Here is a 65,575-nt window from a genome sequence, read left to right as displayed (position 1 = left end):
TGTGCTGTGTCTCAGTCTTCTTGATGTTTGTGGTCAAGGTCATTTATTAGAAGAACCAGGTGAAGTCAAGAAAAGATGGATAAAATACTTTGTCATTCTATACATTGAACTAAATGCCTTCAAGTGGACTACAATAAAAAACACTTTGGCAGCCACACAAACACCAGATATGATGAGAAAATATTAAGTATTGATAGAAGCAAGATGAGGAAGCTATAAATAGAGCAAAATACAGAAAGGCCCCACAGAGTGGATGACATTGTAGTGGAGGAGCTGGAGGTAGCTACAATAGGCTCAGGGTTTGAGGCACTTCCCAGACTCTTCAGAAAGTTATAGGAACATGAAGTTATTCCCATGGAATGGAAGCACTTAATCATAATTTTTATACACAAGAAGAAGGAGAAACTGGACTGGTCAAATTATAGGGGCTTGAGTTTGTTGTACCATAACAGCAAGATATTCTCCTTTATTACCTAGAAAAGAATCAAGGGCAGAAAATAAGAAATCCTAGTAGAGACCCAGTGTGTATTCAGAGCTAACAAGAGCACAATAGATCAGATCCTAACACCGAGGCCACTGGCAGAAAAATATGAAGAATTTGAAAAAGACTTATATGTCTGTCACATCAACTTCAGAAAGACATTCAATAGGAATTTGGGAAACAATGAGGTTCTACAAGTACCCAGATAAAAATTATAAAAATACTAGAAAATGCCTATAAAGATACCTCTACATCTATCAAAATCTAAGGAGAACTAAGTAATGAGTTTAAGACAATGGAAGGAGTTTTATAGGGATGTGTCCTCTCTCCACTACTCTTTAATATTTTCATGGAATTAATAATAGCAACAACCCTGGAGGATGAGGAGAGAGGTGTGCAGGGAGGTAGTGTGTGAATCAATAACTTGCATTTCACATGTGAAACAACAGAACTTGCTGGAAGTCCAGATGAACTACAGGTCATGGTAAGTAGAGCTGTGGAAGTAAGTTCATACCTTGGTATGAGAGTAAACATCAAGGAAACTGAGATAAGTAGCACCAGGAAATACTAGCAAAATGAAATCTTTTGATATGGTGCTGTTAAGTAGAAGAAAACTAATGAAGATTGAGGGCAGTAAAGCAGATGTTTCACAAGTGGAACAATTCTGTCCACCATTCTATACCTTCAGCATACCACTACATGAAGAAGACAAATGTGTATACATTATTCTAAGCAAAAAAGCAAAATCTAGGATAGTTCAGATATCTTTAGCCTGAACACAAAGAAAGATTCCTCAGTTCCTTCCAGGAAAGGAAAGAGAAGCCCCATGGAAGCTACAAAACAAAAATTTGCTGAAAATCCAGACTCCTGATACCAGAATAGCAGCCCACTGACTTGGATACAGCACTTGGGTATGATTACAGAATAAATGTAGTTCCTGGGACCTTTGGGGCATTAGTATTCAGTTTAATATAATTATACTTTAGTCATTCCTTTGGGAGTATGAGTTGCTGAAATCCTTGAAGAACAATATTACTGAATGAAGAATTATTACTTGGATTATTCAGTCATTAAAGTAGAACATATAAGCCTTTAGTATTGACTCACATCTATTTTGAGTACCTCAAACAACTAGTTTTGTTTCCTTCTTATTTAAACTCTTTATTTAATTTTGTATGCACAAAGGCGCATAAATATAATATCAGGATGCTAGTATCTTTTTGTAATTGTGCTGCATTTATATAGCATAGTAAATATACTACATTATAATACCTGTTATAATATGATGAATATGAAAATGTTATAGGCTAATAATATGTTAACAGTTGAGAACATTGATTTTACCTAGATATGTTGCAAACAGTATTAACTATATTTTTCATTATCATCTACAAAAACATTTTTAATGTCTTGAGGTGGCATAAATATATTTATTGAAGTAAAACTATTCATATTTAGTTGATTTAAAAATTACAAGTTACTTCATAAATTAGCTCATTGTGAAAGTAGTCTATTAAGAAAAATGCATACTTTATATTTTCACATTAATAAATTTATTTCAAAAAGTAGATGTATGAGTCACTTTATTTTCTTCATTCTTATATGAATTTTTAACTTTCTCCTTAGCACGTGATTACTATGCTACAAAACAATAAATTACATATTAATATAGATAGTATACAAAAAAGTTTTGAACTAAAGTTCTGCTGTAGTTATTGGCTATAATTTGTTAGTAACTGTAAATACTAATGTTTCATAATTTACTGAGGGAATTTAAGAGTTTTGGCTACTGTAAGTTTGCCCATGCTCCATTGGGTTCCCTCAAACCTATGAGGAAATGGGTATTACTAATTAGATACATTAGGTTGTGGAATCCTATAATGGAAGTAAAGGTGTAAGGGCCTTATTTTGGAGGTATCTGAGGGATGTGAGGGATTTAGAGTAATTATAATGATACTACATTGTATAGAAGCTAGTAAAGATAAATAAAACTAAAATTTCAAATTGTTCAAATGTTCACACTGTAATTTCAAAAGAACAATATTAACTTGACTAATTGTTCTGTTATTAAAGATTTACTAATCAAAAAAAATTATGTAATTTTCACATAAGTTATTTTTAAGTTATTTTTAAAATTTATTTATTTTTCCATTCAAAAATTTACACTCCCACTGTCCTCCCCTCCTCCTCCCTTCTTAAGAGAGGGCAGGGAACCGTGCCCTGTGGGAAGTCCAAAGCCCTCCCCCTTACATCCAGGCCTAGGAAGCTTTGCATCCAAATAGACTAGGGTTCCCAAAAGCCAGCCAGTACATGCAGTAGAAACAAGTCCCAGTGCCTTTATCAATGGTTTCTCAGTCAGCCCCCATTTTCAGACACATTCAGAGAGTCTGGTTTGTTCACATGCTCATTCAGTCCTGGTCCAGCTGGATTTGGTGAGCTCCCATTAGAACAGGTAGACTGTCTCAGTGGGTGGACCAACCCCTCGCAGTCCAGACTTCCTTGCTCATCTTCTCCTTCCTTCAGCTCTTCAACTGGACCTTGGGGGCTCAGTCCGTTGCTCTGATGAGGGTCTCTGTCTCTATCCATCACCGAACGAAGATTCTATGGTGATATTCAAGATAATCATCACTGTGATGGTGGGGCAAGGCCAGTTCAGGCACCCTCTACTCTGCTGCTCAAGGATCTAGCTGGGGACATCCCAATGGATACCTGGGATCCCCTCTAGAGCCAAGTCTCTTGCCAATCCTAAAATGGCTCCCTTAATGTAGGTATCTTCTTCCCTGATCCTATATCTGCCCTTCCTCCATCTCCACACTCCCACTCCCCCAAATACTTGCCAGTCTTTCCCTTCTCCATTCTTTCTCCCCCTCTCCCCTCCCCCTACCCCATCCCTACCCGTACCCTCACCCCGATGTTCCCAACTTTTGCCCTGATATTTTGTTTGCTTCCAATGTCCAGGAGGATCTATATATGTTTTTCTTTGGGTTTACCTTGTTATTTGGCGTCTCTTGGCTTGAGAACTATAGGCTTAATGTCCTTTCTTTATGGCTAGAGTCCACTAATGAGTGAGTACATACCATATTCATCTTTTTGGGTCTGGGTTATCTCACTCAGGATAATATTTTCTATTTCCATCTATTTGCATGCAAAATTCAAAATGTCATTATTTTTTTACCAATGAGAAGAACCCTAAAGTGTATATATTCTACACTTTCTTTATCCATTCATCCATTGAGGAGCATCTAGGTTGTTTCAAGGATCTAACAATTACAAATAATGCTACCATGAACATAGTTGAACAAATGCTTTTGTAGCATGATTGGGCATCTCTTCAGTATATTCCCAAGAGTGGTATTGCTGAATCCTGAGGTAGACTGATCCCCAATTTCCTGAGAAACCACCACACTGATTTCCAAAGTGGTTGCACAAGTTTTCATTCCCACTAGCAATGGATGAGTGTTCTCGTTACTCCACATCTTCTCCAGCATAGGGTATTATTGGTGTTTTTGATTTTATCCATTCTGAGGTGTGTAAGATGGTATCTCAAAGTTGTTTTGATTTGCATTTCCCTCATCGTTAAGGAGGTTGAGCATATCCTTAAGTGTCTTTTGGGCATTTGAACTTCGTCTGATGAGAATTCTCTTTTCAATTCAGTAACCCATTTTTTAATTGGGGTAATTAGAATTTTCATGTCCAGTTTCTTTTTTTTGGTTTATTTTTTTATATTTAAAAATTTCAGTCTCCGCCTCTTCCTCCCCCTTCCCTCCCCTCCCCTCCACCCATAACCCCACTCCCTCCCTCTTCAGGCCAAGGAGCCATCAGGGTTCCCTACTCTATGTTAGGACCAAGGTCCTCCCAACTCCCCACAGGTCCAGGAAGGTGATCAACCAAGCTGAGAAGGCTCCCACAGAGCCCGTCCATGCAAAAGAGTCAAAGCTCAGCACCTTTGTCCTTGGCTTCTCAGTAAGCCTCCACCATCAGCCACATACAGAGAGTCTGGTTTGGTCTCATGTTCCATCAGTCCCAATCCAACTGGAGTTGGTGATCTCCCGTTAGTTCTGTCCCACCGTCTCCATGGGTGAACGCACCCCTCACGGTCCTGACTTCCTTGCTCATGATCTCCCTCCTTTTGCTCCTCATCAGGACCTTGGGAGCTCAGTCCGGTGCTCCAATGTGGGTCTCAGTCATTTTCTTCATCTATCGCCAGGTGGAGGTTCTATGGTGATATGCAAGAAATTCATCAGTATGGCTATAGGAACTGGCATTTTCAGGCTCCCTCTACTCAGCTGCCCAAGGAACTAGCTGGGGGCGTCTCCCTGGAAACCTGGGAACCCCTCTAGGGTCAAGTCTCTTGACAACCCTCAGATGGCTCCCTGAATTAAGATATATGCTTCCCTGCTCCCATATCCACCCTTCCTGTATCCCAAGCATCCCATTCCTCCGAGCTCCCCCCATTCACGCATTTCTCTCCCCATCTTCCCTTGGCCCTGTCTGGCCCCACCCTCAAGTTCCCAATTTTAGCCTTGCGATTGTGTCTACTTCCAATATCCAGGAGGATTACTATATCTTTTTTTGGAGGTTCACCTTCTTATCTTCTCAAGGATCCCGAATTATAGGCTCGATGCCCTTTAATTATGGCTAGAAACAAATTATGAGTAAGTACATCCCATGTTTATCTTTTTGGGCCTGGGTTACCTCACTCAGAATAGTGTTTTCTATTTCCATCCATTTGCATACAAAATTTAAGATGTCATTGTTTTTTACCACTGAGTAGTATTCTAACATGTATATATTCCACAGTTTCTTCATCCATTCTTCCACTGAAAGGCATCTAGGTTGTTTCCAGGATCTCACTATTACAAATAATGCTGCTATGAACATGGTTGAGCAAATGCTTCTGTAGTATGATTGGGCATCTCTTGGGTAGATTGCCAATAGTGGAATTGCTGGGTCCTGGGGTAGGTTGATCCCTAATTTCCTGAGAAACCACCACACTGCTTTCCAAAGCGGTTGTACAAGTTTGCATTCCCACCAGCAATGGATGAGTGTACCTCTTAATCCACATCCTCTCCAGCAAAGGCTATCATTGGTGTTTTTGATTTTAGCCATTCTGACAGGTGTTAGATGGTATCTCAAAGTTGTTTTGATTTGCATTTCCCTGATTGCTAAGGAGGTTGAGCATGACCTTAAGTGTCTTTTGGCCATTCGAACTTCTTCTGTTGAGAATTCTCTGTTCAGTTCAGCGCCCCATTTTTAATTGGGTTAATTACCATTTTAAAGTCTAGTCTCTTTAGTTCTATATATATTTTAGGGATCAGACCTTTGTCAGTTGCAGAGTTGGTGAATAAGATCAGAAATGAAAAGGGGGACATAACCACAGACACAGAGGAAATTCCAAGAATCATTAGATCTTACTACAAAATTCTGTATGCCACAAAATTGGAAAATGTAAAAGAAATGGAAACTTTTTTAGATAAATACCATATACCAAAGTTAAACCAGGACCAGGTAAATGCTCTAAATAGTCCTGTTAGTCGCGAAGAATTAGAAACTGTTATCAGAAACCTCCCTACCAAAAAGAGCCCAAGACCAGATGGTTTCAATGCAGAATTCTACCAGAACTTCCAAGAAGACCTAATACCTATGCTCCTTAAGGTATTTCATAATATAGAAACAGAGGAATCATTATCGAATTCCTTTTATGAAGCTACAATTACCCTGATACCTAAACCACACAAAGACTCAACCAAGAAATTCTCACTCATGAACAGTGACACAAAAATTCTCAATAAAATACTGGCAAACCGAATCCAAGAACACATTAGAAAAATTATCCACTACGATCAAGTAGGCTTCATCCCAGAGATGCAGGGCTGGTTCAACATATGAAAATCTATCAATGTAATCCATCATATAAATAAACTGAAGGAAAAAAACCATATGGTCATCTCATTAGATGCTGAAAAAGCATTTGACAAAATTCAGCACCCTTTTATGATAAAGGTCTTGAAGAGATTAGGTATACAAGGGTCATTCCTAAATATATTAAAAGCTATTTACAGCAAGCCGACAGCTAACATCAAATTAAACAGAGAAAAACTCAAGGCTATCCCACTAAATTCAGGAACATGACAAGGCTGTCCACTCTCTCATTATCGCTTCAATATAGTGCTTGAAGTTCTAGCAATAGCAATAAGACAACATAAGGGAATCAAGGGGATTTGATTTGCAAAGGAAGAAGTTAAACTTTCGTTATTTGCAGATGATATGATAGTGTACATAAGCGACCCCAAAAACTCCACCAAAGAACTTATGTCCAGTTTCTTGAGTTCTTTATATATTTTGGATATCATACCTTTGTGGATGCAAGGTTGGTGTATTCTTCTCCCATTCAGTAGGTTGCCTTTTAGTCTTAATGACAGTATCCTTTTCTTTACAGAAGCTTCTCAGTTTCAGGAGGTCCCATTTATTCATTTTTGCTCTTATTGTCTGTGCTACTGAGGTTATACATAGGAGGTAATCTCCTGTGCTCATGTGTTGCAGTCTACTTCCCACTTGCTCTTCTATCAGGTTCAGTGTTCAGATTTATATTGAAGTCTTTAATCCACTTAGAATTGATTTTGTGCATGGTGATAGATATGGATCTATTTTCATTCTTCTACAGGTTGATATCCAGTTATGCCAGAATCATTTGTTGAAGATACTTTCTTTCTTCCATTGTGTACTTTTAGCTCCATTGTCAACAATCAGGTGTTCATAGGTTTGTGGATTAATATCTGGGTCTTCGATTCAATTCTATTGGTCAACTTCTTTGCTTACATGCCAATACCAAGCTGTTTTTATTACTGTAGCTCTGAAATAGAGTTTGAAGTCAGAGATGGTAATGCTTCCGGAAGTTCCTTTATTGTATAGGAAATTTTTGTCTATCTGGGCTTTTCTGTTTTTCCATATAAAGCTGATTATTGTTCTCTTAAGGTCTGTGAAGAATTTTTTTTCTTTTTTTTCTCGTTTTTTTATTCAAGATTTCCATCTCCTCCCCCTTCCCTCCCCTCCCTTCCACCCATACCCCCACTCCACCCCTCTCCAAAGACAAAGAGCCATCAGGGTTCCCTTCACTATGTTAAGTCCAAGGTCCTCCAAGCTCCCCCTAAGTCCAGGAAGGTGAGCAACCAAACTGACAAGGCTCACAGTGAGCCTGTCCATGCTGTAGAGTTCATGTTCATTGCCATTGTCCTTGGTTTCTCAGTCCTCCTCCACTGTCAGCCACATTCAGAGAGTCCGGTTTGGTCCCCTGTTCCATCAGTCCCATTCCGACTGGACTTGGTGGTCTCCCATTAGATCTGTTCCACCGTCTCAATGGGTAAAAGCACTCCTCGTGGTCCTGGCTTCCTTACTAATGATCTCCCTCCTTTTGCTCCTCATCAGGACCTTGAGAGCTCAGTCTGGTGCTCCTATGTGGGGCTCTGTCATTTTCTCCATCCAATGCCAGGTGAAGGTTCTATGGTGATATGCAAGATATTCATGAGAATGAAGAATTTTGTTGGGATTTTTCTTCTTTTTTTATTAAAAATTTCCATCTCCTCCCCTCCTCCTCCCTCTTCCCTCCCCTCCCTTCCACCCATACCCCCACTCCGCCCCTCTCCAAGCCAAAGAGCCATCGGGGTTCCCTTCACTATGTTAAGTCCAAGGTCTTCCCAGCTACCCCTAAGTCCAGGAAGGTGAGCAACCAAACTGACAAGGCTCACAGTGAGCCCATCCATGCTGTAGAATTCATGCTCATCGCCATTGTCCTTGGTATATCAGTCTTCCTCCACCGTCAGCCACATTCAGAGAGTCCGGTTTGGTCCCCTGTTCCATCAGTCCCATTCCAACTGGACTTGGTGGTCTCCTGTTAGATCTGTCCCACCGTCTCAATGGATAAATGCACTCCTCACGGTCCTGACTTCCTTGCTCATGATCTCCCTTTTTTTGCTCCTCATCAGGACCTTGGGAGCTCAATCCAGTGCTTCTATGTGGGGCTCTGTCATTTTCTCCATCCAATGCCAGGTGAAGGTTCTATGGTGATATGCAAGATATTCATGAGTATGGCAATAGGATCTGGACATTTCTGGCACCCTTTCCTCAGATGCCCAAGGAACTAGCTGGGGGCGTCTTCCTGGACACTTGGAAAGCCCTCTAGAGTCAAGTCTCTGCCAACCCTAGAACGGCTCCCTTAATTAAGATATATAATTCCTTGTTCCCATATCAACCCTTCCTATATCCCAACCATACTATGCCCCCAAGCTCTTCCCATTCTCCACTTCACACTTTTTTCTTCCCATCCCCCTATCCCCCATCCCACCCCAACCCCAAGTTCCCATTTTTTGTCCGGCAATCTTGTCTACTTCCAATATCCAGAAGGATAACTATGTTTTTCTTTGAATTCACCTTCTTATATATCTTCTCTAGGGTTTTTTTTTTTTTTTTTTTTTTTTTTTTTTTTTTTTTTTTTTTTTTACGAATTATAGGCTCAATGTCCTTTATTTATGGCTAGAAACCAATTATGAGTGAGTACATCCCATGTTCATCTTTTTGGGTCTGGGTTACCTCACTTAGGATGGTGTTTTATATTTCCATCCATTTGCATGTAAAATTCAAGATGTCATTGTTTTTTACCGCCGAGTAGTACTCTAATATGTATATATTCCATAGTTTCTTCATACATTCTTCCACTGAAGGGCATCTAGGTTGTTTCCAGGTTCTGGCTATTACAAATAATGCTGCTATAAACATAGTTGAACAAATGCTTTTGTAATATGATTGGGCATCTCTTGGGTAAATTCCCAACAGTGGGATTGCTGGGTCCTGGGGTAGGTTGATTCCAAATTTCCTGAGAAACCGCCACACTGCTTTCCAAAGTGGTTGCACAAGTTTGCATTCCAACCAGCAATGGATGAGTGTACCCCTTACTCCACATCCTCTCCAGCAAAGGCTATCATTGCTGTTTTTGATTTTAGCCAATCTGACAGGTGTTAGATGGTATCTTAACATTGTTTTGATTTGCATTTCCCTGATTGCTAAGGAGGTTGAGCATGCCCTTAAGTGTCTTTTGGCCATTCGAACTTCTTCTGTTGAGAATTCTTTGTTCAGTTCAGTGCCCCATTTTTTAATTGGGTTCATTAGCATTTTAAAGTCTAGTCTCTTGAGTTCCTTATATATTTTGGAGGTCAGACCTTTGTCTGTTGCGGGGTTGGTGAAGATCTTTTGCCAGTCAGTAGGCTGCCTTTTTGTCTTAGTGACAGTGTCCTTTGCTTTACAGAAGCTGCTCAGCTTCAAGAGGTCCCATTTATTCAATGTTGTCCTTAATGTCTGTGCTGCTGGGGCTATACATAGGAAGCGCTCTCCTGTGCCCAAATGTTCTAGAGTACTTCCCACTTTCTCCTCTGATAGGTTCAGTGTGTTCAGAATGATATTGAGGTCTTTAATCCATTTGGACTTGAGTTTTGTGCATGGTGATAGACACGGATCTACTTTCATTCTTCTACGGGTTGACATCCAAAAAACCAGTTGCCCTCCTATATACAAAGGATAAGGAAGCAGAGAAAGAAATCAGAGAAGCTTCACCTTTCACGATAGCCACAAATAGCATAAAATATCTTGGGGTAACTCTAACCAAGGAAGTGAAAGACCTATTTGACAAGAACTTTAAGTCTTTGAAGAAAGAAATTGAAGAGGATACCAGAAAATGGAAGGATCTCCCTTGCTCTTGGATTGGGAGGATCAACATAGTAAAAATGGCAATACTACCAAAGGCAATCTATAGATTTAATGCAATCCCCTTAAAGATCCCATCAAAATTCTTCACAGATCTTGAGAGGACAATAATCAACTTTATATGGAAGAACAAGAAACCCAGGATAGCCAAAACAATCTTATACAATAGAGGAACTTCTGGAGGCATTACTATCCCTGACTTCAAACTCTATTACAGAGCTTCAGTATTGAAAACAGCTTGGTATTGGCATAAAAATAGAGAAGTCGACCAATGGAATCTAATAGAAGACCCAGATCTTAACCCACAAACCTATGAACACCTGATTTTTGATAAAGGAGCTAAAAGTACACAATGGAAGAAAGAAAACATCTTCAACAAGTGGTGCTGGCATAACTGGATGTCAATTTGTTGGGATTTTGGTGGGGATTGCATTGAATCTATAGATTGCCTTTGGCAGAATTGCCATTACTACTATGTTGTTCCTACCCATCCAAGAGCATGGGAGATGCTTCCATTTTCTGGTATCCTTTTCAATTTCTTTCTTCACAGCCTGAAAGTCTTGTCAAATAGATCTTTCATTTTCTTGTTTAGTGTTACCCCAAGATACTTAATGCTATTTGTGGCTATCATGAAATGTGATGTTTCTCTGATTTCCCTCTCTTCTTCTCTATCCTTGTGTATAGAAGGGCTACTGATTTTTTTGAGTTGATAATGTATCCTGCCCCATCACTGAAGTTATTTATAAGCTGTAGGAGTTCTTTGGAAGAGTGTTTGGGGCCACTTGTATACAATCACATATCTGCAAATAATGAAAGTTTGACTTCTTCCTTTCTGATTCTAATCCCCTTGATCTCCTTATGTTGTCTTATTGCAATTGCTAGAACTTCAAGTTCTATGTTAAAGTGATATGATGAGAATGGACAACCTTTTCTTGTTCCTGAATTTAATGGAATGGCTTTGAGTTTCTCTCCATTGAATTTGATATTAGCTGTTTGTTTGCTGTATATTGCTTTTATTATATTTAGATATGATCCTTGTATCCCTAACCTCTCCAAGACCTTTATCAAAAAGGGGTGTTGAATTTTGTCAAATGCTTTTTCAGCATCTAATGAAGAGATCATATGGTTTTTTTCTTTCAGTTTATTTATATGATGAATTACATTGATAGATTTTCAAATGTTGAACCAGCCCTGCATCTCTGGGAAGAAGCCTACTTGATTGTAATGGATTATTTTTTGATGTGTTCTTGGATTCATATTTTATTGAGAATATTTGCATTGATGTTCATGAATGAGATTGATCTGTAATTCTCTGTCTTGTTTAAGTCTTCGTGTGGTTTTGGTATCAGGGTAACTGTAGCTTCATAAAAAGAGTTTGTAATGATTCTTCTGTTTCTATTATGTGAAGCACCTTAAGGAGTATAGGTATCAGCTCTTCTTGGAATTTCTGGTAAAATTAAGCATTAAAACCATCTGATCCTGGACTTTTTTTTTTTTTGGTTGGGAGGTTTTTTTATGAAAGCTTCTATTTCTCATGACTTATAGGTATATTTAAATTGTCCACCTGGTCTTGATTTAATTTTGGTATATTGTATTTATTTAAAAACAAGTCCATTTCTTTTACATTTTCCAACTTTGTGGCATATAGGCCTTTGTAGTAAGACCTAATGATTTCTGAATTTCCTGAGTTTCTGTTGTTTTGTCCTCCTTTTCATTTCTGATCTTGTTAATTTGTTCATTCTCTCTCTGCCTTTTGATTAGTTTGGATAAAATTTTGTCAATTTTGTTGACTTTCTCAAAAAACCAGCTCTTTGTTTCATTGATTCTTTGGATTGTTTTATGTGTTTCCATTTTGTTGATTTCAGCCCTCAGTTTGATTATTTCCAGTCTTCTACTCTTCCTGGGTGAATCTGCTTCTTTTTTTTCTAGAGCTTTCAGCTGTGCTGTTAAGTCTCTAATGTCAGCTCTCTCCGTTTTTTTAATGTGGGCACTTAGTGCTATGAACTTTCCTCTTAGCACTGCTTTTATGGTGTCCCATAAGTTTGTGTGTGTTGTGTCTTTATTTTCATTGAATTCAAGAAGACTTTAATTTCTTTCTTTATTTCTTCCCTGACCCAGTGGTGGTTCAGTGGTTGACTGTTTAGTTTTCATGAGTTTGTATGCTTTCTGGGGGTAGAACTGTTGATGAATTCTAACTTAATTCTATGGTGATCTGATAAGACACAAGTGGTTACTAATATTTTTTTGTATCTGTGGAAGTTTGCTTTGTTACCGAGTATGTGATCAATTTTCGAGAAAGTTCCATGAAATGCTGAAAAGAAGGTATATTCTTTCCTATTTGGGTGGAATGTTTTATAGATGCCTGTTAAGTCTTCTGTTTTTGTCATGCCACTTATACTTCCTGCCTGGCTACTGACCAATTAGCATTTTATTATACTAATAAAAGTGACAAATATTTACAGTATCCAAGAATATTATTTCACAGCATTTACCCCTATCTTTTTTCTTTGCAATACAAAGACACTAAAGCTAAGCTTCTTTTTAAAGCTTTTTTTGACCACTTTCTATAACAACTTGTAACCAACACAGTAAACAAAGACAAAATCTATTTGGTGTTAATGTGGGCAGTTTTCTACACTACTTCCTGCAGATTGGGGACCCAAAGGAAATTTAGGATTATGGTCAGTTCTTGACTAGAGTATTCTATGAAGCTGGATTACCACAGGTAGCAGTCTTAAAGCTGTTCTGGATGTAGAACTCATAGTAAACTGCAAAAGAGGCACTCTAAAACTGGATCATCTCAACCATTCACTACTATTGGATATTTTTCAGGGAATCTTCCTCAATCAAACCTTATTTTTCTTAACCTAGAATTAATCCACAGTCCCTGTAGAAATAAAGTCAAAACCTCTTCTCCAAAGTAACTTATCTTTTGAATTAAACTTTGAAGTCAAGACATTTTCAAAATATGTAGGTTAGATTAATCCAGCAGTACTTATAATCAAATGTCTTTTAGCACCTGCTTCTCCTTCAGCAATCAAATAATTTAAACTCAATACAATAACCAACAGTATCCAGATTCTCTATGTATTTTCCATCTTTACATGACTTTAATATTTTACTCTATTATTTATTTTTATTTTTTAATTATGGTTTTGTGAAACAGGGTTTCACTGTGTATCTTTGGTTGTCCTGGAACTCATACTATAGACCAATCTGTCCTCAAACTCAAGAGACTGCCTCTACCTCTCAAGTGCAGGGATTAAAGGCATGTGTAGCCATGACTGACTATTTCTTTTGTAAATGATTTTCTCTATCCCTTTCCTTTTCTCTCCAAAGTCTCTTTATATCTTTAAAAACAATGTAAACCATTTAGAGAGTTTTTTGGGGGAATTTCAAACTGAAGGTCAAAAAAAAAAAAATAGCTGGTCACTGGCTCTTACCTTTACCTCAGTCTGAAACTGCAATCCTGCCTTTAGGAATCTCAGATGAGATTGTATCTGAGAGCTCTCTCCTCCCATTTTATATTAGCTCTAGACCTGAGATTATAGATGTGCTATACAACCACTCACTTTTTATGTCAAGCTAGTGTGGCTAATGGGATTAAAGGTGTGTGTCACCACTGCCTGGTCTGTAAGGTGAACAATTAGGCTAATCTTCAGGCAAGCTTTACTTATTAAAATACAAAGGAAATACAACTCTGATATTTTAATTATCACTATGATATTAAAAATATTGAGTTGTAATTTTTCCACATATTATATTATTTTTCTTGGAAATATTATCCAATTTGTAATATGTATAAAAATATAACCATAAATATATTGGCTTATTTATATCTGATGGTACACTAAAATATATCTTCTGTTGAATTGTAAGATAAATTTCATTTTTTTATTCTACATAGAATTTTTAAATGTCATTTTCTTGATTATGCCAGTAGTTCATTGTTCTTTTCAGTTAGGTGGTGTTAAAGTTGTTGAATTTTTATAACATTTATAGAAATTTTTATTAAAATTTATCCTTCTATGAAACATTTATATTTTAAAAATGGTCACATATGCTTTCATCCCTCCTTCATAAATTCTATGAGTAACACATATACATCAAGAAATAAGTTATGATTAACTGATAAGAGATTTGTTTCAGGCATTTAAGATCATGGTTATGCTTTTAAATGTATTGTGTCATCTAGAATTTTACAATAATTGCTTTTCTTTCTTTTTTAAAATAGGGAAGCAACTTTATTGAAATAGCATTTGTATACCATGCAATTTACTCATTTGACATAAAGAATTCAATGATCTTTAACACCATGAGAGAATTATACAATCATTATTACAATGCTAGAATATTTAATCACCCCTAAAGAAACTTCATACACCTTGGCATTTGCTTTCATTTAACAGATAAGATACCAATGCAGTGCTATGACTGGTTCATTCTTTTTTAAAAATTAATATTTATTTTTTATTTGTTTATTATTAAAAATTCCCATCTCCTCCCACTTCCCTCCCCTCCCCTCCACCCACACTCCTACTTTCTCCCTCTCCAGGCCAAAGAGCAGTCAGGGTTCCCTACACTATGGGAAGTCCAAGGTCCTCCCAATTGTCCCAGGTCCAGGATGCTGAGCATCCAAACTGACAAGGCTCCCACAGAGCCCGTCCATGCAGTAGAATCAAAGCCCAGCACCATTGTCCTTGGCTTCTCAGTCAGCCTCCACTGTCAGCCACATTCAAAGAGTCCGGTTTGATCGCATGTTCCATCAGTCCCATTCCAGCTGGCCTTGGTGAGCTCCCATTAGATCAGTCCCACTGTCTCAGTGGGTGGATACACCCCTCGCGGTCCTGACTTCCTTGCTCATGTTCTCCCTCCTTCTTCTCCTCATTAGGACCTTGGGAGCTCAGTTCAGTGCTCCAATGTTGGTTTCTGTCTCTATCTCCATCCATCACCAGATGAAGGTTCTTGGGCAGCAGAGGAAGTGTGCCTGAACTGGTCTTGTCCTATAGCCACACTGATGATTATCTTGTATATTACAATAATTGCTTTTCTTGCCTGGAGAATTGGTTCAGAGGATCGAGACACATAGTATCTTTTTTCACAGGACTTTTGTTCAGTTTCCAGGATATATATGGTGTATTTCTTTGTCATTGTTAAAGTTTTTGTTATATTTCTGTTTTAACATTTGTGTAAAATATGGAGAGAATTCTAAAAAAAATAGAATTTCCTGTTATATATTCACTTTTGTTTATGTGATAGAATCTCCTAATAGAAATAAACTAATAAGTGTAAAGTCTTGAATGCCTTACAGTTCCAGTACAAAGTCCATAGTATCAAATAAGTTGAGGCAGTAACTCAAGCAGCAAGCCACTCTACACCCAAACATGAAAGCAGAGAGAGACTGTGATTTCATGCTACCTAATTTCGAGGATTCTTATGTTCATTTAGATTATGTCATTTATTTAACACAGAAGCCTCTGCCTGGGAAATGTTGCCACAAACAGTGTTTGGGTATTGCCACATCAGTCAACAGTCAAGACAATGTTCTCAGTACAAGACATTCTAGACAATTCTTCAATAGATGCTTTTTTGCCAGAGGATCTAGTTTATTTAATGACAAATTAAATACTTGTTTATTTTATGATATTAATATAATAAGAGAATTTATGTAAGAACTTAAATCAGAAAATATATCTAGGTTAAAAATAATAATACATCAAATAAAATAGATATATTGCTTGTAAACATGAGCGAGAAAATACACTCAACTGTGTTTAACCAGCAAAAAAGACTATCAAAATTTTAATCAAAACAAGGGTGGCTATGTATTTTTTAAATTACATATAAATATACACATATATGTACCTATATATACATATATACATAAAATATGCAAAACAACATATGTGTATATACATCTATGTATATGTATATACATGCACACAAATATATTCCTATGAAAGCTAATGCTACAATTATATCTTAATTGAGAAATGAGACTATCCTTGATCATGAAAATCCATTATCTTTGAAATTTAATTTTTAATGAGGAAGAGAGTTCTTCACAGAAGTTGTACAGGTTTATAAAATAGGACATGGTCTATTAATATGAGAGATACATAGAGCAAAATCATAGACTCATACTGATGAACTACTAATTCCAATATTGAAATTTCAGTATCTATAATTAAATTAAGTCCTTTTTGTTCTCTATCTTCATTACTCTGTGTTTAATATTGTAAAACAATAGAATATGAGACCACCAAGATAATATAGATTATGCCATTCCTGTGAAAGTATACTTGCTTATATAATTAATATACAGCAGATTTTCCAAGGTCAGATGAATAAGGATATAGACATATTGACATGGGCACAAAAATAAATTTTTGTTCTTTAATAGACTCAAAGAAATTTTATTCTTTGAGTGAAGAAAATATTCTCAGTTTCTGTCTGAGAATCATGTACTAATCTGTCACTTGATTATTGCCATGCCATTGAATGATTCTAAGAGTGACCATATCACATGAAGTTTGCCATCCTAAAGATGAGCATTCTCAAGGCCTCCTTTATGTCCCTGTTCCTCAGACTGTAGATAAATGGGTTCAGCATCTGAGTGACGGTGGAATACATTACTGAAGCCACTGCTGTCTTCCTGGGAGATTCTGTAACTGCAGAGCTAATATACACTCCTAAACCTGACCCATAAAACAAGGAAACAACTGACAGGTGAGACCCACAAGTGGAAAAAGCTTTATACCGTCCTTTCACTGATGGGATTTTGAAAACAGATGAGACAATTTCAATATAAGACAGAAAAATTCCTAAGAAAGGAACACCGCCAAATAGGATAGCTGCAATATAAATCAAAATCTTATTGATAAGCGTGTCAGAGCATGCAAGCTTTATGATCTGAGCAAGTTCACAGAAGAAGTGGGGGATTTCCAAGTCTGTGCAGAAAGTCAGCCGAAGCACCATGAGACTAAGCAGTAGTGCATACACAACACTAATGATTAGTGAGACTAGAATGAGCAGCGTGCAGAAGAGCGGATTCATGATAACTGTGTACCTTAGAGGGTGGCAAATCGCCACATAGCGATCATAGGCCATTGCTGCAAGCAAACAGTTTTCTAATCCAGCAAAAATCAAGACGGAGCAAGCCTGAGTGAGGCAGCCTGTGTATGATATTCTCTGATCCCGTGCCTGGATATTCCAAAGCATCTTCGGTACTGTGGCTGAGCTTATACAGATGTCAGCCAAGGATAGGTGGGAGAGTAAAGAGTACATGGGTGTATGGAGACGGAAATCTGAACTGATGGTCAGGGTGATGAGCAGGTTCCCAAGAAATGTGACCAGGTACATAAACAGGAATAGTCCAAAGAGAATGGGTTGTAATTCTGGATCATCTGAAAGGCCCAAGAGCAGAAATTCTATTGTCGCTGTTTGATTCGTAAATTGCATGTTGTTAGAAGACTAATGGGGAAAAGAGAGAATAAGACATAAGTAATTTTTCCAAAGATCCTTCATTACAGAAAAATTTCACCTTCTAAAGTAATTCTCAATTATTTTCTCTTTTCTTACATTCCAGTAATAATGTCCATTTTGGTTTTTCTGCTCTGTTCTTTTGGCTACATTAAACTTATTGAATTATTTCTTTTTCTTTATTTAAACACTAAGTATTAGTAATGTAGAACATTGTGTCTGACTAAAATTCCTCCAAATTCTGAATTCAACTAAAAATCAAACAAAATGATTTGCAGCATACATAAATACCATATCAAGTGATATTTTTAAAATTGGCACACTTCATTTTAATTTTTGCCTCATTATTTTCTTAATGCAAGCAAAATATAAAATCACTATATAAGATATTTTGCGTCTTAGTATATAGCACTGTGACAAATCATCAGTCCTTAAGTATTGCAAGGATATTCCAAAACAGAGTTTTATATATGAGGCACCTATATTATAATTTGTAATTTATTAATGACATAAAACTGTTCATAATGGGATGGAAATAATTTTGAAAATGAAAAAAGTTTGAAAATGAAATACCGATAGAGAAGCCTTGACTTAATAATCTCAAATTCAAGTGTAGAATCACAGACCTTAGAACTTTGTGTGTATAGAAGACCAAAAACTTAACAATATAGATGGACAATATTATCACTTATCACATACATTTAATGAAATACATAGCAATTAAATTTATATAACCTACAGTTAGCTACAAAATTTACCAATCTGAGGCTGATGAGTGGGCTCAGCAGATAAAGGCGCTTGCTGTAAAGATTGAATCCATAGTTTGAACCCTGGAACTTAACATGGGCTAAAGAGTGAATCAACACCCAAAAGATATCCTTTAACCTCCACATGCAGACCATGGCAAGGATATACCTATATTCATACACAGACATTCATACATACACACACTCACAAACATGAGTAACTAATATATATTTTTTCAAAAGAATAACCAAACTGACTAGAGAAAAATAATTTAAATAAAATTTATAAAATATTTTAATAACCAATAAAACATACAAAATAATTATAAATTTTTGGTAAGCTATGTATCATGATTAAAATAGTTTTATTATCATCTATCACTAACCAATAAATTAAAGCATATTACTATATAATATTTGACATTGCTAAAACAATACATATGTACATCTTTAATAATATGAAGAATGTATATGTTCCATTCCCAAACAGAAAAATGAAACAGAATTTGGTACTCATTATTCTCCTGAGTCTTTAATATATTTATACAGAACTACATATAAAATAATATTACATAATTATAAATTGATGTAATTAATTTGTTTTATGTGGCATTCTATGCTGTGCATTTTCAAAATCATAGAATAATATTTAAAAACACAATTAAGAGTTTTACTTCAGTATCAGCCTGAATATGCTCATTATTATAAATACACATACACAAAAAGTCCAAAAAATAGAACTGTTCTGCAAATAGATGCTTTATAATAGTGAGCAAAATATTATCTAAGCTACAGATACACTATTGGAATTTTTGCTTTGTCCAATTCACCATAAAAATGAATTATAGAACACTCTTTAAAACAACCAACAGTATTCTGTTCATTAGAATGATTTTAAGACCAGGGTAAGATATTAGCAAAATGAAAATTTCTCAAATAAATATACATTACAGATCATAAATGGAGTTTTTCAAGTTACCTGGGCACTAGCATAAAGGAATGGCACACAGATATTCTTGGACTTACAAACACAATAAGAGAAATTGTTCTTTCTGTGAACACAGAACTTCAAGAGGGCACTTTTCCTTCTTTGCAGAAATAAATGATTCTCAAAGCAAATGGTGTAGTGCATGCTTAAATGGGAAAGACAGTCAAATGATGATTACAGGTTGATTAAGTGTGGTGTTGGTGGCCCATGGGACATTGCTTTGCAAAAATCCCAATTAAGTGGAGCCCATTTGACTCTCAGTTGACTACAGGACAGAACAGATTCTTACAGACATAACATCTGTAAGGAAGAAAGTTTTTTTGCTGATTAACATACAAAAAGAGGACCTTACTTTTCCATCATATGATTTTTTTACCATAGTTATCTTGCATATCTTACCCTATTTTTATCCTATCATTCAAGGAAAGCTTTGCCACTCTATCCTAAACATCAATGTGAAAAGTTATGGTGGTATTATTAAGACTGTAATTTGGAAGGAGGAATAGGAAGATGAATAATTATAATCCCAAAATGTGAATGAAATAGTTAAAATATATCTTTTCATGTATGTCTTACTAAAATAAATTAAAAAGAAAGCATTAAATACTCAAATTAGAGGGTATAATACAATCTAACAATACACATAAACTGTGACAAATTAATTTGCGCCATCTATGCTACATTAAAAGAAACTCTAAAGTATAATGAATAATCAAATGAAAATGGACACTTTCTTCTATGTATCTGATTTATCAGTAATTACTCAACTTAAAAATCAATGTATAATTATACTGTAACATTCAATATTCTTCAACTGTAAAATAATAAACTAGCAAATATAATGGATCATATAATGTGTGTGTATAAGTCCATAAATACCATAAGTAAAGGTTAAAAAAATTAAAAGTAGCACCTTTGCCAAGGAAGCAAGCAGTGCTAATTACATATCTTATCCTTTCCCTCCATTCCTCAAATTCTAATTCCCTAGTCTCATCAGTAGCTCTGCGCAGAACACTTGCGGCAGCTCCCCACATTCTGTTCCTGGTAGATGACACAGACCTACCCCTCTCCAAATCTTTTCCCCACTCAAAGCTTTCTCCCACCCCTAATTCCATCAGGCATTCCCTGGGAAGCAGCAAGCCACATTGGGCAGGAAAGCAGGAAGGTTACTTGCAGATCTTGAACTCTACTATTACATTAATACCCCAGTCTTATCTCCAGTTGTTACCGCACATCTGCTGCATCCTCTCTTAATTCCTAACACATACACACCATATCCGACAGATATTCCCTTTAAACTTTTTACCCCCAACTCATTCTTTTATTCCGTTCCCCCAAGCCCAGTAGGTACTCCCCGAGGACCCAATTCCACACTGGGAAAGGAAGCGGGTAGGCTAACTGCAGATTTTCACATACCTTGTGATTTTCTCCAAATCCAGACCCTCAGTATTATCTCCAGCTTGGTAGCATAAATTCTGTTGTGACTTATCCCTATAACTCCTCCCATGTCATTCTTTCTCTCTCAAATTCAGAAACTAGTCTTTTAGTATTTTATCATATGTATACACATTTGTACACATGAATAACTACATATATATACATATACACATACATATGTTAATATATACATAGAATCCAAAGCCACTGGCGATATATATATATATATATATATATATATATATATATATATATGTGTGTGTGTGTGTGTGTGTGTGTGTGTGTGTGTGTACAAATTGATACATATATACGTATATATGAAACATACACACAAATACACACATATATATCAATTTGAAACCTGGATAAGAAGGAATGGGAGGATATATTATATATACATATATAATATATATTCATATGTATATGTATGTATGAATATGTGTGTATAGTAACACATGTAATATAATATATAAACATATGCATGTGTGTTTGTGTGTATGAATTATTGATGTTGGCTATGGGCCTTTTCTAAACTGCCTTTATTATGCTGAGGTATATCCCTTGTTTTCCTATTCTCTTCAGGAAATTAATCATGATGTATATGCTTTTGTGTCAAAGGTTTTTTTCTACATTTCATAAGATGATCATGAATTTTCTTTTAGTTTGTTTATGTGGTAGATTACCTTTATTGATTTATGTATGTTGAACCATCCACACATCATTGGGATAAAACCTATTTGACATTAGTGAAAGATTTTTTAATGTAATCTTGGATTCAGGTCACAAGTATTTTATTGAGTATTTTTGTATCAAGATTCACAATGAAAGCTTGCCTATAATTATCTTTATTTTGTCTTTATGCACTTTGAGTGTCAATGTAACTGTGGTTTCATAAAATGAATTGGGCAATGTTCCTTCTGCTTCTACTTTGTTGAATAATCTGAAAAGTATTGACTTGTTTATATTGGCACTTCTTTGAAAATCTGATGGAATCCTGTGCTAAAACCATCTGGCCTTGGATTTTTTGGGTTGAGAAAAAATTCTGAGTGCTTCCATTTCATCAGGGATAGGGACAGAGACAGTCTGTTAAAACTGAATATTGATCTTGATTTAAATTGCAACTATCAAGAAAATCAGGAATTTGTCTTAGATTCTACAAGTTTGTGGAGTCCAGGCTTTTAAAGTATCACCTTATGATTGTATTTCCTTGGTGTCTGTAGCTAAGTACCCATTTTAATTTCATATTTTGTAGATTTTAATATTCTCTCTCTGCTTATTGGTTAATTGGAATAGCAGTTTGCTGATCTTATTGTTTTTCATAAAGAACCAACTCTTTGTTTCATTGACTACATATATTCTTTTCATTTCATTTATCTTTCTGATTGCACCTGTGAATTTGATTCTTTATTGCTGTTTATTCCTCTTAGATGTGATTTTCATTTATATTGTAGAGTTTTAAGTTAAACCATTAAATTGCTGGTATGAGATTGCTATTTTGTTTTTGTTTTTGTTTTTTTTAAATGCATGCATAAATTATTGCTTTATTTATAAATAGATATATAGAAATCACAGCACATTGTAAATTGCCAACACATATATTTTTTTAATAAATGAAATTAAAACATATGGGTAGATTAAAAATAGAAAATGAAAGCTTATAAATTTATTTTGGAACTCTTTACCCTATTTATAAAGAACTGTAGAGTTCACTTTTTTTTTTTTATTTTTTTTATTTATTTTTTTTTCTCATGGTTTATTTTTTTTTATATTTAAAAATTTCCATCTCCTTCCCTCCTCCTCCCCCCTCCCTCCCCTCCTTCTCCCCTTTCTCTCCCCTCCTTCTCCCCCCTTCCCTCCCCTCCCCTCCACCCATACCTCCCCTCCCTCCCTCTCAAGGCCAAGGAGCCATCAGGGTTCCCCACTCTATGCTAAGACCAAGGTCCTCCCAACTCCCCCCAGGTCCAGGAAGGTGATCGACCAAGCTGAGAAGGCTCCCACAGAGCCCGTCCATGAAGAACAATCAGAGCCCAGAGCCATTGTCCTTTGCTTCTCAGTCAGCCCCCGCTGTTGGCCACACTCAGAGAGACGGGTTTGGTCGCATGATCCATCAGTCCCATTCCAACTGGAGTTGGTGATCTCCCATTAGTTCTGTCCCACCGTCTCCATGAGTGAACGCACCCCTCTCGTTCCTGACTTTCTCCCTCATGTTCTCGCTCCTTCTGCTCCTCATCGGGACCTTGGGAGCTCAGTCCAGTGCTCCAATGTGGGGCTCAGTCACCTTCCCCATCTGTCGCCAGCTGGAGGTTCCCTCTCCCAAAAAAGATATAGTAATCCTCCTGGATATTGGAAGTAGACACGATCGCCAGGCAAAATTGGGAACTTGAGGGTTGGGCAAGACTGGGCCAAGGGAAGATGGGGAGAGAAAAGTGTGAAGGGGAGAGCGGGGGGAGCTCGGAGGAATGGGGTGCTTGGGATATAGGAAGGGTGGATATGAGAGCAGGGAAGCATATATCTGAATTTAAGGAGCTACCTGAGGGTTGTCAAGAGACTTGACCCTAGAGGGGTTCCCAGGTTTCCAGGGAGACGCCCCCAGTTAGTTCCTTGGGCAGCTGAGGAGAGGGAGCCTGAAAAGGCCAGTTCCTATAGCCATACTGATGAATTTCTTGCATATCACCATAGAACCTCCACCTGACGATAGATGAAGAAAATGACAGAGCCCCACCTTGGAGCACCGGACTGAGCTCCCAAGGTCCTGATGAGGAGCAGAAGGAGTTCACTTTTTTTATGGATGAAAAATTGTCAGGAATGTCTACAGTGAAAAAATTGCCTCATTCATTACAGTAGAAAATGTGATTTTTTTTCAACTTGGTAAAAAGACATCTAAACACCTCTTTATATAATCAATAAGTTTAAACACATATAATACATGATAAAAGGTATTATAGAATTTTTAGAATTTAACTATTAAGTATTATCATCCCTTCGGATGTATTTTAGAGGGCTACTTGATTTTGAAATAATTTTTCCATGTGAACCTAAACTAAAGCCATCAAAATACTTTTTTGTTTGTTTGTTTGTTTGTTTGTTTGTTTGAGACAGGGTTTCTCTGTAGCTTTGGAGCCATAGGCACTTAGTACTATTAATTTGCATCTTAAAATCACTTTCATCATATCACATAAATTTGGGTATGTTCTGAATTCATTTTTATTAAAATCTAGAGAGTATTTAATTTCTTTATTTTGGTCTTGATCCATTTTTCATTTAGTAGAGAGTTGCTCAGTTTCCATGAGTTTGTAAACATTTTGTAGTTTCTGTTGTTGATGATGCCCAGCTTTTATCTGTGGTAGTCTGATAGGATGCAGGGAGTTATTTCAGTTTTCTTGGATTATTTGAGACTTGTGTTGTGTCACAATATGTGGACAATTTTGGGGAGAGTTCCATGAGTTGCAGAGAAAAAGGTATATATTTTTTGTATTTGAAAGGAATGAAAATATATGTTACATTAATTTAGTTTATCATGTCTGTTATCTCTAGCATTTCTCTGTTTAGTTTTTTCTGATAACTTATCCATAGATAAGAGGAGTATATTGATATATCCTACCAGGATATAATGTCAGTTTTGATTAAAGCTGCAGTATTGTTTCTTCCATATTTGCATTTAGGGCACAGATGTTAGTAATTGATAAAATGATGAGTGTCCAGTTTCATTCCATATGTATTTTGATTAGTTTTAGTTTGAAGTCTATTTAGATAGATATTTAAACTACTACATCAGCTTGTAATTAGACCCATTTTATTGTAATAATTTTTACAACTCTTTACACTTAGGTAATCTGTTTGCTTGACATTGATGTGTCTCTCTCTGAAGCAGTAGAAGGATGGATCATGTTTTTATATGCATTGTGTTAGGCCATGTCATTTTGCTGGGAAACTGAGATCATTGATACCACTGATTGTTAATTCCTGTTATTTTGTTGTTTGTTGTGATAGTGGTAGTGGTGATGGTAGTGTGTGTGTGTGTGTGTGTGTGTGTGTTTGCGTGCACATGTGTGTGTTTCCCTTATTCAACTTTGTATATCTTGCTCAGTAATTATTTTCTCTTATATTAAGACTAACTCTTCTGGTTTGAAGATACAATTAACACAGAAAAGGTATAAATCCTTCTCTTGCCATGGTTCTTCCCTCTCGTAATAATATTGTTCAATGAAATATATTTTTTCTGTACCTCAGCTCTGTTGCTGACTCTTTATTTTCAAGATGTACTTTGAGCAACAATGCATGCTGTGAGGACTCAAATTCTATATCCAGTTATCTACAGCTCAAGGAATGAGTGATGTAGGAGTGTTTCTATCTATCTGCTGTTTCATTGGATAATTAATAAAAAAAAACTGCTTGGCCTGATAGGTTAGAACATAGCTGGGTGGAGTAGACAGAACAGGATGCTGGGAGTAAGACAGATACCTCGGGCAATCGCCATGCCTCTCCTCTCTGGGTCAGATGCGATGGAGCCAGCCGCCAGGTCAGACATGCTGAATCTTTCGCGGTAAGACACCACTCGTGGTGATACACAGATTACTAAATATGGGTTAATCAAGAGGCTAGAGCTAATGGGTCAAGTAGTGTTTAAAAGAATACAATTGGTGTGTTGTTATTTCGGGGCATAAACTAGCTATGCAGGAGCCGGGTGGGATGAAAAGCAGGCCTGCCCACAGCTCCTTACTACAAATGAGGATATGAGAGAAGTCCAGAGTGATCTCATTACTGAAATTCTTTTTCTTTTAAAGTGCATTTGAAACTGGGCTTTATAAAATGAACTAAACATTCTTATTTTAAAAACTTACATAATTACTAAGTAACACAATATCTAAACATATTTAAGCCTATATTTTAAATTTATATTGGTTTGCTCTAGTATGCAATATTTTATAAGATTTTCAACATGTAAACTTTTTAGTGCTAGTTATATCGAATCCTACCATTGGCTGGGAGTCCAGTCATAATAATTATTTGTTATTCTGTATTCAAAGATGAAACACTACAGTACACAAATGAAAAAAATGACAGGTTTAAGAATATTGTATTCTTACCTTAATTTCAACTTCTCAATGTTACCATGTTTACAGCCATGTAAATTCAACTTTTTTTTGAGGACACAAATGGAAAAAAATGTTTAATCAAAAATTTTTCTGTCCTTTTGAGAATTTCATGCATATCTATAAAGCAATCCTGGAAGTTTCTGTGATCCCCATACCCAGGAGAATGACAATCCATGGGCAACAAGAAGACAGTTCAGTTCAACACAAGTCGTAGCCAGTGTTGATGCAAACTTTGATAGTATGATCCTGAGTAGTTTATTTTAGGCATATTTAAGGATGGCACAGTTTTATTCAGACTTTCTAGTGAGCGTTAACTTAACCTTGTGTACAACAAAGCATACATAAATTTTCTTAATGAAAAAATTAAGATAAACAAAGATCAAATTTGACTACATTGAAACTCTCATAAATTACCTGTGATCCTTTCTTACAGAGGAGTTTTATAGATTGACTAAGAAACACAATTTTACCATAAGGATATGGAGAAGGGTCCAGTGTGGTCTGTGGCTACACAAATAGAGGCAAGGTCACCAGAATATTAATCATGTCCACCCCCCTGACTTCTGGGAAAATAACAGGTTACACATTCCTTCCTTTGAAGGAACAATTCAGTGTGTTTAATATTCTTGGTTACCCTAGTGCTTATCTATGACGATAAAGACCTCCATGCCTCCTACAAAATATCATAATGTCTACAACAAGTTTTTCCCTGAGACCCTAAGTATTTTCCATCTAAATTTTATGCCTATTGCTTTTAGAATTTCATATGTCTATAATGTGTTTTGATAAAATTTGCCCCTCTACTCTCATTATTCTTCCATTTCCCACTATTTTCACCCACAAATTCCATGTCTTCTTTGTTTTTTAAATGGACAGAGTTCAGTTAGAGCTACTTCCATGTTTATGAGTTCATCAAGTAGACCATGATGTAGATATGTTCTTAGAGAACATATCCCCAAAGAAAATTGACTTCCCCTTCTAAAGTGGACATTGAATGTTCCTTACATGAGAGTAAAACTTTGTAACCCCTTTCCTCATTCATGCTGGGATTTTGGTAATAACCCATTAAGTACAATTAGTGCTTCCTTTCACTCACATCTGTGGGACCATCAACTGGAGCATGGTAAAGCTACTAGTGTCCATACGCTCACAGAAAAAAATTTCTTACTTGCTTTGACACTATCAGCTATCAATAGTTCCTCCATAGGCATGAGGTCTAGAGATCATCTATCTCATATAGGCCAGAGAATTTTTGACCTTAACTTGTTTAGGTAACTGTAGCTAGTATATTCATACATATGATAATCATGTCATGTCCAAAAGACAGTCTTTTATCTGAACTTCTAACTTTCATTATTCTTCCTCTTCTGTAATGGTATTTGAATCTTGTTTTTTAGATATTTAATATACATGTGCTGTTTAGGGCTGTGCACTCAGTTTATTATTTTCAGTTCTCAGACCAGTGAGGCATCTCTTCACTGACTGCTTTCCATGGGAAAAAGAAGAGTATTTAGCCAAGGTAATAGGCAACCCAGATTTATGGGAATAAACAGAATATATTTAGAAGACAATTTCACAGAAAGTCTGTTTAGGAAAACGAGAATAGTAGGTTCTGCCCTATGGCCAACATCATTTTTTAGGCGTAGGTGTCAAGAAATTACTATCAATCACGTAGCCTACAACTGTACTGCTATCACTTAAGTGGACATGGCAGAAACATTGTGATTTGCAGGCTAGTCTGAGTTAGATAAAATGCCCTGTATCTCTCCTATGAAAATATTAGTAATGCTTGTCTCTGAAAAATTACGTTATCTTCAGTTACTCTTCTCATACACTAAACTCTGTTTCCTTATAAATAATTATTTCAGTATTTCAAAATCATTTTGAAATATAAGAAATTTTGTGAGTAAAAATTCCTTCATTTGTCATGAACAAAAGGAATATTGTGATAAACTCTAACTTTTGGTATTCATTGTAGAAATTTTGTAAATGAGCATAATTTCTTGGATAAGGATTTCATGGAGTGTTCTGGAGGACTCTGCCTAGTAACTTTGTGACAAAGGCAGTGTATTTAGGGACAGAGTGTAGACAGCTAATTGTCCTGTGGCCCCAGAGACAGCCCTCCCAACTGCCGCAGGTGTTGAGGGATGGTGGGGACTTCTCTCCCTTGCACAAATGCACCACATTGCAGATGTCAGGTGAGGCCAGATCTCTCACCCTCATTTTCATAGAGTAGCTCACACATGACCCTGTCAATAGGCACAGTTCTTCTGTACTGCCCAGGTGAGGTACAAGGCTTGCTCTCCAGAGTGCTGCATCTGGTGATATGCTCGGTCAGCTCACTGGAACTCATGACCTCAGAGCCAGATCTCCCACCTGCCACAGGTAGTGAGGGGTTGTGGGAAAGGACAATGCCCCTTCCACATGCTACCATATGGTAGATGAGTTGCAGGGCCAGATGTCATATGCTTGAATACTTGCAGCAGGCTCACCCACGCTGCTGTCAAAGGATTGGTTCCACTGTTCTGCTCAGAAGGGGTGCAGGGCCTGTTCTCTTTAGTGCTGCAATAGGTGAGGGTCAAGGTCAGCTCTCCACACTGCTGTAGGGAGTGAGATGAAAGAGAGCAGGGCCTCTTTTCCTTACTCATACTCCCACATGTCAGATGAGGGTGGCAATACCAGTTCTGTCACTTTCACACACACAGGGCCAGCTCACTGGTGCCCTGCCAACAAGGTCAGCTCTGTTGTGCTCCCCAGGTGAGTTACATATCCCCCTCTCTCCCATGGTAAGAGGAAAGGCAAGTTCTCCTTAGTGTTGTAGACATTAAGAGACAAAGCCAAAATTGCACAGCTCTTTCCTCTCAGTTGCCAATGGTAACAAGGCCACTAACATCAAAACAGTCTCTGGCTGTGACAGAGCCATGGGCACAGACATGGACCTTGGTTGCAGTCCAAACTCAGACATCACCATAGCTTTGAGGGGCAAACAGGCCACCCACTTCAACCCATTACTCACTTTCTTCAGTTCTTCATATCTGCCCCTCCACACAGGGCATGAATAATCTCTCTCTCTCTTCAGTATCCCATGACATATTTGATTACCATCATATAGCCTGACTGTGAAGTGCTTCAAGGTGCTCAGGAGACTTGTGTTTTCTCCCATCATCCCTCAGTGGAGAGCTCCAGACAGGAAAGGAAATCTTTACCTCTTGCTCAGTCTTTATGCACATTTTTTTCTTTTAATTTATATTTTATATTTAGATTTTGCTTTCAGGCTTTATTGCATTTATGACTGAACAATGAATTAAGCATCATTATGCACTTTTTCAAACATTGTTTTCATTGTTCTTCCTAAAATTCTTTCAGTTTTATTTTATTATCCAAGGAAGCCTTCTATACACTTTTATATTATGTGTGACATTTTGCCTTTCCCCATCTCTTTCTCAATACCTATTCTATTTTTGTTTCATGATCTTTGATTTTTTTACTCATGTTTGAAATCCCTTATTTGTGTAACAAAAACATTGTAAGTTAGAATCTCCATATGAAAGAAAGCAAGTGATCTTTGTATTTTTGTAACTAAATCACTGCAATTATGATATGAAAGATGATATTTCAAGTTTTACCTCCAAATTTTATAATTTAATTTTTAAGAGCTGACTAAAGTTAAATACATTAATATTTGTTTGCATGTATGTGTGTTTATGTGTATCACCTGTATATTATATATTATCCAACTTATGCATATCTAGGTACATTCTATTTACTTCTTGTTGTTAATGGAAAAACAGTAAACATGGAATTGCTAGTTTCTGTGAGGGAGGCTATTGATATAAAGAATTAGTAGAAGTTAGTACTCAGGATATAATTACTCATTTTATTTCAAGTTTATGGGTGTTTGTGTACATGTATATGCCTTACTTGTGTGAAATATCAACAAAGAAATTGAATTCACATGTAGTCTTATTAGTTCAACACAAAAATCCATGGTAATTCTAGAATATTCTGCACTTGGATTAAATAAGTTTGGAAAAACATTATTTCTTAGGAAATAAAAGTGTAAAATTCTTCACAGACTTTGAAAGAACAGCACTCAACTTCATATGGAAAAGCAAAAATCCAAGGAGTGCCAAAACAATTCTGTACAATAAAGAAACTTCTGGAGGTATCACAATCCCTGACTTCAAACTTTACTACAGAGCTACAGTACTGAAAACAGCCTAGTATTAGCATAAAAACATGCAGGAGGACCAATGAAGTGAATCTAAGACACAGATATTAATCCACACACCTACAAACACCTGATTTTTTTTTTACAAAGAAGCAAAAAATATCAAATGGAAAAAAGAAAGCATATTCAACCAATTGTGCTGGCATAACTGGATATCAACAGTTAGAAGAATGAAAATAGACCCATATCTATCACCATGTACAAAACTTAAGTTCAAATGGATCAAACACCTCAACATAAGCCAAACACACTTAAGCTCATAGAAGAGAAAGTAGGAAGAACACTTGAATGCATTGACACAGGAGACTACTTCCTAAATATAACTCCAGTAGCACAGACACTGAGAGAAAAATTTAATAAATTGAATCCCCTGAAACTTAAAAGCTTTTGTAAGGCAAAGGACATTGTCAACAAGACAAAACAGCAGCCTACAGAATGGGAAAAAACCTTCACCAACCCCACATCAGTCAGAGGTCTGATCTCCAAAATATACAAATAACTCAAGAAATTGGTCATCAAAAGAACAAATAATCCATTAAAAATGGAGTACACACCTAAACAGAGAACTCAAAACAGAGGAAGCTAAAATGGCTAAAAGACACATTAAAAAGTGCTCAACATCCTTTGCCATCAGAAAAATGTAAATCAAGACAACTCTCAGATTCCATCTTTTTTTTTCCTCATAACACTCCTTTATTTGACACATGTAACTCTCGCTCCATGATATGTTGCTACTTCCTCTGGATTTAATTTAACAGATTTCCCCTCCTTGTGGCTAGTCATTTACATTGACCTCATTTTGGCTGAGTTATCACTCAGCTTTGAGCCGGTCTGAATGGCCTTATTCCAAAATGACATCTTCTGGCAGATAGAAGGAAACTATCTGAAGAAGCAATTATAGTTTTCTTTTTTTTGTTTCCAGTTTATTTATTTTTTATTAAAAATTGCCATCTCCTCTCCTCCTCCTCCCCCTTCCCTCCCCTCCCCTCCACCCATACCCCCACTCCCTCCCTCTCCAGGCCAAAGAGCCATCAGGGTTCTCTACACTATGTTGAGTCCAAGGTCCTCCCAACTCCCTCCAGGTCCAGGAAGGTGAGCAACCAAACTGACAAGGCTCACATAGAGCCCGTCCATGTCATAGAGACCAAGCCCATCGCCATTGTCCTTGGCTTCTCGGTCAGCCTCCACCATCAGCCACTTTCAGAGAGTCCGATTTGGTCGCATGTTCCATCAGTCCCATTCCAAGTGGAATTGATGGTCTCCCATTAGTTCTGTCCTGCCGTCTCAGTGGGTGAACGCATCCCTCATGGTTCTGACTTTCTTTCTCATGATCTCTCTCCTTCTGCTCCTCATCAGAACTTTGGGAGCACAGTCCGGTGCTCCAATGTGGGGCTCTGTCTCTATCTCCATCCATCGCCAGGTGAAGGTTAAGGCTCACAGAGAGCCCGTCCATGCTGTAGAGTTCACATTCATTGCCATTGTCCTTGGTTTCTCAGTCCTCCTCCACTGTCAGCCACATTCAGAGAGCCCGGTTTGGTCCCCTGTTCCATCAGTTCCATTCCAACTGGACTTGGTGGTCTCCCGTTAGATCTGTCCCACCGTCTCAATGGGTAAACGCACTCCTCACGGTCCTGACTTCCTTGCTCATGATCTCCCTCCTTTTGCTCCTCATCAGGACCTTGGGAGCTCAGTCCGGTGCTCCTATGTGGGGCTCTGTCATTTTCTCCATCCAACGCCACATGAAGGTTCTATGGTGATATGCAAGATATTCATGAGTATGGCAATAGGATCTGGACATTTCTGGCACCCTCTCCTCAGCTCCCCAAGGAACTAGCTGGGGGCGTCTTCCTGGACACCTGGGAACCCCTAGAGTCAAGTCTCTGCCAACCCTAGAATGGCTCCCTTAAGTAAGATGTATAATTCCTTGTTCCCATATCCACCCTTCCTATATCCCAACCATCATATTCCCCAAGCTCTTCCCATCCTCCACACTTTTCTCGCCCCATTCCCCCTCCCCCATCCCACCCCACCCCTATGTTCCCATTTTTTGTCCGGCAATCTTGTCTACTTCCAGTATCCAGGAGGATAACTATGTTTTTCTTTGGGTTCACCTTCTTATATAGCTTCTCTAGGATTTTTACGAATTATAGGCTCGATGTCCTTTATTTATGGCTAGAACCCAATTATGAGTGAGTACAACCCATGTTCATCTTTTTGGGCCTGGGTTACCTCACTCAGGATGGTGTTTTCTATTTCCCTCCATTTGCATGTAAAATTCAAGATGTCATTGTTTTTTTTACCGCCGAGTAGTACTCTAATATGTATATATTCCACACTTTCTTCATCAATTCTTCCACTGAAGGGCATCTAGGTTGTTTCCAGGTTCTGGCTACTACAAATAATGCTGCTATAAACATAGTTGAACAGATGCTTTTGTAATATGATTGGGCATCTCTTGGGTAAATTCCCAACAGTGGGATTGCTGGGTCCTGGGGTAGGTGGATCCCAAATTTCCTGAGAAACCTTCACACTGCTTTCCAAAGTGGTTGTACAAGTTTGCATTCCCACCAGCAATGGATGAGTGTTCCCCTTACTCCACATCCTCTCCAGCAAAGGCTATCATTGGTGTTTTTGATTTTAGCCATTCTGACAGGTGTAAGATGGTATCTTAACATTGTTTTGATTTGCATTTCCCTGATTGCTAAGGCGGTTGAGCATGCCCTTAAGTGTCTTTTGGCCATTCAAACTTCTTCTGTTGAGAATTCTCTGTTCAGTTCAGTGCCCCATTTTTTAATTGGGTTCATTAGCATTTTAAAGTCTAGTCTCTTGAGTTCCTTATATATTTTGGAGATCAGACCTTTGTCTGTTGCGGGGTTGGTGAAGATCTTTTGCCAGTCAGTAGGCTGCCTTTTTGTCTTAGTCACAGTGTCCTTTGCTTTACAGAAGCTGCTCAGCTTCAGGAGGTCCCATTTATTCAATGTTGCCCTTAATGTCTGTGCTGCTGGGGCTATACGTAGGAAGCGGTCTCCTGTGCCCAAATGTTGTAGAGTACTTCCCACTTTCTCCTCTAACAGGTTCAGTGTGTTCAGATTGATATTGAGGTCTTTAATCCATTTGGACTTGAGTTTTGTGCATGGTGATAGACACGGATCTACTTTCATTCTTCTACAGGTTGACATCCAGTTATGCCAGCACCATTTGTTGAAGATGCCCTCTTTCTTCCATTGTGTGCTTTTAGCTCCTTTATCAAAAATCAGGTGTTCATAGGTTTGTGGGTTAAGATCTGGGTCTTCTATTCGATTCCATTGGTCGACTTCTCTATTTTTATGCCAATACCAAGCTGTTTTCAATACTGTAGCTCTGTAATAGAGTTTGAAGTCAGGGATAGTAATGCCTCCAGAAGTTCCTTTATTGTATAAGATTGTTTTGGCTATCCTGGGTTTCTTGTTCTTCCATATAAAGTTGATTATTGTCCTCTCAAGATCTGTGAAGAATTTTGATGGGATCTTTAAGGGGATTGCATTAAATCTATAGATTGCCTTTGGTAGTATTGCCATTTTTACTATGTTGATCCTCCCAATCCAAGAGCAAGGGAGCTCCTTCCATTCTGTGGTATCCTCTTCAATTTCTTTCTTCAAAGACTTAAAGCTCTTGTCAAATAGGTCTTTCACTTCCTTGGTTAGAGTTACCCCAAGATATTTTATGCTATTTGTGGCTATCGTGAAAGGTGAAGCTTCTCTGATTTCTTTCTCTGCTTCCTTATCCTTTGTATTAGGAGGGCGACTGATTTTTTGGAGTTGATCTTGTAACCTGCCATGATACTAAAGGAGTTTATCAGCTGTAGGAGTTCTTTGGTGGAGTTTTTGGGGTCGCTTATGTACACTATCATATCATCTGCAAATAATGAAATTTTAACTTCTTCCTTTCCAATTCGAATCCCCTTGATCCCCTTGTTTTGTCTTATTGCTATTGCTAGAACTTCAAGTACTATATTGAAGAGATAAGGAGAGAGTGGACAGCCTTGTCGCGTTCCTGAATTTAGTGGGATGGCCTTGAGTTTCTCTCCATTTAATTTGATGTTAGCTGTCGGCTTGCTGTAAATAGCCTTTATTATATTTAGGAATGACCCCTGTATCCCTAATCTCTCCAAGACCTTTATCATAAAGGCGTGCTGAATTTTGTCAAATGCTTTTTCTGCATCTAATGAGATAATCATATGGTGTTTATCCTTCAGTTTATTTATATGATGGATTACATTGATAGATTTTCGTATGTTGAACCAGCCCTGCAACAATGCTACCCCCAGAAAGCCTACAAACTCATGGAAACTGAACAGTCAACTACTGAACCACAGCTGGGTCAAGGAAGAAATAAAGAAAGCAATTAAAGTCTTTCTTGAATTTAATGAAAATAAAGACACAACATACTCAAACTTATGGGACACTATGAAAGCAGTGCTAAGAGGAATATTCTTAGCACTAAGTGCCCACTTAAAAAAAATGGAGAAAGCACACATTGGAGACTTAACAGCACACCTGAAAGCTTTAGAAAAGAAAGAAGCAGACTCACCTAGGAGGAGTAGAAGACTGGAAATTATCAAACTGAGGGCAGAAATCCACAAAATAGAAACACAGAAAACAATTTAAAGAATCAATGAAACAAAAAGCTGGTTCTTGGAGAAAATCAACAAGATTGACAAACCCCTAGCCAAACTAATCAAACGGCAGAGAGAGAACACACAAATTAATAAGATCAGAAATGAAAAAGGGGACATAACCACAGACACAGAGGACATTCCAAGAATCATTAGATCTTACTACAAAAGCCTGTATGCCACAAAATTGGAAAATGTAAAAGAAATGGACACTTTTTTAGATACGTACCATGTACCAAAGTTAAACTAGGACCAGGTAAATGCTCTAAATAGTCCTGTTAGTCGCGAAGAATTGGAAACTGTTATCAGAAACCTCCCTACCAATAAGAGCCCAGGACCTGATGGGTTCAATGCAGAATTCTACCAGAACTTCCAAGAAGACCTAATACCTATACTCCTTAAGGTATTTCATAATATAGAAACAGAACAGTCATTGCCAAATTCCTTTTATGAAGCTACAATTACTCAGATTCCATCTTACAGCTGTAAGAATGGCCAAGATCAAAGACACTGAGGACAACCTATGCTGGAGAGAAAATAGCATAAAGAGAATATTCCTGTATTTTTTGTGGGAGTAAAAATTGGTACATCTCCTTTAGATATCAGTATAGCGATTTCCTAGAAAATTAGGAAACAACCTTCCTCAAGATCCAATGATACCACTTTTGGGTATATACCCAAAGGATGATCAATTGCACTGCAAGAACATGTGATCAACTATGTTCATAGCAGCATTGCTGGTCATAACCAGAAACTGGAAACAACATAAATGCCCCTTGACCAAAGACTGGATAAAGAAAATGTATATTTACACAATGGAGTACTACACAGCAGAAAAAAATAGTATCTTGAAATTTGCAGGAAATGCATGGATCTAGAAAACATCATATTGAGTGAGATAACCCAGACCCAGTAAGACAAGAACATATGTAATAATTCATAAGTCACTTTTAGACATAAAACAAAAAACAGCTTAAAATTAAAAATACCAGAGAAAGTAGACAACAATGATGACCCTAATGATTTAATTTACATGGGAAGTAGAAAAAGACAAGATCGGAGTAAATTGAAAGCATGGGGACCATGGGAGAGGGTTGAAGGGTAGGGGAGGGGAGGGGGAAAAAGGAAGAGAGAAGAGCAGAAAAAACATAACTCAATAAAAGCAATAAAAAATAAAACTGAAGCAAGAAAAAAAGAAATAAAAGTGTTACTAGCATTCTGACTTCTGTGGCTGTGATGATCTTGAAGGATAGAATCAGTGTTTGAACTAAAGTAGGCAAGAAGATGTATAACAAAAGCACTTTATCCCACCTTGAGAAAAAAATCTATGTGACTTGAAGCAAGATTGAGACACCATTCTCTGATGGACTAGCTCATATGAGTCATTATGGACACTGATTATTTTGGATTAAAGTTAGTGTAATGTTAATTAGTGGAGGAGAGCAGATGAAAGAGAGGGTATGAAAAAAGTAGTAGTGATTGATGAACAGTTTATTGGGCCAGATAGGGTTAGGTTTTGTGAAAGTTATGAGATTGAGTTAAATTGGTTTGGACTCACATAGAAATTTCATGACTTTAATGAGGCTTATGATTGGACATAAGACTTATGAGGTAGAAAAGGACTATTTAATACTCCATTAGTAGTATGAACTATTGGCATGAAAATTGGATTCTAAAGGGTGAAAACAATCTAATGGGTATGAAACATAAGCAAAGAAGAAGCACCACCAAGGATGTTTATATTACCACCTCCATCATCACCACACCAGCCATCCACAAAGAGCACAAACAAATTGAAGAAGATGAAGGAAATTGAGACTTTGATTAGTATATTGTAAAAAGGCATAGCAGAATGGGCATTTTTGTTTCATTCCTTATTGTAGACAAAATTAAGTTATAAGACTGTGGACTGCAGTTCTGTTGTTCACACATTTGTTATTTTGAGGAATATTCTCTTTATTATTTATTTATTTAGAAAATTCATCATGAAGAATGTTTAACTTTATCAAATGACTTTTCCGTATCAGTTGGGATGATGATATTATTTATTTTCTTGTTTAGATGGTATATTGCATTTGTTGATTTGTAAATGTTAAATAAACATTGAATCTCTGGAATAAATCTCACTTGGTCACCATGCATAATCCTTTTATTTAAATTTATGATTTCATAATTTTATACATGTGCATATTTTATCTTGATCATATATGGCTCTAAACCTTCTGTTTCCCGTGACCTTCTATCACAACTCAGTATTAACTTTGTCTTCCTTTTATAAGATTTACTAATAGCTGGGCGGTGGTGGCGCACGCCTTTAATCCCAGCACTCGGGAGGCAGAGGCAGGTGGATCTCTGTGAGTTCAAGGCCAGCCTGGTCTACAAGAGCTAGTTCCAGGACAGGCTCTAAAAAAGCTTCAGAGAAACCCTGTCTCGAAAAACCAAAAAAAAAAAAAAAAAAAGAAAAAAGATTTACTAATGAATTTTATACTTAATTTGAGAGAGAATTGTTAATATAATCATCAAAACATATTGTATATTGATATACACATATCAATTCTGAAGCTCATTAATACTGAAAACTTCAAAGTGAATTCAAATATGGAATATCATCATCTCTACCTATGAAATTATAGATGAGTTGTAGACAAATTTCATGATTTATACACACATCTTTATTCCACTGTTTCAAATTTTATTGAACCATTTGATTATTCAATTATATATAATTATCTGTAAATTAAAATGCATTTGCCTTTAAGAAAAAGTAATTATAATTTTTTGACAGTACTAAAAATTAGGTAAGTGATTTTTAAAACACACAGTTATAATATTGCCTGTATTTTGAATAACAAACATGTAGATATTTCTTGATAATTTAAAAATCACTAATTATTGTTCAGTAAACTATAATAAAATATATTTACAAATGTTAATAATGAAAATATGCAGATACAACAAATATAACTGAGTATAGTATTCATACCCATGGGATCTGATAATCAATGAGGACATATTTTCACTTTTGAGTGTACATTCAATGTCTATTTGCTCTCTTGAGGTTAGAGTAATAGCAGAAAACTGAATCTAATGGGAATCTTTGGGTATTGACCTCATGAGATACATACATTATCAGAATCACCCTGTGACCACATAATTAGTGGACTTTGGTTGTTAAACTTCTGCATTGAAGCTGAAAGGTGCCTTTGATTCTAAAGAAATTGTGGAGTAAGTGATATTTCTACTTGTCCTGAAAACAAACCCTGTGCAGAATCCAAGTGTGATTCTCAACTTCAGCATTAGTGAAGATAGCCAGACATCTCAGTTTTGCTCAGTCAATGATTTGCAAATGAAAGTGGGTCTTTTCTTACAACTATATTTTGGAAAACACTGAAGAAACTACATACATCAAATTACAAGTTTTAGTCTCTGATCAACTGTCAGTCTCTGGAAAACTTCTCAAATATGCTTGTTGTGACATACACCTTGTTTACATTATAATAGGCCTAAAATGTACATTAGAGAAGGATATATTTTCGATGGTAAGAAATATACCTTTCTTCCATTTTTACAACTTTTTAAAAAATTATTCTGATGTTTTCTTAAACATTTATGGTGGAAATAAACAGGTTTTTTATGTGTACATGAGTTTTCTAGGTCTTCCAGAATGCTATGTTGCACAATCTACATGGCTGAAGAACTGATTATCTCTTCTCTCACTTTTTCAGATGCAGAAGTTACAAGATCAAATATTATCATAGCTTATTTCTTCTTATATTTAGAGGTATGTTTTATTGTACCATTCTCTGTGCATGTGGGGGTTGGTGTATTTTTTTTTTCTTAATACAAAGACACAAGCTCAACTGGACTTCAGACACGGCCCCATTCTAATTTCTTTCCCCAGAAATTCTTCCCAAGTATAATCAGATTTTGAGGATTACCAGGATAATTTTTCACTATATGGATTCTAAATAAAGCATCAGTCCATGTCCGTGAGTAGCTTCTCTTTTCCTTTATATTTCTTGAATACAACTTAAACAAAACGTTTAGACTATCACAGAGTCATATGGTGCATATCTATAAGGAAAATGTAGATGTATAGAAAGCCTCATCATTCTGCTTCAGTCTTCCTGTTTCACTCTTTCAGTTACTAAATATTTTGAACAGAATCTTCTCAGAAAGTACAACTCACAATAACAATGACAACATGTTAGGTCCCTCAAAAGATGTAGCAAGCTTGGAGGTGACTAGGATAGAGTGATGAATCATCATGAAACACTAAGAAAACCTGAAATCAAAAGTGTAGGACTCAGGTGCATGATCAAAAGAATGGTTTCAGGGTTGCATCTCTGGTCCTGGGTAGAGACATGACACTAAAAGTTCATTAGATCTATGTCTTGATGGAGGCTTTTTGCTGAAAAACATAAATGCAAACCGTTCCCTCCCATATGAGTCCAAAGGGACTTACCAATTACGTAGACCAAAAAAGTCATTGACAAATTTCAGGTCTGGAAACAATTAAAATAAAGCCTACTAAAATGTAGATTTACATCAATATTTCTCATTATTTTCCATCTCATCCCTTAAGAATTCTTTACATAATTCTGTCATAAATTTTTCTATATTAAACAGTATGAGTTAACTGAACAGAAATTGGAAAGACAGTTGTACTGAAATGAGGCAAGTAAAACACATACATCCATGCATGCCACACGCACACACACACACACACACACACACACACACACACACACACACACATGATTATAGGTCATATTTGAATAAATAGCCTCTTCTTATTTCTAGTTCGTTCTTTAAGTCTCATGCTAGTGATTGAAGATGTGATCTATCAGGTCAGTATTGTGACCACCTGACCTGAGGTTAACTGTCATGTTTTCTTTCTATCCCTTGATAAAATGGACTCTTACTATTCAAAAATCTTAAGTTTAAAGTAAATGTTTTCTTCTGTAATTTGTTTTGGTCATGATGCTTTATTGTAGCCACAGAAACATGATAAACAATCCTTTACATTATTTTAGAATATTAGTTGAGTCATATCTGAAGGCAGAAGTGAAGACTGATCATATATTTAAAACAAAATGCTGGGAAATTAGACTTCTTATCTTTTTCTGTATATATAATTTATGTTTATGAAATCAACATATTGGTCATCAGAACTCACATCAGGAACATTATCTGTAATTTGATGAGTAGTCAAAAACAAAAACTTATGAGGCATGCCCAGATTGGTACACACAGGTTTACTATGCTCTTTCTGATATCTTCTTTCTAGGTATGAATGACATCTCGAAGAAATGGCATGCTTTATTTTTTGTAATAAAATCATTTGCCACTATATTTACAAATGTTTCAACATTTATTGAAGAGAACTGAAGTGCAGGACAAGAGGAATGGAATGTAAGTGTATTAGAAGTTGAACTAGAGCCAGGTGGTAATGGTGCATGCCTTTAAATCCAGCAGCCAGGAGGTAGTGGGATCTCTCTAAGTTTGAGGGCAGCATAGTCTACAGCCCGAGTTTCAGGACAGTGAGGGTTATTATATAAAGAAACCTTGTCTCGTAAAACCAAAAAAAGATACTAATTCAGTTAACATTAATAACATAGCTTAAAAATATTAAAGCACTGGTTCTTAAGTTTCAAATAAATCAAATTCAGTGACATAACTTACAGAAAATGTATTCAATAAGTTAAGCCAAGGAATTTATAAAAATTACATACAAAATGTTTCAGCAATTATCATACCCACTACACACTAATGAAACAGTATCATTACACCCCCAAAATTAAGATTATTTTTACTTCTTTTGTGTAAAATTCAGCATCAGTATGGAACTTTCAAATCAATCAGATATTTCTGAATTCTTTCTAATTGGACTTACATATGCTCCAGATGTTGAGTCATTTATTTTCATCTTGTTCCTGTCTATATATTTTGTTACAGTTTTCGGAAACATTCTTGTTATACTGGCTGTAAGCTCTGACTCTCACCTCCATACTCCTATGTACTTCTTCATTGCTAATCTGTCTTTTACTGACATCTGTATAAGCACAACAATAATCCCAAAGATGCTAGTGAACATCCAAATGCAGGATCAAAGTATCAGCTATGCAGGCTGCCTGTCCCAGGTGTGTTTTGTTTTGATTTTTGGTACCTTAGAAAATTGTATCCTTGCTGTGATGGCCTATGATCGCTACTTGGCCATAGGTCATCCTCTGATTTACACAGTTAACATGAACCCTTTACTCTGTGTATTGCTTATTTTTCTCTCACTGTTGATAAGTATTATGTATGGATTACTGCATAGTCTGATGTTGCTAAATCTATCTTTCTGCACAGACCATAATATCTTTAACTTCTTTTGTGAACTTGTTCAAATCATCAAACTTGCTTGCTCTGATACTTTCATCAATACCCTTCTTATATATACAGTTCCTAGTATAATCGGTGGTATTTCTATTGCTGGGATTATTTTCTCTTATATTCAAATTATGTCCTCAATTCTCAAGATATCATCAGTTCAGGGACGGAATAAAGCCTTTTCTACTTGTGGCTCTCATCTTTCAGTAGTGTCCTTATTCTATGGGACAGCTTTCGGAGTGTATATGAGTTCTTCCATTTCTGACTCTTCTACTAAAAATGTAGTATTTTCTATGATGTATATTGTAGTCCCTCAAATGCTAAACCCTTTTATATACAGTTTGAGGAACAAAGAAATGAAACAAGCAATGAGACACCTCATTATTTCTGTGGTCTTATCATTTCCATAATTTGAGTTTATACAAACAGTCAGAATGAGAGAAACCTTTGTGACAATGATTAGTTAAACCCTTCATCATTAAGTCTTTCAAAAATGACTGGGTCCTGATTTGTTTAAGCATATTACTATGTGGTTCTTAAGGGTGATAGTGGTTTTGAATTTTCAGTTATATGGTGTTCCACAAACAATTTTATTTTTTTATTCATTTCATTTCTGTGACTTATCTGATATAGAAGCAAATAAAGTATGTTTTGCTGTTTTTGATGTTTGTTTTTAATAAAATTTCACTGACATGTTTATGAAAAGTAAAAGTTAATAACATACAGGTTAATAAAAACTTGTAGAATATCAACTTTATATTTAAAACTGGATACAGCCACATCCCGTGCTTGATTATGATTTGGTTGTAACTTACAGAAAGACTATTTTCCACACTAACAGAAATTTCATACTTTCTAAATAACTACTGAAAACATACCAGGAAAACAGTCATCATGAAGCTGTATTACCACCCACACTGATTGGCTTATTATTTTTCAAGTTCATGCTTTGAGTCTCTGCAAATTTTGTTGTGATAAATATCTTTGTTATTCAAGTTCATATTATTTCTCAAAGAATAGATATATTATACTTGGTTCAGAATTACATTTCTATCATTGGAATACTATAATGAAAATATTTAAGGGGAAATTTAAGTTGAGAAAGGGAGACAGTGGTTGTGGTCAGGGTGTATATGGCAGGACAACTGCAGATGAATACTAATAATACTATCCAAATATATAAATACAAAAAATAAATTTATGCTTGTATATTTCAGCAAGAATAAAAGGATAAGAAACAGCTGTAAATCTCTCCTTACAAATTAATGACTACTAGGATAGCTTGAAATTTTTGTATAATTCAAAAACATTTGAATGATATTAATGATAAATGCAAAGAGAAATTGTTTCTGTTAAGCCATCAGACACTCACTTTTATTGGAGGGTGGTACTGTAAAAATTTTTATATTAATATTTAATATTGGTGGGTTTGGTGATTGGTAGAATAATAAATGTATGGTTATATTTCTGTTATCTTCTATATTTCATCTATATTGTTTTTATTTAAATTTGTATATAGTTAATAGCATTGATAAAAGATAAAAATTACATTTTGAAAGAAATTTTAAACAGTCTATACTTAAACTCACTAGCTCATATGAAATTAGTAATAATAGAGGAATCTTCCTTCATTAACATGTATGCAGGATTGTTAAAGTTATTAAGTAAAAGATGTTTTCAATGGAAAAAACAAAAGCACTTGTCTACCAATGACTGATGATTTAAATCTGATCAATTATCCTGAATGTGTGGAAATCTCTTAATATTGCAAAATCAGTTGGTTTATTTCTCACTTTCTTTATAAAATGTTTGATTTTAGTTTACAAGATAATATTATATGACATATATACATATATATCAAATATTGAAATTACCACTTCAAATATAATTGAAGTAGAATTTAAACAGTGCAATTTTTTGTTAAGAAAGGTGAACAATTTAAACAGACCTATAAGACGTGAGGAAATAGAAGCTGTCATAAAAAAAAAATCCCAACCAAAAAAAGCCCAGGACCTGATGGTTTTAATGCAGAATTTTATCAGAACTTCCAAGAGGAGCTGATACCTATTCTCCTTAATGTGTTTCACATAATAGAAACAGAAGAGGCATTGCCAAACTCTTTTTACAAAGCCACAGTCACTCTGATTCTAAAACCACACAAAGACCCAACCAAGAAAGAGAATTACAGACCAATCTCACTCATGAACATCGATGCAAAATTTCTCAATAAAATTCTGGCAAACAGAATCCAAGAATACATTTAAAAAATTATCCATTATGATCAAGTAGGCTTCATCCTAGAGATGCAGGGCTGGTTCAACATATGAAAATCTATCAATGTAATTCATCATATAAATAAACTGAAAGAAAAAAATATGATCATTTCATTAGATACAGAAAAAGCATTTGACAAAGTTCAACACCCCTTTAAGATAAAGGTTTTGGAGAAGTTAGGGATACAAGGATCATACCTAAATATAATAAGAGCAATATATAGCAAGCCAACAGCTAATATCAAATTCAATGGAAAGAAACTCAAAGCCATTCCACTAAAATCAGGAACACGACAAGGCTGTCCACTCTCACCATATCTCTTCAACATAGTTCATGAAGTGCTAGCAATAGCAATAAGCCAACACAAGGAGATCAAGGGGATAAGATTGAAAAAGGAAGAAGTCAAACTTTCATTATTTGCAGATGATATAGTGTACATTAGTGACCCCCAAACCTCTACCAAAGAACTCCTATGGCTGATAAATAACTTCAGTGAAGTGGCAGGTTACAAGATCAACTAAGAAAATTCAATAGCCCTCCTATACACAAAGAACAGAGAAACAGAGAGGGAATTCAGAGAAACTTCACCCTTTACGATAGCCACAGATAGCATAAAGTATCTTCGGGTAACTCTAACCAAGGAAGTAAAAGATCTATTTGACAAGAACTTTAAGGCATTGAAGAAAGAAATTGAAGAGGACACCAGAAAACGGAAAGACCTCCCATGCTCTTGGATGGGTAAGATCAACATAGTAAAAATGGCAATTCTACCAAAGGCAATCTATAAATTAAATGCAATCCCCATAAAAATCCCAACAAAATTCTTCACAGACCTTGAGAGAACAATAATCAACTTTATATGGAAAAACATACCCCAGGATAGCCATTACATTCCTATACAATAAAGGAACTTCTGGAGGCATTACCGTCCCTGACCTAAAACTCTATAACAGAGCTAAAGTAATGAAAACAGCCTGGTACTGGCATAAAAACAGAAAAGTTGACCAATGGAATCGAATAGAAGACACAGATATTAACCCACAAACCTATGAACACCTGATTTTTGACAGAGGAGCTAAAAGTATACCATGGAAAAAAGAAAGCATCTTCAACAAATGGTGCTGGCATAACTGGATGTCAACCTGTAGAAGAATGAAAATAGATCGATATCTATCACCATGCACAAAACTCAAGTCCAGATGGATTAAAGATCTCAATATCAATCTGAACATACTGAATCTGATAGAGGAGAAAGTGAGAAAGAGTCTACAACATATAGGCACAAGAGACCATTTCCTACGTATAACCCCAGTAGCACAGACAATAAGGGAAACACTGAATAAATGGGACCTCCTAAAACTGAGAAGCTTCTGTAAAGCAAAGGACACTGTCAATAAGACAAAAAGGCAACCTACTGACTGGGAGAAGATCTTCACCAACCCGGCAACAGACAAAGGTCTGATTTCCAAAATATATAAAGAGCTCAAGAAACTAGACTTTAAAATGCTAATTAACCCAATTAAAATGGGGTACTGGACTGAACAGAGAATTCTCAACAGAAGAAGTTCAAATGGCCAAAAGACACTTAAGGTCATGCTCAACCTCCTTAGCAATCAAGGAAATGCAAATCAAAACAACGTTGAGATACCATCTTACACCTGTCAGATTGGCTAAAATAAAAAAACACCAATGATAGCCTTTGCTGGAGAGGATGTGGAGTAAGGGGAACACTCATCCATTGCTGGTGGGAATGCAAACTTGTGCAACCACGGAAATCAGTGTGTTGGTTTCTCAGGAAATTTGGGATCAACCTACCCCAGGATCCCCCAATACCAGTTTCGGGAATATACCCAAGAGATGCCCTATTATAAATACAAAAGCATTTGTTCAACTATGTTTATAACAGCATTATTTGTAATAGCCAGATCTTGGAAACAACCTAGATGCCTCTCAATGGAAGAATGGATAAAGAAAGTGTGGAATATATACGCATTAGATTACTACTCAGTGGTAAAAAACAATGATATCTTGAATTTTGCATGCAAATGGATGGAAATAGAAAACACCATCCTGAATGAGGTAACCCAGACCCAAAAAGATGAATATGGTATGTACTCACTCATTAGTGGATTCTAGCCATATAATTGAGCCTATATTTCATGATCTTAGAGAAGCTAGATAGGAAGGTGAACCCAGAGAAAAACATCTAGTTATCCTCCTGGATATTGGAAGTAGACAATATTGCCAGGCAAAAATTGAGAGATTGGGGGTGGGGGCAGGATGGGGGTAAGAGGAGATGAGGAGAGAGAAGTGATAAGGGGAGGATAGGGAGAGCTTGGGGGAATGGGACAGTTGGGATGGAGGAAGAGTGGATATGAAATCAGGGAAGTATATATCTTAATTAAGGGAGCCATTTGAAGGTAGGCAAGAGATTCAACTCTAGAAGGGTTCCCAGGTATCCAAGGAGATGTCCCCAGATTGCTCCTTGAGCAGCTGAGGAGAGGGGACCTGAACTGGCCTTTTACTGTATCCACACTGATGATTATCTTGCATATCACCATAGAACCTTCATCTGATGTTGGATGGAGATATAGACAGAGACCCACATTGGAGCACTGGACTGAGCTCCCAAGGTCCAAGTGAGGAGCAGAAGAAGGGAGAACATGAGCAAGGAAGTCAGGACTGTGAGGGGTGCTTCCATTCACCGAGACAATGGGACTTATCTAATGGGAGCTCATCAAGGCCAACTGGACTGGGACTGATGGAGCATGTGATCAAATCGGACTCCCTGAACATGGCTAACATGGCTGACTGAGAAGCCAAGAACAATGGCACTAGGTTTTGATTCTACTGTATGTACTGGCTTTGTGGAAACATAGTCTGTTTGGATCCTCACCTTTCTAGACCTGGATGGATGGGGGAGGAACTTGGGGGAACCCTGACTGCTCCTTGGACTGGAGAGGGAGGGAGAGGGGGGATGGGAGGAGGAGAAGGGAAATGAGAGGAGGGGAGGAGGTGAAAATTTGTAAAATTATGTAATTTAATAAAAATGAAAGGAAAAAAGAAAGTTATTGAAGCTATTGGTATGTTACTTAAATATAAGTAAAAACTTAAATTGTATGATCATATTCTTTCTTCATGAATATCTGTGCTAGAAAACATTAATTAAATACTTTGAAAATATTAAGAAACACACAAAAATAACATTCTGTAAATATTTGTTACATACATTTTAGTTAAGTATAATACAAACATATGCAGAACGTAGTTCTGCATATTTTTCATTAGCATCAATTTTCCAGATATTATATAATAACAATTCCTCAATTTAAAGCAGTACAGTAACTCCTTAATGCTTGAAGTAAATTGTTAAAGGCCATAAGAGTTATAGCAGGTGACAACTCATGTCAACCCACCAGAAGAATGTTTCTCTGATGGAGGTTAATCCTGTCTGAGAAAAGCCTACAGGACCACTGCTTCTGGAAATTATTGCTCAAACTTGCTAAAGCAGATTGGTGTATCCCTAATAACTGCATTGTACTATGTAATCTCACATGATGTGTACATGTAATCTCATGATTACATCTTAAATTTATTGGCAGGAAAATGACTTTTCATTTAGTTGTATATTTTTGATATATCGAAAATATACTAGGACATGCTTCATAACTAGATTTATTGTTCCATGAGACTGTAAGACACACAAATCTTGTCTTGTTCCTTTTGTTCAGACTTGCACAAGAAAATAACCATTTCTCCTTAGTTTAAGACTAACTGCACACAATTAGTTCATTTGTTCCTCACATAAAGTTCAATCTAGACTAAAGGCCTTTGTAAATAAATTGTAAATTTGAAACTTTACAGCTATGCACAAGGTCAGAGTAGCAGGTGTCTAACCAAGGTTACTACATGAAACACCATAAGAAAGGCATGCCAATTCTTCACTTGCCAAGTTTAGCTGACAAAAGAACTATGTCTCAAAGTTTGTCACTGGGCACAGTTCCATTGGATTCTGATCACATTTTTACTTCTAAAACCTTATGTTTCCATGGTAAATGATTCAGCTCCTTATTGCTTACATGAGAAATGTGCTTTTGACTAATGAGAGGTAACTTTTAAAATTTTTATTGCTTCAAGCCTTTTGCAAAAGGAAAAAAAAACATTTGAATAGAGGAGAAGACAATAGTAGCAATTAGAATTAAGACAGGAGAATTAGAAGAGAAGCAGAAGAATAATTAAACACTACTCAAACAGTACTAATATGAGGTCATTCTGTAACCTCTCAGACTAGAAATCTAAGTTCCCTTTGCTTTCCCTTAGCTTCATTGCGGTAACTGATCTGAACCCTGGGAGGAAGCCAGCAGAGCTGGACTCTGCAGGCTATTGGAAGTAATGTGTCTATATGGATAATAGGACTACACACACACACACACACAATTATGAAAAAAAACTGCTGATAAAGTTTAGGTCTACTTCTTCTATAACAAGCACTTCACCAGATGAGATGGTTTCCCATTCCCTACGGCTTATGATTAATTTGTGGCTATTTGTTATTTACTGTAGTACACATAGCAAAATCCCCCCATGTTTTTATCATGCTAAATCTTTATGTTTTCACTGTGAATGCCCTGCTCTATAATATGGTTTTACAGAAGCCATCCTTACCTAACAACAGTCAAATTTGTGAGATGTGATTGAGGAACAATTGATATTACAACAAACTCTCTGATTCTGTAATTCAAATCTTTCTGCCACTGCGTCTACAATGTTCCTTGGGCTTTGTATGCAGAAGTGTTTTTGTATTGGAACTTGGTTCCTCAACTCTTCATTTTTATTTGTTGTGGCTTTCTGCAGTGGTTTCTATTACAAATAGTAGTTTCCTTGATACAGGGTGAGAAGTACATGTAACACAGCATATGAAGAAATATTTACATTAGGCATTATCTGGCTTAGTAAAGTAAAATCCTCTTTCAATGTCATTACATGACTGCACTGGCTATTTTACTAGGTTTCCAGCAGGAGGCATTGTTTCCCTCTTGCTGAAAAGGTCTTAAGGCAATTAGAAACTTGTTTACTGAAAAAATTTACATGACACTGCTACACCTTGGGTATCATCATACCACGCTGGTCACCAATGTGTTTTATAGGCAACATAGCAGGGTATAACTCTTCATTGCCTTCCTCCTCTGGAATATTACATGATACCCTTGGTTACAATGAAGAACAGTCCTCAGAAAAGAGGCATTCAGATCATTTCCACCCCTAGAAGCCTTTGAGACCTGTTTCTGCAACAAATTGTTTTAAGCAATAGGAATTTATTTTCCACATTTGGGGGTAGCCAAGTAAAAGAGCAATAAACTGTGTACTTGGGGATTCCTTTGGACAGACCTGGCAAACAATTTAAAAGAGGGCTTCTCATGTCCATTACTGAGGTTTTTGTTAGGTGTTCTTTAACTTTTGGAGGAACTGTTATCAGGCCAAATCTCTACCAAAGAACTCCTACAGCTGATAAATAACTTCAGTGAAGTGGCAGGTTACAAGATCAACTCAAAGATTCTTTTATTTATTTATTAAAAATTTCCACCTCCTTCCCTCCTTCCATTACCCTCTCATTCCCCCCTCTTCCTCCCCTCCCTCTCCAGTCCTAAGAGATATCATGGCACCCTGCCCTGTGGGAAGTCCAAGGCCCTCCCCCTTCCATCCAGGTCTACAAAGGTGTGCTTTTCCACTGGGGTCCAACAAAATACAATTGCACTTCTTTATCAGGATCAAGTTAGTCAGGTAGACCTGGAGGCCTGGGCAAAGCTAGAGGAGGAACCCACTGAATCACCTATAGTTGGCACAATGAAAAAACCAGGTGAGCCACTTCCAGACTTTATTATCCATGTGCAGACCAGCCTTGAGAGGAAATTGCCCCCTAGTGAGCTTAGAGTCCAATTTACAAAACTTCTAGCCTGGGAAGGTATGATCCAAGATGCTAGGATGGCTTGTGCTGGCCTTACAGAAGGGTCCATGAGTCAATGAGTTGTGGTATTGCAGAATGTCAGGACTCAGGCACATACCAACTGAACTCTTGTGATGACTCTTCAGGCCCAGACCCAAACTCTAGCATCTTCTATTACTTAAGCTCTGGCAGCTGGACAGCAAAAGCAAACTCATGGGAAATATTTCTTATTTGGTCTACTGGGGTATTTTAATAGGGTTTTCCCACAAAAGGGCAGTAAGAACCAGGTGCAGAAGGGAGCCCCTCCAACTCCCTTTCCTCACTGCCAGAAGGGGTAACATTGGGCTTCAGAATGCCACTCCAAATTTGATATAAATTGGAAACCCATTGCAAATCAACCTTTAAACTAGATGGGAGGTGCCTTACAGCCAGCTTAACCAAAGAAAGGAAAGATGCACTTTCAGTTAACTGGACCATTCCAATGATAGAGAAGTTCCAACCCAATATGACTATAATCTCTGAGGGACAAAGATTCCAATGCCTGATAGATACAGGAGCTGGCAGGACAGTTCTCAGAAATAAAGAGGTCCAGACAAGGTGTGATCTCATAACCAGGCTGCCTATCTTGGGGGTTGGGAAAAGGTCTATATCCCAAAGAATGGCTATTCCCATATCTTGGGTGGGGCTAGATGAAGACAAAGGAAAGTGTAGGCCTCTGACCCTCTCAGGGATGTCTGCAAACCTTCTGGGATAAGATTTGTTAAGACAAATGAATGCTGTTACTACAACTGACCACCTAGCCTTTTATGATGATACAACTGAGCAAAGGTGTCAGCAGGCAGACCCCTGACACCTGGATTCACCCCAAAAAGAAGAGGCCACTGTCCTCAGGATCTTCCCCATTAGGTAGGCACCTGGTAAGTGAGTATGGGTGGAGCAGTGGCCATTACCTGAACTTAAACTTAATATGCTCAGAGAAATTACCGGAAATCTGAGTCTCTGGAATAGCCCCGTGTTTGTGATATGTAAGCCCACTGAGGCCTGGGGAGTGTTACCGGTCCTAAGAGCAATCACTGCCCATAGGAAGCTAGTAGGGGCCCCTTTAAAAGGCTTACCTTGGGTCCCAGCAATCCCCTCCCAGTTTCACCTCACTGTAATCAATCTAAAAGATTGCTTCTTCTCAATTGCTCTTCATGAGGAGGATCGCTAAAAGCCTGTCTTTTCCATTCCTATAGTTAACTCCCCTCGACCTGACAAGATATACGAATGGGCTGTTCTTCCACAGGGAGAACTAATAGTTCAAGCTTTTGCCAACAATATTTGTATAGTATCCTCTTTCCTTATTTTGACAGAGATAAAGCCCTTCTATCCCTTTATATGTTTATAGTGATGATCTAGCCATTGGGCATTTGGAGGAATAAGGGCTAGCTCCCTGGGTAACCACTATTGTTGATATCCTCCAACAACATGGCTTTAAAATAGCCCCAAACAAAATACAAAATGTACCCCCATATTATATATTGGGATTCCAAATAACACTTACTCAATCAAAAGTAAACGAACCCCAACTAATCCTGCTTGAGCCTCTTACTTTATCAGAGTTACAAAACATAATGGGGAAAATGAACTGGTTAAGGCCCTTGTTGCCCATAGAGATGGGAAGACTAGATGTGTTATATGATTTCTTAAAAGTGGGACAATCTTATGAGATCATTTTCTTACCCTCTGAAGGTCAACAAGCACTCACAGAAGTTGTCAATGAGCTCCATCAGGCTTCTTTGGTGAGATATAATCCTAACATTCCAATCTAAGGCTGGATATTATTAGGAAAAAAGACCATGCTGGCTGCCATTGTACAGCAGTCACAACCACTAGAATGGGTCCACACCACCATGGGGGGCACTCCCAGAGTGTACTCTCTAGTCAATCAAATAATTGATGAGATCATAAAAATCAGGGAAACGTCCCTCCAACATTATGGAAAAGATCTGTCTAAATTAATAATTCTATTCAAAATTAAGGATTTACAATGGGTGGCCAGACATTGTTCTCAATTGAGCCTCGTCCTGGGGGGATTTTTGGGGACACTGAACACCCTCTTTGGGGAGTCCTGGTTAGTGAAGCTATATCAAGAACTACACTGGAGAGTCCCTTTGTCTTTTGTTCTAGGCCCCTGCCCTAAGCATTCACTGCACAAATGGCCAGAAGAATGGAGCCACCTTAGTAGTTTTCCCTGCAGGGAGGACCAATACAAAAATTACTAAAGTTCTCCCTTGTGTAAAGATCCACTCAATATAAGGAAATGATGGCTATATATATTACCCTAAAAGAGGTTCTAGAACTCTGCAACATCTATCCAGACAGCTCTTACGTCGTGAACCTACTGCCATACTCACTGTTTGTCTACATCAGCTATTTGCTAATTCTATTTCTGCTTTGATGATACAACTCAGATTGCTCTTAGAAGGTAGAAATATATATAGATAGATATTTACTATCTCATCATCTTCTGTGGAAGCAAAAGAAAAACCCCATCACCAACATATCACATCTCCTGCTTTCAATCTTGAGGTTAACACATCCTTGAAAGACACCGGTTTATTTAATTCAGTTGTTTATATTGTCTAATGTCTCTGTGTTGCCATTGTTTCTTTTTCATTAGCATTAAGAAAATTTAAGATTAATAAAACTATATGCTGAATATGGATGCCAAAAACAAATCCCATACTAGCTCAGAATTGAGTATAATAAAGGGTTATTTAGGGGTAGACTCACGGATCACAGTCCTCTGCATCAATAGGGAATAGGAACCTAATCCAGTAGCTGGAAAAGAGAGTGAACACAAGCTTTAAGGCTGCATTTATAGTTTATGAGACTATGAGCAAGTGGGTTGGTATCTTAAAAGCTATTATCTGAAGGAGTTCCCCCAACACCATGTGATCTATTTCTGGGGGTATTCTGTATCCCTTTCATTTTGTTTAACATATCCTTTATCATTCAGTTTGATCTTTCTACAACTTCCTATCCTGTAAGATTTTTTGTTATACTTGTAATATGCTTTATATGATGGTCATAACTTCTAGGAAATGTCTGATTATATGATGGTCATAACGTCTAGGAAATGTCTGATTATTGAATGAGCCTTTTCTGAACTCAAAGCAGTTGCTCACTGGAAACCAGAAAGAGTGCAATGGTGTGGTGTACATATCTTAATTTTCAAAATTCTACAAAGTGGAACACAACCATCTGCCAGGTTTCATAAAGGAATACCCTTTATGCTACTTCCTGCAGGCAGTGGTGTTTAGTTATATAACAAAAAATTAGGACATCTCCTTATAATCCCCTCAGCTTGTTGCCATGTAGTAGAAAAGCCCTTTTTTATGCCTTTGCTGCTGATATGATATTTTTGTGAGATTCTGAGGCCTTCATCACATTTCCAATCAATAATCAATCAGTTTTTACATGACTTTGTGCTAGAGGACCCGGTAGACCTATATGGGATTGGATATATGTTATGTATATGAAACAAAGCCTATTTCTGATTACATCTTTAACCTGAATAAATAATGAAGTCAATTCTGCATAATATGGTATAAATACAGAGGTTTCAATATGCAATACAACTCTTTCTGCACTTTGTTAGTTAGAAACTATATTGAGATATTTTTAATCCCTTAATACCATGAGAATAGTATGCAATTCTGTCTTTTGGACAGAATCATAAGGACTTTGCTCAACTTTACTTAAATTTTTAGATTTGTAGTGTGCCTTTCCTGATTAATTTGTATCAGTATAGAATGTAAGGGCTCCAGTTATTAGTGAGAACGGACCCAATTAGTGCTCTTCATAAGGTTAATTTTATCACTTTGGGACAGCTGTTATTAATCTCTCCCCCAAAACATAGTACATGCTCTGTGCTACGGTTCATTGCCTTGCCATAATTTTTTTTTAATTTCATCATTAGTATAGGTTACTATAATTTCTGCTGGGTCGATTCCTTATAATGATAAAGCTTCTGGTGTGTGCTCCCTGCCTGTGAGTTCTGGGTTTCTTATTGTGTTTATGGAATTAATTTAATTGCTTTCAATTTGTCAAGCAAAGCATTGTGATAAAAGAGTTCCACTTAATGCAAATTACAGCTTTTCTCCCTGCTCCTCAATACTATTTGTTCTTTGTATTTCAGAAAAAAAGGAGAGCTCTTCCACTGAACATAGGGCTGTCCCCATTCATGCCATGAGCCACTTTATAAAATTTTCTGTCACTTCTGTCCCTTTGCCCCCTCAGACTAATGGCCAACAGGCCAAGAGGGAAAAGCAGACCCCCACTCACCTCTTAAAATTTATGACAAAGAAGTCACTTTAGATCAAATTGTAATTCTAATTCACTAAAAGATTCCACTAGCTATCAATCAAATTGTTAGTTGACTCCAGTGGCAATCATAACAGTCCACCTGTAGAAGGAAAAGACAGGAAGCAAAAGGAAGCATCTGCCTTTCAGTGACCATCAAGAAGGTATAAGCAATTAACAAGACATGGTGATGTGATATACAGATACTGGGAGAGAAGCTAAAGAAATCTTGAGCTCATGAATTGTCTCATTTTTCATTGCTGTTTTGATTGACATCCTAAGAATTTAATTGTTAAACATATGAAGGTCACGTTCATATTTGTAAAAAATTTAAATGGTGAAGTGTATTTATTGGAAACTTTACTCATTCAAAAATTAATGGACACAGAGGTGTTTAGCACCAACCAATAAATGGATATGGTGACAGTGTTTATGAGAGGGGGAGAAAATAACAAATTAGTTGTATATGTTGCTTAAAATACCCCAATATGCTATTCTGTAGTGTGATTAAAATGAAGCTTATGGGATAGGGAGACAAATCAGTTAGTTAAGTGTCTACCCATCTATATTCGTTAGGGTTTTTATTGATCTGAAAAGACACTGTAACCATGGCAATCCTTATGAATGAAAACATGTAATTGGGGTGACTTATACTTTAAAGAATTTAGTTCAATCAAAACAACTTTGAGATATCATCATACACTTGTCAGATTGGCTAAAATCAAAAACACCAATGATAGCCTTTGCTGGAGAGGCTGTGGAGTAAGGGGTACACTCATCCATTGCTGGTGGGAATGCAAACTTGTGCAAACACTTTGGAATGCAGTGTGGTGGTTTCTCAGGAAATTTGGGATCAACCTACCCCAGGACCCAGCAATACTACTCTTGGGAATATATCCAAGAGATGCCCTATCATATTTCAAAAGCATTTGTTCAACTATGTTCATAGAAGCATCATTTGTAATAGCCAGAACCTGAAAACAACCTAGATGCCCTTCAATTAAAGAATGGATTAAGAAAGTGTGGAACATATACATATTAGAGTACTACTGAGCAGTAAAAAACAATGACATCCTGAATTTTGCATGCAAATGGATGGAAATAGAAAACACTATTCTGAGTGAGACAACCCTGACCCAAAAAGATGAACATGGGATGTACTCACTCATAAGTGGATTCTAGCCATAACTAAAGGACATTGAGCCTATAATTCGTGATCCTAGAGAAGCTAAATAAGAAGGTGAACCCAAAGAAAAACATATAGTTATCCTCCTGGATATTGGAAGGAGACAAGATTGCCGGTCAAAAATTGGGAACTTGGGGGTGGGGTGGGATGGGGCTAAGGGGAGATGGGGGGAGAAAAGTGTGAAGGGGAGGATGGGGAGAGTGTGGGGGAATGGGATCGTTGTGATAAAGGAAGGGTGGAGATGGGAGCAGGGAAGTATATATCTTAATTAAGGGAGCCATCTTAGGGTTGGCAAGAGTCTTGACTCTAGAGGGGTTCCCAGGTGTCTAGGGAGATATCCCCAGCTAGGTCCTTGGGCAGCTGAGGAGAGGGAACCTGAAATGGCCCGATCCTATAGCCATACTGATGAATATTTTGCATATCACCATAAAACCTTCATCTGGTGATGGATGGAGATAGAGACAGAGCTCCATATTATAGCACCGGACTGAGCTGCCAAGGTCCAAGGGAGGAGCAGAAGGAGGGAGAACATGAGCAAGGAAGTCAGGACCTCGAGGAGTGCACCCACCCACTAGATGTTGGGGCTGATCTAATGGGAGCTAACCAAGGCCAGCTGGACTGGAACTGAAAAAGCATGGGATAAAACTGGACTCCTAGAACATGGCGGACAATGAGGGCTGCTGAGAAACCAAGGACAATGGCACTGGGTTTTGATCCTACTGCATATGCTGGCTTTGGAGGGGCCTAGCCTGTTTGGATGCTCACCTTCCTAGACCTGGATGGAGGGGGGAGGATCATGGACTTCCCGCAGGACAGGGAACCCTTACTGCTCTTTGGACTGGAGAGGAAGGGGGAGGGGGAATGGGGGAGAGGGAGGAAAATGGGAGGCGGGGAGGAGGCAGAAATTCTTAATAAAAAATTTTCATAAAAGATTTAGTTCCTTGTCATCATTGTCATGCTTGGCAATGTGCAGATATAATGCTAGAGTAGGAGCTGATAGATATACATCTTGATCCGAAGGCTACAGGAAGTGCAAAGACATTGGGCATAGGTTGAACATAGGAGACTTCAAGGCATGCTCCCTCAGTGACACAGTTTCTTCACCAAGGTCATATTTACTCTAACAAAGTCATATCTCCTAATAATCCCACTCCATTTGAAATTATGGGGGTCAATTATGTTCAAACTATCACAATCCATATCCTGGCCACCATAAACTTGTAACAATATCATAATGCATAAAACATTCATTCAAACTTCAAAAGTTACATAGCCTATCACAGTCTCAACAATGTTTGAAAGTCCAAACTTGTAGACGATTACAATAAAGTAGTTACACTATTATAATAAAAGGTTATTTATTTAAGGGTAGACTCACTGATCCACAGCCTTCTGCATGCGCAGAGAACAGGAACCAATCCAGGAGCCAAGAGAGGCCATGCAAGCTTTACGTCTATATTTTTTCTACTTATAAACTAATGCTTTTTATTTTCAAAAAATTCACAGAATAAGTTCGATAAAATTTGTCTTTCCCTTTTACTAAATTACTATTTACACAAAAAACTTTTTTTTGTTATTACAAGAGACCATGCCCAAGTAGGTTGGTATCTTAAAGACTACTGCTTGAAGGAGTTCCCACAGTACAATTTTCAAAACCTTTTCTGAGATTCATGCAATCTGTTCACTGTAATCACTTGTGAAATCAAGAAGAAAAGGCAAAGCACTTGTTTCCAACATACAAGAGGACTGGACATAGATTACCATTCCAAAACAGTGGAAAGAGAAGATAGTGAGGAAATATGGGACTGAAACAAGACCAAAGACAGTTGGGAAACTCCAAACTTTGCATCTTCATGTCTGATATTAAAGCATTCTTCAAATCTCCAATTCCTTTCTGCTTTGTTGGCTACAACATACTACTTTCTCATAGACTCGTTCCACTCCCTGTTTGGGTTTTCCTGTGGAGGTATTGCACAGCTCTGACATCTCCAAAATTCTGTGGTCTCAAAGGCAAACCATCCTTCACCTCCATGACTTTATGTAATGGCCTCTCTAGAACTCCATTCATTCTGGTCTCAATGACTTTTCATTGTTACACAGGAAGATACCATGGTCCCTTTCTTCTGTTCTTGATCCTAAACCAGAACCACATGGCTGAAGCTGCCACAATCTGTCACTTGATTGACAGGACCTCATTCAGTTATATCTTCACTGGATTCCTGTTTTCAATAATTTTCTTCCAAGCCTGACATTGGTTGTTTTGGAACTCTGTCTGGCCTCAAATTCTGAGATCACTCAGTCTTTGCCTTCCAAATACTTTAATTAAAGGTGTGGCCTATCACACCCAGCCATAAGCTTTTCTTTAATTCCTTTTCATACATTGGAAGTTTAGCTGGATGGTTTCTTGGCCTGAGGTCACCATTCCCTTTATTTCATTATGTACTCTGTTTATCTTCTTGAACACTGGACTTAGCTCATTTTTATTGCCTTGTGCTCCTTTTCTCCTCAAACGAGATTAGAACTACTCATGCTCATGATAGACTGCTATTTCTTCTTATAAAGAAAGTAGCATAGCTGTCAGATGGACAAGGATAAATAACAGGATAAAAAGATACCAAGAAATAAATATACAGCAATGATGACATTTAATTAGAAAAAAACTCTATGGGGGAACTTCAAAATTATAAATTTTTCTACATATTAAATGTTCATATGGAATAGAGGAATTTTTATAACTGTAATAAATGTCCATTTTATCTTCAAAGAACTGAATAAAAGACTTTAGATTATCTGGCTAACAATGAGACACAGAATATTTGTATTCTAGAAGGGCAGTGGTTTTAAATGAGGTACTTATATTAGTACCAAATATTTGTTCTCTAAATTATCTTTAGGAAATCCTTTCTGACTGGCATAAATATTTGAGTCAGGGTATCTGAGACAATATTTTTAATTTCTATGTGTCTGATGAAACAGTATCTACATTTTCTCATTAATTAAGCATAATTAGTATCATGTTGCTACTATCATTGTATAAATACTTAAAAACTATTAATTTGGAAAGATGATAGTATTTATGACTGTTTTCTTTATCCCTGGAAAGTATAGCTACTCTTCTACTTTTTGTAATGTATATGAATTATTTTATTCTAATTGGATACTAGTCTCCTTTTAAGAAATAACATTTCTTTTTTAAATTTTTTTTACTTTCTTTTTTTTTCATTTTTTTATTAAAAATTTACATCTCTTCCCCTCCTCCTCCCCCTTCCCTCCCCTCCCTTCCACCCATACCCCCACTCCCTCCCTCTCCAAGCCAAAGAGCCATCAGGGTTCCCTTCACTATATTAAGTCCAAGGTACTCCCAAATCCCCCTAAGTCCAAGAAGGTGAGCAACCAAACTGACAAGGCTCACAGTGAGCCTGTCCATGCTGTAGAGTTCAAGCTCATTACCGTTGTCCTTGGTTTCTCAGTCCTCCTCCAGCATCAGCCACATTCAGAGAGTCCAGTTTGGTCCCCTGTTTCATCAGTCCCATTCCAACTGGACTTGGTGGTCTCCCGTTAGATCTGTCCCACCGTCTCAATGGGTAAACACACTCCTCACGGTCCTGACTTCCTTGCTCATGATCTCCCTCCTTTTGCTCCTCATCAGGACCTTGGGAGCTCAGTCTGGTGCTCCAATGTGGGGCTCTGTCATTTTCTCCATCCAATGCTAGGTGAATATGCAAGATATGCATATCTATGGTGATATGCAAGATATTCATGAGTATGGCAATAGGATCTGGACATTTCTGGCACCCTCTCCTCAGATGCCCAAGGAACTAGCTGGGGGCGTCTTCCTGGACACCTGGGAACCCCTCTAGAGTCAAGTCTCTGCCAACCCTAGAATGGCTCCCTTAACTAAGATATATAATTCCTTGTTCCCATATCCACCCTTCCTATATCCCAACCATCCTATTCACCCAAGCTCTTCCCATCCTCCACTTCACACTTTTCTCTCCCCATACCCTCATGCCCCCATCCCCACCACCCCCAAGTTCCCATTTTTTGTCCGGCAATCTTGTCTACTTCCAATATCCAGGAGGATAACTACATGTTTTTCTTTGGATTCACCTTCTTATATATCTTCTCTAGGATTTTTTTATGAATTATAAGTTTGATGTCCTTTATTTATGGCGAGAAACCAATTATGAGTGAGTACATCCCATGTTCATCTTTTTGGGCCTGGGTTACCTCACACAGGATGGTGTTTTCTATTTCCATCCGTTTGCATGCAAAATTCAAGATGTCATTGTTTTTCAACGCCGAGTAGTACACTAACATGTATATATTCCACACTTTCCTCATCCATTCTTCCACTGAAGGGCACCTAGGTTGCTTCCTGGTTCTGGCTATTACAAATAATGCTGCTATAAACATAGTTGAACAAATGCTTTTGTAATATGATTGGGCATTTCTTGGGTAAATTCCCAACAGTGGGATTGCTGGGTCCTGGGGTAGGTTGATCCTAAATTTCCTGAGAATCCTCCACACTGCATTCCAAAGTGGTTGCACAAGTTTGCATTCCCACCAGCAATGGATGAGTGTTCCCCTTACTCCACATCCTCTCCAGCAAAGGCTATCATTGGTGTTTTTGATTTTAGCCAATCTGACAGGTGTTAGATTGTATCTCAATGTTGTTTTGATTTGCATTTCCCTGATTGCTAAGGAGGTTGAGCATGCCCTTAAGTGTCTTTTGGCCATTCAAACTTCTTCTGTTGAGAATTCTTTGTTCAGTTCAGTGCCCCATTTTTTAATTGGGTTAATTAGCATTTTAAAGTCTAGTCTCTTGAGTTCTTATATATTTTGGAGATCAGACCTTTGTCTGTTGTGGGGTTGGTGAAGATCTTTTCCCAGTCAGTAGGCTGCCTTTTTGTCTTAGTGACAGTGTCCTTTGCTTTACAGAAGCTGCTCAGCTTCAGGAGGTCCCATTTATTCAATATTGCCCTTAGTGTCTGTGCTGCTGGGGCTATACGAAGGAAGTGGTCTCCTGTGCCCAAATGTTGTAGAGTACTTCCCACTTTCTCCTCTAACAGGTTCAGTGTGTTTAGATTGATATTGAGGTCTTTAATCCATTTGGACTTGAGTTTTGTGCATGGTGATAGACACGGATCTTCTTTCATTCTTCTACAGGTTGACATCCAGTTATGCCAGCACCATTTGTTGAAGATGCTTTGTTTCTTCCATTGTGTGCTTTTAGCTCCTTTATCAAAAATCAGGTGTTCATAGGTTTGTGGGTTAAGTTCTGGGTCTTCTATTCGATTCCAATGGTCGACTTCTCTATTTTTATGCCAAAACCAAGCTGTTTTCAATACTGTAGCTCTGTAATAGAGTTTGAAGTCAGGGATGGTAATGCCTCCAGAAGTTCCTTTATTGTATAAGATTGTTTTGGCTATCCTGGGTTTCTTGTTCTTCCATATAAAGTTGATTATTGTCCTCTCAAGATCTGTGAAGAATTTTGATGGGATCTTTAAGGGGATTGCATTAAATCTATAGATTGCCTTTGGTAGTATTGCCATTTTTACTATGTTGATCCTCCCAATCCACAAGCAAGGGAGATCCTTCCATTTTCTGGTATCCTCTTCAATTTCTTTCTTCAAAGACTTAAAGTTCTTGTCAAATAGGTCTTTCACTTCCTTGGTTAGAGGTACCCCAAGATACTTTATGCTATTTGTGGCTATCGTGAAAGGTGACGCTTCTATGATTTCTTTCTCTGCTTCTTTATCCATTGTATATAGGAGGGCAACTGATTTTTTGGAGTTGATCTTGTATCCCGCCACGATACTAAAGGAGTTTATCAGCTGTAGGAGTTCTTTGGTGGAGTTTTTCGGGTTGCTTATGTACACTATCATATCATCTGCAAATAACGAAAGTTTAACTTCTTCCTTTCCAATTTGAATCCCCTTGATCCCCTTGTGTTGTCTTATTGCTATTGCTAGAACTTCAAGCACTGTATTGAAGAGATAAGGGGAGAGTGGACAGCCTTGTTGTGTTCCTGAATTTGGTGGGATGGCCTTAAGTTTCTCTCCATTTAATTTTATGTTAGCTGTCGGCTTGCTGTAAATAGCCTTTATTATATTTAGGAATGACCCCTGTATCCCTAATCTATCCAAGACCTTTATCATAAAGGGGTGTTGAATTTTGTCAAATGCTTTTTCTGGATCTAATGAGGTGATCATATGGTTTTTATCCTTCAGTTTATTTATATGATGGATTACATTGATAGATTTTCGTATATTGAACCAGCCCTGCATCTCTGGTATGAAGCCTACTTGATCATAGTGGATAGTTTTTCTAATGTGCTCTTGGATTCTGTTTGCCAGTATTTTATTGAGAATTTTTGCATCGATGGTCATGAGTGAGATTGGCCTGTAATTCTTTTTCTTGGTTGAGTCTTTGTGTGGTTTAGGTATCAGGGTAATTGTAGCTTCATAAAAGGAATTTGGCAATGACTGTTCTGTTTCTATATTATGAAATACCTTAAGAAGTATAGGTATTAGGTCTTCTTGGAAGTTCTGGTAGAATTCTGCATTGAAACTATCTGGTCCTGGGCTTTTCTTTGTAGGGAGGTTTCTGATAACAGTTTCTAATTCTTCTCGACTAACAGGACTCTTTAGGTTGTTCACCTGGTCCTGGTTTAACTTTGGTATATGGTACTTATCTAAAAAAGTGTCCATTTCTTTTACATTTTCCAATTTTTTGGCATACAGGTTTTTGTAGTAAGATCTAATGATTTTCTGAATTTCCTCTCTGTCTGTGGTTATGTCCCCTTTTTCATTTCTGATCTTATTAATTTGTGTGTTCTCTCTCTGCCGTTTGATTAGTTTGGCTAGGGGTTTGTCAATCTTGTTGATTTTCTCCAAGAACCATCTTTTTGTTTCATTGATTCTTTAAATTGTTTTCTGTGTTTCTATATTGTTTATTTCTGCCCTCAGTTTGATAATTTCCAGTCTTCTACTCCTCCTAGGTGAGTCTGCTTCTTTCTTTTCTAAAGCTTTCAGGTGTGCTGTTAAGTCTCCAATGTGTGCTTTCTCCGTTTTTTAAAAGAGGGCACTTAGTGCTATGAATTTTCCTCTTAGCACTGCTTTCATAGTGTCCCATAAGTTTGAGTATGTTGTGTCTTTATTTTCATTAAATTCAAGGAAGACTTTAATTTCTTTCTTTATTTCTTCCTTGACCCAGAACAGTTCCATGAGTTTGTAGGGTTTCTGGGGGTAGCATTGTTGTTGAATTCTAATTTTAATCCATGGTGATCCGATAAGATGCAGGTGGTTACTAATATGTTATTGTAACTCTGGAAGTTTGCTTTGTTACAGAGTATGTGGTCAATTTTCGAAAAGGTTCCATGAGCCGCAGAGAAGAAGGTATATTCTTTCCTGTTTGGGTGGAATGTTCTATAGATGTCTGTTAAGTCCATTTGGTTCATTACCTCTATTAAGTCTTTTAATTCTCTGTTAGGTTTCTGTCTGATTGACCTGTCCATTGGTGAAAGAGGAGTGTTGAAGTCTCCCACTATCAGTGTGTTTGGTTTGATTGCTGACTTGAGTTCTAGTAATGTTTCTTTTACATAAGTGAGTGCTTTTGTATAAGGGGCATAGATATTCAGGATTGAGACTTCATTCTGATAGATTTTTCCTGTTATGAGTATAAAGTGTCCCTTTCCATCTCTTCTGATTGATTTTAGTTTGAAGGCAACTTTGTTAGAAATTACTATGGCCACACCCGCTTGTTTCTTAGGTCCATTTGCTTGATAAACCTTTTCCCAACCCTTTACTCTGAGTAGGTGTCTGTCTTTGTGGTTGAGGTGTGTTTCTTGTAAACAGCAGAATGTTGGATCCTGTTTTCGTATCCAATCTCTTAGCCTGTGCCTTTTTATAGGTGAATTGAGTCCATTGATATTAAGTGATATTAATGACCAGTGGATGTTAACTCTGGTTGTCATTTTTTATTTGGTAGTAGAGATTGTGTTTCCTTTCTTTGAGATGTGCTGGTGAAGGGTCGCTAGATGTCTGAGTTATTTTGGGCAATGCTGGACTCCTTTGTTTGTGAATTTCCTTCTATTACTTTCTGTAAGGTTGGATTTGTGGCTATGTATTGTTTGAATTTGTTTTTATCCTGGAATATATTGTTTTCTCCATTTATAGTGAATGAAAGCTTGGCTGAGTATAGTAATCTGGGCTTGCATCCATGGTCTCTTAGTTTCTGCAAAACATCTATCCAGGACCTTCTGGCTTTCATGGTTTCCATAGAGAAGTCAGGTGTTAGTCTGATAGGTTTACCTTTATATGTTACTTGACCTTTTTCCTTTGCAGCTCTTAATATTCTTTCTTTATTCTCTATGTTTTGTGTTTTGATTATAATATGGCGAGGGATGATTTTTTTTGATCCAGTCTATTTGGTGTTCTGTAAGCTTCTTGAACCTTAATAGGAATATCTTTTTTTAGGTTTGGGAAGTTTTCTTCTATAATTTTATTAAATATATTTTCTGTACCATTGAGCTGTAGTTCTTCTCCTTCTATGCCTATTATTCTTAAGTTTGGTCTTTTTATCGTGTCCCAGATTTCCGGAATGTTTTGTGATGAGAATTTGTCGGATTTGCTGTTTTCTTTGATCAGTGCATTTATTTTCTCTATGGTATCTTCAGAATCTGAGGTTCTTTCTTCTATCTCTTGTATTCTGTTGGTTATGCTTTTTTCTGTATTCTCTGTTCATTTACATAGATTTTCCATATCCTGCTGGCCCTCAGGTTGTGTTTTCTTCCTTTCCTCCATTTCAGTTTTCAAGTCTTGCACTGTTTCCATTATCTGTTTGATTGTTTTTTTCTTCGTTTCCTAGGATATCATTTACAGATTTACTCAATTCTTCAAACTTTTTTTGCAAAATGCAAACTTCATGCATTTCCTTAAGGGAGTTTTTCAACTCCTGTTTAAGGGACTCTATTACTTTCATAAAGTCAATTTTTTCTACTTCTTCTTGATTAGTGTGTCAAGTCCTCCTGTTATAAATTCGCTGGGTTCTGGTGCTTTCATGTTGTTTTTCAAATTGTTGGAGGAATTCTTGCATTGGCGCCTGCCCATTTCTTCCTCTGAATAATCCCCTTTGGGTCTTCTTTTAGAAGTTCAATTAACCCCAATGAATTCAATTCACTCACCCCAATGAATGATGGATCTTCTGGTAGACAGTCAGGTTTCCTTGCTTGCCAAGCGGTTCACTGACAAAGGGCCTACCTTGCTGCAGGCAGGCTATTGGAGCAGGGGACCTCCCACTGACCTGGGTGCACTCAATTCCTGGTCCAGGCACACAAACAGGCTGGGCTGTGGGATTTTGTGGCCCCAAAGATGGGAGGATGAAGCGGGGGGTGGGGGGAAAGGGTTCTGGGTGCAAGCTGGGAAGGGACAGGAAGAGAGAGGCAGTATCTGGGGAGAATAACCCCTACAGGAAGAGCAGGAAGTGTGGGGGGTCGGTTGGGGAATGTCTGTGGTCCCTCTCTGGGCTGCTGCCGCGGTTCAGGCACTCACTCACCCCAATGAATGATGGATCTTCTGGTAGACAGTCAGGTTTCTTGCTGGCCAAGCAGCTCGGTGACAAAGGGCCTACCTTGCTGCAGGCAGGCTATTGGAGCAGGGGACCTCCCACCGGCCTGGGTGCACTCAATTCCCGGTCCAGGCGCCCAAATAGGCTGGGCTGTGGGATTTTGTGGCCCCAAAGACGGGAGGATGAAGTGGGGGAAGGGTCCTGGGTGCAAGCTAGGAAGGGACAGGAAGAGAGATGCAGTATGGAGGTAGGCTTTGAGGTTTTATATATTTTCAAGTCATACCAAGTGTTTCAATTTACTTCTCATTACTGGCAGATCAAGATGTATTAACTCTCAGCTTCTTCTGCAGCTCAATGTCTGCCTGTATGCCACAAAGTTCCACTGTGAAGGTAATGGATAGAACTCTTGAGCTGTAAGCCACCTGATTAAGTGTTTTCTTTTATAGGAGTTGCCATGGTTATGGTGTCTCTTCATATCTAGAGAAACCCTAACTAAGACAGAAATTGATATCAGGTACTGGGATATTGCTATGATAGGCCTGACTATGCTTTAGTTTTAAGGACTATGAACCAGGGAACTGTGAATTATAAAAGCTGTTAAATGGTTTAAGTGCTGCCATACTAGAAGCATGGAAGAAAGTGATGCTGAGGTTGATTTGATAATCAAGAATTTTCAGAGAGGAAGAATGTTTTATGTTTCCCAGAGATCAATTTTGTGGTATTTTGGTGAAGAATGTGGTTACCTTTTGCCCTTGTCTAAAAAGTTAACTTGAGCTAACATTGATGCTGTAGGCAGAGGAAATTTCAAAACAGCCTAGTATAGCCTCTGTCAGGTGGTTATTAGAGGTAACTCTAATGGAGATTAAAAATAAAATGAAGCAAGCTGAGCAAGGAAAAATAAAAAAAAAATGTAGGACAATTTGAGGAGAATAGGAACACCAGGAAGTAGAATGGAGCTAAGTTCTGTGTTTTCGGAGATAAAGAGATTCAGGAATTAAATAAGTTTGTGGT

General features: G+C 37.3%; 2 protein-coding genes across 2 annotated transcripts; one reads left to right on the top strand and one right to left on the bottom strand.

The window, feature by feature from the left end:
- Positions 1-16,756: 16,756 nt before the first annotated feature.
- On the bottom strand, positions 16,757-17,695 carry LOC119809658 (olfactory receptor 7G2-like). The gene has a single exon (XM_038322634.1). The coding sequence runs from the start codon at positions 17,693-17,695 to the stop codon at positions 16,757-16,759; it is 939 nt and encodes a 312-aa protein (XP_038178562.1).
- A 23,016-nt stretch (positions 17,696-40,711) lies between these two features.
- LOC119809951 (olfactory receptor 7G2-like) lies at positions 40,712-41,653 on the top strand. Its single transcript, XM_038323186.2, has one exon. It carries the CDS (start codon positions 40,712-40,714, stop codon positions 41,651-41,653), a length of 942 nt encoding a protein of 313 aa, XP_038179114.1.
- The last annotated feature ends 23,922 nt before the right edge of the window (positions 41,654-65,575 follow it).

Source organism: Arvicola amphibius, chromosome 3, assembly GCF_903992535.2.
Source record: "Arvicola amphibius chromosome 3, mArvAmp1.2, whole genome shotgun sequence".
Lineage (NCBI taxonomy): Eukaryota > Metazoa > Chordata > Mammalia > Rodentia > Cricetidae > Arvicola > Arvicola amphibius.
The sequence above is the reverse complement of the archived record's forward strand: the minus strand, read 5'-3'. Positions and strand labels throughout refer to the sequence as shown.

What these genes read in the sequence shown, in the direction of transcription:
- LOC119809658 (XM_038322634.1), bottom strand. Translation starts at nt 17,695, where the DNA reads ATGCAATTTACGAATCAAACAGCGACAATAGAATTTCTGCTCTTGGGC.
- LOC119809951 (XM_038323186.2), top strand. Translation starts at nt 40,712, where the DNA reads ATGGAACTTTCAAATCAATCAGATATTTCTGAATTCTTTCTAATTGGA.